The 71,713-nt window shown below is 43.5% G+C and overlaps 2 protein-coding genes across 5 annotated transcripts; one reads left to right on the plus strand and one right to left on the minus strand.

The window, feature by feature from the left end:
* The first annotated feature begins 25,051 nt into the window (after positions 1-25,051).
* POGK (pogo transposable element derived with KRAB domain) lies at positions 25,052-41,870 on the plus strand. 4 transcript variants are annotated; one of them, XM_061120167.1, is made up of 6 exons: positions 25,052-25,344; positions 26,745-26,878; positions 32,416-32,542; positions 33,314-33,412; positions 34,950-36,432; positions 39,880-41,870. In XM_061120167.1, the coding sequence occupies exons 2-5, from the start codon at positions 26,747-26,749 to the stop codon at positions 36,419-36,421; spliced, it is 1,830 nt and encodes a 609-aa protein (XP_060976150.1). In that variant the 5' UTR covers positions 25,052-25,344; positions 26,745-26,746; the 3' UTR covers positions 36,422-36,432; positions 39,880-41,870. The 4 variants fall into 4 exon arrangements, with proteins under 4 accessions (XP_060976150.1, XP_060976152.1, XP_060976151.1 ...); XM_061120169.1 differs by lacking the exon at positions 25,052-25,344 and adding an exon at positions 25,428-25,520; XM_061120168.1 differs by lacking the exon at positions 25,052-25,344 and adding an exon at positions 25,695-26,516.
* A 2,437-nt stretch (positions 41,871-44,307) lies between these two features.
* On the minus strand, positions 44,308-59,413 carry TADA1 (transcriptional adaptor 1). The gene is made up of 8 exons (XM_061120171.1): positions 59,274-59,413; positions 53,857-53,948; positions 53,542-53,607; positions 50,329-50,426; positions 48,652-48,861; positions 47,273-47,424; positions 45,080-45,242; positions 44,308-44,647 (listed from the first exon to the last, which is right to left on the minus strand). Exons 1-8 carry the CDS (start codon positions 59,345-59,347, stop codon positions 44,495-44,497), a joined length of 1,008 nt encoding a protein of 335 aa, XP_060976154.1. The 5' UTR covers positions 59,348-59,413; the 3' UTR covers positions 44,308-44,494.
* Between the last annotated feature and the right edge of the window lie 12,300 nt (positions 59,414-71,713).

Below are 71,713 nucleotides of genomic sequence, written 5' to 3' on the forward strand. Positions count from 1 at the left end.
ACACAAGCCCATGGCCAGTCCAGAGTTTATGTGGAATAACACCACATGGGGGTGATCCTGAGACACACGACTCTTTGGGGATGGTAATATAACAATGTCTCATAATTCAGTAAGATGCAGATGGAGAATTGGAGAGGGAAATAACCAACTCCAACCCTGTCTTCCTGACTCACTTAAGGATGAGAAATAGGATGTTTTCTGCCATATTATTCATCAGTGACTGCAGCCCTCTAACATGAGCTAGTGAGCCCTGAGGAAACTCAGGATGTGAAAATATAGGATACAAGCCCCAGATAGCTGAGGTGCATATCGAAGGAATGATTTCAGTGAGCCTAGATTCTTGCATCTTCCCGTACATAGGAAAGCGTTAAACTCCTGAACTTGGGATATCTGGTTTCTTTAATTAACAATGATCTTTTGACATTCAGACTACCTATGCTTTGTTGCAGAGCTTCTGTTTAACCTGGTTCCCCACTCACCTCCTCAGAGCAGTTCTCTCAGGGTTACTTGAGATGCCGCCTCCTGGGACTGAAGTCCTGAAAATTCCCTCAGAATAAAACACAACTCTCAATAAGGTTATGAATAATTTATGTCAACTAGGGGGAAGGAGGGAGAAGCTGAAAAGCACTTGTGAAGATCAGAGTCCAGGAACACAGGCTCATTAGAAGACTGAGACTTAATCATAGCAGTGTGGACTTTACTGATCACCTTGACAAGTTCCGCAGTAGAAGGATGTTGGGGAAGGAGAGAAAACAATGTTGAAGGGTGTTTAAGAGGGAAGTGGAGACAAAGGAGACAGTGACAACAGACAACTCAAAGGGATTTGTGGTAAAAGAGTAAAAAAAGGTATATGGAGGGAGATATGAGGTAAAGAATGGTTTGTTTGTTTGTTTGTTTGTTTTATTGAGAAATACTGTAACATGCTTTTATGTTGACAGAAAAGACCAATAGATAATTCATGGGACTACTGTTTCTCTGTACTCTCTGTAGGACAATTGTTAACACCTGCTTTAAAGATTTTCAAAACCAAAATTACTTTATCATCCTTGAGGTCAAGCACTTTAAGGATACCACCAAGCATGTGCTGAGGCAGATCAAAAAATCCTTTCATTTAAAAATAAAATTCTGGCCTTTTTTGCCCACAGGTGCCCTTCTGTACAGGTCACTTAATTTTTATAATATTGCCATTGAATGTCAATTCCTAACCCCCATCCTCACCCTTCCCACACTGCTGATGTGGATCCCAAAGCACATGGAGTTTTCCTGCGGGTGATATAAAAAACCAGCAATTCTGTCTCTCATTTGCAAATTATCTCCCTTCAAGCTCCTAGAAAAAGCTAGGCCAGTAGCAATGATATTCAGAGAAAACCGATCAGCAAATTAGTTTTCATCTACCCCTTCAGTCAGCAAAAATAAAACCTGGAGCTGACTCTGGCTCAGATCATCAGCTCCTTACTGCAAAATTCAGGCTTAAATTGAAGGAAAGAGGGAAAACCACTAAGTCATCCATTTGATCCAACCTAAATAAAATCCCTTATGATTATGTACTGGAGGTGACAAATAGATTTAAGGGATTAGATCTGAGAAAGAGTGCCTGAAGAAATATGGAGGTTTGTAACACTGTACAAGAAGTGGTGACCAAAAACATTCCCAAGAAAAAGAAATGCAAGAAGGCAAACTGGTTCTCTGAGGAGGTCTTACAGATAGCCGAGGAAAGAAGAGACACGAAAGGCAAAGGGGAAAGGAAAGCTACACCCAACTGAATGCAGAGTTCCAGAGAAGAGCAAGGAGAGACAAGAAGTGTTCTTAAGTGAACAAGGCAAAGAAATAGAGGAAAAAAATAGAACGGGAAAGACAAGAGATCTCTTCAAGACAATTGGAGACACCAAGGGAATACTTCATGCAAAGATGAGCACAATAAAGGTCAAAGATGTCAAGGACCTAATAGAAGCAGAAGAGGTGGCAAGAATACCCAGAAGAATTGTACAGAAAAGGTCTTAATGACCCAGATAACCATGATGGTGTGGTCACCAAACTAGAGCCAGACATCCTAAAGTGTAAAGTCAGGTGGGCCTTAGGAAGCACTACTGCAAACAAAGCTAGTGGAGGTGATGGAATTCCAGTTGAGCTATTTCAAATCCTAAAAGGTGATGCTGTTCAAGTGCTGCACTCCATATGCCAGCAAATTTGGAAAACTCAGCAGTGGGCACAGGATTGGAAAAGGTCAGTATTCATTCCAATCCCAAAGGAAGGCAATGACAAAGAATGTTCAAACTACCACACAATTGCACTCATTTCACATACTAGCAAGGTAATGTTCAAAATCCTTCAAGCTGGGCTTCAATAGTACATGAACCGAGAACTTCCAGATGTACAAGCTGGACTTAGAAAAGGCACCAGAGGTACCAGGTACCAGAGGTACCTCTGGCCGAGGTACCAGAGATCAAATTGCCAAAATCCACTGGCAATGAAAAAGCAAGGGAATTCCAGAAAAGCATCTATTTATTCTTCATTGACTATGCTAAAGCCTTTGACTGTGTGGATCACAACAATCTGTGGGAAATTCTTAAAGAGATGGGAATACCAGACCGCCTGACCTGCCTCCTGAGAAATTTGTATACAGGTCAGGAAGCAACAGTTAGAACCAGACATGGAACAATGGACTGGTTCAAAATTGGGAAAGGAGTACATCAAGGCTGTATATTGTCACCCTGCTTATTTATCTTATATGTAGAGTATATCATGGAAAACGCCACACTGGAAGACTTACAAGCTGGAATCAAGATTGCTGGGTGAAATATCAACAACCTCAGATATGCAGGTGACACCACCCTAATGGCAGAAAATGAAGAACCTCTTGATGAAGGTGAAAGAGGAGAGTGACAAAGTTGGCTTAAAACTCAACATTCAAAACACTAAGATCAAGGCATCTGGTCTCATTACTTCATGGCAAATAGATGGGGAAAAAGTGGAAAGAGTGACAGACTTTATTTTCTTGGGCTCCAAAATTGCTGGAATTGGTGACTGCAGCCACAAAATTAAAAGACCCTTGCTCCTTGGAAAAAAAGCTATGACCAACCTAGACAGCACATTAAAAAGCAGAGATATCACTTGGCCAACAAAGGTCCATCTAGTCAAAACTATGGTTTTTCCAGTAGTCTTGTACAGACGTGAGAGTTGGACCATAAAGAAGGCTGAACGCTGAAGAATTGATGCTTTCAAACTGCGGTGTTGAAGAAAGCTCTTGAGAGTCCCTTGGACAGCAAGGAAATCAAACCAGTCAATCCTAAAGGAAATTTACCCTGAATATTCATTGGAAGGACTGATGCTGAAGCTGAAATTCCAATATCCTGGCAACCTCAAGCAAAGAGCCGACTCATTGGAAAAGACCCTGATGCTGGGAAAGATTGAGGGCAAGCGAGAAGGGGTGACCAAGGATGAGATGGTTGGATGGCATCACCTACTCAATGGACATGGGTTTGAGCAAACTCTGGGAGATAGTGAAGGACAGGGAAGCCTGGCATGCTACAATCCATGGAGTCTCAAAGAGTCGAACACGACTGAATGACTTAACAATAACAACAACTCCTCCAAAATCTCTAAATTCACTCTTTACATCAGATTGGATACCTAAGAGAGAAATAGTAAATGTCATCCATTTATGATGTTCCTGACTCCTTTTACTGAGTTACATGTCTAAGTTATTCTCTCATCTTCTCCTAAGAAACAACCATATTTAGCAGTTACATGCGTGTCATGAGAGTTTCAAGTGATTTTTATTCTTTCCTGTGAGTAAAAGTCTTCTTTTTCCCTGATCAGAGAATCAGTTTCTCTCTGACATATAATGGGCTTGGAAGTGGTCATTCCTGTCCTCCTAAGAAAAGAAGCTGAACAAATTGAAAATCAACAGTGCTTCTTAGACCTGTGAGAAAGCTGAAGTCACAAGACAAGTAGCCACACTGAAAATCAAAGAGGTGGGTGAACCCAGAGAAGGTTTCCTGGAAGCAGGAGCCCATGCTACAGCCGGTATAGGTACAAACCTTTGCTAGAGGCTATGTGTGCACCAGCCGTAAGTTAAAAATTCCAGGGGCCTAGTCTTACTGGAACCCTAACTTTCATAAACTTTACCTTCAGAACCCCCATCAGGTCCTCAGAGAAAATTTCCCTTATGTTTCTGACAAGGGGAGAGGACAAAGAGGCTTTTGAAAACAAGCCCAGAGCATTCTGTTTTTGTTTTTAAACAAAATCCTGCTCTCAAAGAAAATCGTTTCCCTTGAGAAACTACCGGAGCCCAACTGATGTAAAGGAAGGGCAATATTCAGCTCCAGGCCCCTCTTATTGTCTCCCTTAAGGGTGTAGGGGTAGGAAGTGGAGAAACACCTGAGAAGGTCAGAGCCCAAGAATACGGGCTCATTAATGGCTGAGACCTAAGCAGAGACTTAAAGGATGCTTCTTCTCACCTCTATATCTTTACACCATATCATTCAGGTTCCTAATAACAGGGGGTCAGCAGAAAAGCAAATGGAAGGTAGCTGAGTGTGTGTGTTAGCTGCTCACTCCTGTCCGACTCTTTGTGACCCCATGGATTGGGGCTGATCAGGCTCCTCCTGTTCATGGGATTTTTCCAGCAAGAATACTGGAGTGAGTTGCCATTCCCTTCTCCAGGGTATCCTTCCGACCCAGGGATCAAACTGGGTCTCCTACATTGCAGGCTGACTCTTTACCATCTGAGCCACTAGGGAAGACTAATTGTGCTAAATTATTATGTTATCAGTCCCAATTGCTTATACTTCTGTGGTGTTTTATGCCCACACCCTTGCTATGGCCTCGAGGTCAGCAGGGTGTATGTTTCTCTGCCCCGTGATGCTGGGCTTGGCCACGTGACTTGCTTTGGCCAACAGGATATTAGTAAAGAAGTGAAGACTTGAACAGTGCTTTCCTACAGTGGGTCTTGCCCTCCTGGGTTTCTGTGATCCCCCACGGGAAGAGTTTCCTTCTAATAGCTGCTGCTCCTTCCATCTGTTTCTTGTTGCTTAGTTGCTAACTTGTGTCTGACTCTTGGTGACCCCATGGATTGTAGCCGGCCAGGCTCCTCTGGCCATAGGATTTCCCAGGCAAGAATACTGAAGTGGGTTGCCATTTCCTTCTGCAGGGGATCTTTCCAACCCTGGGATCAAGCCCATATCTCCTGCAATGGTAAGTGAATTCTTTAAACTGAGCCACCAGGGAAGCCCCTTCAATCTGGAATTCAAAGCAAATCCACGTGAGCACACCTGAGCCTAGCCAACAAGCTGGAAACACATGCAGCCAACCTTTAGCACACCTACAGCCCAGCTAAGATCATCTAAACAACAGTTGGCAGGCAGGCCCATGAGCATGAAAATAAATGCCTGAGCTTTTTTGTGTTTTGCTTTGTTTTTTTGGTTACACTACATGTGGGATCTTAGCTCCCCTGCCAGGGATGTAACCTGCACCCCCTGAAGTGGACGTGAGGAATTTTTACCGCTGAACAACCAGGGAAGTTCCAATAAATACTTGTTTTTCTAAGACACTGAGTTTTGGAGTATATATAATACAGCAGAAGCTGACTAATAAAGAAGCTTGTAGCTAGAGGTGGGTTACTGCTACAAGAGAAATGTAAAAATGTTTGGGACTGGGAAGCAAGTGGCCCAGAAACTGTTATAAGCTGGAAGATGATGACATGTGTAGTGGTAACATACTTGATAAAACTTTCAATATTTGATAAAACTATCTACTTGAAAAGCGGATAATGTAACTAATGAAAGGAGGACAAAGTTTTAAGGTGGACTGTTTGGCTGTGAACTAGCTGCTACTAGCTACATTTTAAAGCCCTAAAGCAAAGACAGCTCTGAAATGAGCTGAGAAAGAAACTGGTCAGATTTTGAGCAGAGATTAGAAGGAATATAGAGGTCACAGAAATTGCAGAGTAGGGAAAAGAAACTATTTCTCATCAAATCACAGGAGCGGATATTCAAATAGAACCTCAAGAAAAAAATCCAAATCAAAAGTACGGCTCTTTTTAAGACCTTGGAAAGGACAAAGATATCATAGAGCAGATCTTCCCAGCTGCACAAGAGGACCACTTGAAATATTAAAAAACTTGGCCCAGAAGCTGGAAGTACCCTAAATTTCCTTATCTGTGTCTAGAGAGAGAAAGCCATCTCTCCCCAAAGAATGGAAGAGGTGTCTTTGGACACATAATGCAGATAGTAATCAAATACTTAGAAAACTCACAAAGTTTTTAGGAGAGCTGTATTGGCAAAAGTTTCCTCACAAACCCAGACTGTAAAAAAAAAGAAAACCTTGAGGGTGTTCACAGTGTATGAGGATCTATAAATGATGATTACTATATAAGAAGCAACAGTTAGAATCCTGTATGGAAAATCCGATTGGTTCAAGGTTAAGAAAGGAGTACAACAGGGCTGTCTGCTCTCACCCTGTCTATTTAACCATTATGCTGAGCACTCGTGAGAAATGCCAGGCTGGATGAGTTACAAGCTGGAATCAAGATAGGTGGGAGAAACATCAACAACCTCAGATATGTGGATGATACTACTCTAATGGCAGAAAGTGAAGAGGAACTAAAGAGCTTCTTGATGAGGGTGAAGGAGGAGAGTGAAAGAGCTGGCTTAAAACTAAATATTGAAAAAAAACTAAGATTATGGCATCTGGCCCCATTGCTTTGTGGCGAATAGTGGGGGAAAAGGTAGAAGTAGTGACAGATTTCCTCTTCTTGGACTGAAAGATCACTGAAGATGGTGACTGCAAGCCATGAAATCAGAAGACGTTTGCTTCTTGGCAGGAAAGCTGTAACAAACCTAGAGAATGTGTTGAAAAGCAGAAACATTACTCTGCCAACAAAGGTCCCTGTAGTCAAGACTATGGTCTTTCCAATGGTCATGTATGGTTGTGAGAGCTGGACCATAAAGAAGGTAGAGCACCGATGAATTGATAACTTTGAATTATGGTTCTAGAGAGGACTCCTGAGTGTCCCTTGGACAGCAAGCAGATCAAACCAGTCAATCATAAGAGAAATCAACCATGAATACTCATTGGAAGGACTGATGCTGAAATTGAAACTGCAGTATTTTGGTCATCTAACGTGAACAACTGACTCATTGGAAAAGTCCCTCATGCTGGGAAAGGAGATGGTGGCAGAGGAGAAGAGGGTGGGAGAGGATGAAATGGCTGGATGACATCACCAATGCAGTGGACATGAACTTGGGCAAACTTGGGTGATGGTGAGGGACAGAGAGGCCTGGCGTTCCACACTCCATGGGGTCTGAAAGAGTCAGACACAGCTGGGCAGCTGAACAATAACAATATAAGCATCTATATAAGCATCTATAAAGATAAAGTCTTTTGTAGTTTAAAGGCAGGAAGCAGGTTGAGAAGTTTACTCTGCCACCAAGATGGGCATGTTCCCCTCTGGCCTTGGAAGAGGCTAAGGAGAATGATGGAAAGTGAAGGACCTCCTAGAGTGTTGGAGCCATAATGGTGAAGAACATAAACTTTGGAGTCACTGCCAGGAACAGATCCAGGGCCTACCCAAGGGACAACATTTATGTAGTGGGCTTCCAGAGTTGTTATGGTTATGACTGCTCAACCTATCACTCCTCTTCCTTTCAAATCAAAGTGTTCATTGTGGTTTTCCTGTCCCTGGGCTCTCGTTCTACACAGGGTGTGAAGGGCTGGGGAGGAGGATAACTTGCCTTCTTAGTTTATAGAGGTCTTGATTAAGCAGACATGATGAAAAGTCATGAAAATCTGGACTTTGAGCTGATGCTGTGATTAGATGAGACTTCGGCGGAAAAGAATCTTGGAATGGGTGTGAATATAGTTTGCAAAAGGAAAGATCATTAGTAATTTTGCAGATTGAATTAATGGCTCCAATTATTTATCCATTGTGGTAATATTATATGGTGACACCTACTATGGACTGATTTGCCTCCTAAAAATTCATATGTTGAAGCTTTGCCAAATACATGTCTGTATTTGGACACGGGATCTTTGGGAGGTAATTAAGGTTGTAGGATTAGGTCCCTAATCCAATAGGACTGGTGGCCTTATAGGAAGAGGAAGAGAGAAAGAATTCTCACTCTCTCTTTCCACATGCAGTGCTGAAGAAAATTCATGGGAACATACAGTGAGACGGTGATCATCTACTAGTAGGAGAAGAAGCCCCAGAATGAAACCTTACCAGCACTTTGACCTCGGACTTCCCAAATTCCAGAACCGTGAGAAATAAATGTCTGTGGTTTAAGCACTTTGTTAAGGCACTCTGAGCAGACAAGACAACACTCTTACCATGGCCTCATGATGGACAGAGTATTTCTCTAGCCCTTGACTTCAGGCCTGGCCATGAAACTTGCTTTGACCAACAGTATGTTAGTGGTTAAAATATGCGCAGATGATTGACACATGTTTACACAGGTGGGCTTGTTTCTTATGCTCAACTGACCAGCCTGGTCCCATCTCCTAAAACTCAGTGATTTACATAAAAAGTATTTTCATGTTTACCGATCTTTAAGTCAACTATGTATCAGATGAGCTGGGCTGGGCTTCCATGGCAGCTTTGTCTGCTTCAGGCAATGAATTGGTTGGGCTTGGTTCCAGGCTGTGCGTTAAGGTCAGCTCCACATGTAAGATCCAGAGGCCAAGCTCGAGGAGTAGCCACCCAGAGGAAACTCTCCATAGAAACTCTGGTGCATCAGAAGCAAACCCCACTGTGCCAGCACAGGTCAATTCTCTGCTCACATACATCCACTAACATCCCATTGTGCAGCAAAAGCTGGCAATTACATTACTTGAATTTTGAGACTACATTTTCTCAAACATTGTTGTTGAGGATGGTATTGTGTCGTTCAGTATCCCTCACACAAGACACACGAGACACTAGGCCGGCATTCACTGCAAGGGAAGACTCTGTTTCCTGCTGAAGGACTAGTCTGCTTATTCATTTCCAGTAAAAAGCCTTTTCTGTCTGTAGAAAGAAGAAAAAATAAGTGCACATATAAATATATGTGGGAAAATTACTATGAGGATCATGTACTACTAAGACCTGTAGTCTCAGGAAAATCCTGAACTACAATAAATCATAAATAATAACCAAGGACAAAAACTTGAAACCATGCCCTATGAAGGACTATTGAAGAAAAAAGGAACTTTTAGGAGATTTTTGAAGGAACAGAAGTTTTTCAATCTTAGATTTGGCTTGAGCCACTTCAGAGACTAAGACTAAGAGCAATAAATAAATATTACAGAAGAGAATGGGAGAAGGTTGTAGACATAATATATAAACTGAGAGTTAAGAAGAACAGTGGTTAAGACTCCACACTCCCAAAGCAGGGGGCACGGGTTCAACCCCTGGTTGGGAACTAAGGTCCCACACGCTGTATAGTGCAGTCAAAAAAGAAGAAGAAGCATGAATGAGCTGTACTGAGCTCAGCTCTGATGGTGTAAAGAAAGTTAGCTCTTACACTGTGTCATCTCTGAGGATAAAGTAATGTAGGAGACTCTTGCCATAGCCTTATCTCCAACTTAAAGATAAGTAGCTTCCCTATTTAAAGAACCCCTGGCCAGTCTGACATATGAAGAGCTTGGAAGTCATCACTCCTGTTCTTACAGAAAGAAAATAAGTTGAACAAACTGAAAATAAACAAGTGTTAGATATATCAGGGAACTGAGTTCACAGGAAAAACTGCAACCCCCAAAACACAGGAACTGCAACCCTGGAGAGACAGGAAAATACAGAGAATTGTAGTTTACTAGGAGCAGAAGCTGCAGCTGGAGCCTTGTAGAAAGGGCAGCTGACTAATTACTGGAGACTGGGCCTGGGTTAGTTTAGGAGATAAATGTGCCTGGGGGGCCCCCACATTTTTGAGTTTTATGTCCAGAAGCCTCACCAGGTTCTCAGGGTGAATATGGAAGAAAAATCGCTTCATACATCCAGAAGGAGAAGGGGGAAATTAACCATTTAAAAAGAGTGCTTTGTTCTCTTTAACAAAAGCCTGCTTTTAAGGCAAGCTATTTTACCGGAGCTTAACCAACTCTGTTTTACCAGAGCCTAACTGAACTGGGAGAAGGGAAAAACCCAAGTCCAACTCCTCTTCCTATCTCAGTTAAGGAAGAAGGAGAAGAAAACTGAGAAGTACTTGTGAAGGTCATAGCTCAGGAACAAAGAAGACATGGTTATAGATTACAAAATGCTTATCCTCCCCCAATAGTTTTCACCATATCAAGGAGGCTCCTGTATGGTACAATAACATAGATTTACAGCTAAAAGAACTTCAAGGCTCAGATCCTAAAGAAAGAGTCGCTAGGGAAATCCAAAGACAGCAAAGGAGACAAAAACAAAGACACAGGAAATTTTAAGGTCTAACATCTCAGCTATAGCAAACTGCAGTATAGCCTAATCCCAGCCCAATAAATATTAAACCTCAAAGTAAAGGTCCATTTACCTCAGTTCTTTTAACCAATGATTCATGTCTGGGTTTTAACAAAAATGCCAAGGTATGCTAAAAAGCAAAAAAAAAAAACACAGCTTGAGAGACAGAATAAATATCAGAACTAGACTCAGATATGCCAGAGATTTTAGAATTACCAAACTGGGAATTTAAAATAACTATGAATAATATGCTAAGGGATTTAATGGGAAAAGTATACCACATGTAAGAAAAGACAGATGATGTCAGCAGAGAGATGGAAACTCTGAGAAAGTATCAAAAGGAAATTCTAAAAATAAAAAACAGTGCAATATAAGTCAAGAATGCTTTTGACAGGTTCATCAATAGTTTGTGCACAGTCAAGGAAAGAATCAGTGAACATGAAGATATGTCAGTAGAAATTTCCCAAACTGAAAAGCAAAAGAAAAATAACTATAAAAGATTACAACAGGTATAGCATACACATAACAAAAATGCCAGGAGGAGAATAGAGAAAGGAATGAAAGAAATATTTTAAGTAATAATAATGAATTTCCCTAAATCAGTGACTCACAGCAAACCATAGATCCAGGAAACTCAGAGAATACCAAGCAGGAAAATATCAAAAAGCTACACCTAAAAATATCCTATTCAAACTACAGAAAAACAAAAGAAAATCTTAAAAGCAAGAAGAGAGTGGAGTGAAATAATTCAAGTGTTGAAAGAAAAAGCATCCCCGTGGCAGAGATAAAAATCCAGGTTCCCCTTAACAATGTGTGGAACTGTCATTGGAAAGTGACTGCCTAGATACATTCTACACTTCCCAGCCCCTCCTCAAATATCTGTAATTAATCCTAACTAATAGAATGTAAGCAAACAAGATGTGTGTCACTTTAGGACTTAAAAAAACAGGGAGTACATTCTCCATTTTCCCTTTTCTCCTCACTCAGGTGGATAAAGAAAACCCAGGTGTGGCAGAGCTGCAGGATGAAAGGAGCCTGGCTCCATAAATGGCAACATGGAGGAGAGTCACCTGTGGGCCAGGAGCACCCACAAAGGACTGTTACATAAATGAAAGATAAATTTCTATCATTTGAGCCTTTATATACTTGATAGCCTGTTTGTGGTCTGTACAGTATTCTCCCCTTATCCACAGTTCCACTTTCCATAGCTTTAGTTACCCATAGTCTACCATAGTCTGAAAATATTAAATGGAAAATTCCAGAAATGAACGACTCATAAATGTTAAACTGTGCATCTTTCTGAGTGGCATGATGAAGTCTTGCACCTCCCCGACCATCTTGCCTGGGACATGAATCGTCCCTTTGTTCAGCATGTCCTCTCTGTTAGTCACTTCGCAGCCACTTTTACTACAAATTGACTGTATCAGTATGTCAGTGCTTGGGTTCAAGTGATACTTATTTTACTTGATAACAGCTCCAAACTACAAGAGTAGTGATGCTGGCAATTTGGTTATGCCAAAGAAAAACCATAAAGTGCTACCTTTAAGTGAAAAGATGAAAGTTTTCAACTCAGTAAGTAAAAAAAGTCATATGCTGAGGTTGCTAACGTGTGGTAAGAACAAATCTTCTATCCATGAAATGGGGAAAAAGAGAAAATAAACTCATGCTAGTTTTGCTGTTGCACCTCAAACTATAAAAATCACAGTCACGGTGTATGATAATATTTAGTTAAGATGGAAAAGGTATTAAATTGGTGAGTAGAAGACATGAAGAGAAAATGGTACAGTACTATCTGTGGCTTCAAGCATCCACTAAGTGTCTTGGATCATGTCCCCTGCTAACAAGGGGAGACTACTCCACTACAGTCAATATTACAATTCTCTTTCCTTTTTCTCTAGAAAATCCTTTACCTGTTCCTTCACCCTCTGAGTTGCTCTAACAAGAAACTACCTCTCCAGGAACCTAAACCTTCTAAGAACTGTCCGAAGAAGGTTTTCCCTTACCACTTTATCAAGATCTCCCAGGAACAGTTTGAGGCTTTACTGGGACTATGAATGTAGAGGACCTATCTTGATCTTCCTCTAAAGTGCCAGAACCCCACGGAAGCAAAAGATAGAGCCAGCAATGACACTCCTCCCCTCATTTGGTTCTCTCTTCCTCTGCTTCCAATCTTGGATTCCCTTGTCCACACAACTGAGGATTTCTACCATGTGATGGTAATTCTCATTTCCTCTACTTTTGAGCATCCCCATGAGGGCCAATGATGGGAGTGCTAAGTCCAAGATTGCCTGTTGTCACTGTCTCAATTAGCTATCACTACAAAAATGCTACCTAAGCAGCCACCCAAGGACTAAACACTTTAAAACAAAACAGTGATGTCTTCTCATGTTCACAGGATGGCTGTGAGCACAGGTCTCATTCTGGAACCGAAGCTGGAGTGGCAGTGACTGACGAGGCATATTTTGACGTGGCAGAGGACAACAGCTACCAAAGGTGTAAGTGACAATATGTGAGACTTTTCATGACCCATGTTTGGGACGCACATGTAGTCACTTCCATCCACATTCAATTGATCAAAGCATGTCACATGGCCATGCCAAGTGAAGGGGTACTGAAGTACATTCTGCACAACTGAGATCTGGCTGGGTGTACTACATAAGAGCAGGGTGTACTACCACAGGGACACAAACAATCGACTCTTGATTCAATCTACCACAATCTCCTGTGGTTGGCACAATAGGGGCCAGTAGCTATTCTGTCTGAGGGCCATGGAGCCTGTGCTGGGGTCAGAAATGTGTATTCACTAGGAGACACTACAATTCAACAAGTATTTTGTGAAACTTGGACTCTGGAATCCCTATGGTTTGTGTACTAAAAAAATTCAACAAAAGGAAGGATGAAGTCAAACCAATCACATTGTTAAAGAACTGTCATGTTGATTCCATAGGTGTTCTGTGAATATGTATTAACTACCCACTAACAGAAATACATCCTACCAAAGTACCAAAGTCATGTAGCATCTCAAAGACTAGCTTCAGTCACTCCCCATTCAGACTAATGCAAAGTCTCATGGAAAATGGAACCACTGAATGATAGAGTTAAGGGGAAACTTGGACAATAACCAGCTTAACCTCCTGTTTCTGAAGATAAAGAAACCAGGCAGATAAGTGATGTGACTTAGTCACTTTAACATGAATGTCTACAGTATATTGTGTAACCCCAGCATTTTGTTCCTATGATAAGTCAAAGCAAAAACAAAACCCAGTTGTGGATTTGACTGGTGGTAGAAATAAAAGTTGATGATGTAAAGAGCAATATTGCATAGGAACCTGGAACGTTAGGTCCATGAATCAAGGCAAATTGGAAGTTGTCAAACAGGAGTGATTGACATTTTAGGAATCAGCAAACTAAAATGGACTGGAATGGGTGAATTTAACTCAGATGACCATTATATCTACCACTGTGGGCAAGAATCCCATCAAAGAAATGGAGTAGCCATCAGGGTCAACAAAAGAGTCTGAAATGCAGTACTTGGGTACAATCTCAAAAATGACAGAATGATCTCTATTCATTTCCAAAGGAACCACTGAATATCACAGTAATACAAGTCTATGCCCCGACCAGTAATGCTGAAGAAGCTGAAGTTTAACGGTTCTGTGAAGAACTACAAGACCTTCTAGAATTAACACCCAAAAAAGATGTCCTTTTCACTATAGGGGACTAGAGTGCAAAAGTAGGAAGTCAAGAAACACCTGGAGTAGCAAGAAAATTTTGTCTTGGAGTACAGAATGAAGGAGGGCAAAGGCTAATAGAGTTTTTCCAAGAAAACACAATGGTCATAGCAAACACATTCTTCCAACAATGCAAAAGAAGGCTTTACATGTGGACATCACCAGATGGTCAATACCAAAATCAGATTGATTATATTCTTAGCGGCCAAAGATGGAGAAGCTCTATACAGTCAGCAAAAACAAGACCAGGAGCTGACTGTGGCTCAGATCATGAACTCCTTATTGCCAAATTCAGATTTTTTTTTCATTTATTTTTATTAGTTGGAGGCTAATTATTTCACAACATTGCAGTGGGTTTTGTCATACATTCACATGAATCAGCCATAGAGTTACATGTATTCCCCATCCCGATCCCCCCTCCCACCTGCCTCTCCACCCGATTCCTCTGGGTCTTCCCAGTGCACCAGGCCCGAGCACTTGTCTCATGCATCCCACCTGGGCTGGTAATGTTTCACCCTAGATAATATACATGCTGTTCTCTCGAAACATCCCACCCTCACCTTCTCCCACAGAGTTCAAAAGTCTGTTCTGTACTTCTGTGTCTCTTTTTCTGTTTTGCATATAGGGTTATCATTACCATCTTTCTAAATTCCATATATATGTGTTAGTATGCTGTAATGTTCTAAATTCAGATTTAAATTGAAGAAAGTAGGGAAAACCACTAGACTATTCAGGTATGACCTAAATCAAATCCCTTACAATTATACAGTGGAAGTGAGAAATAGATTCAAGGGATTAGATCTGATAGAAAGGATGCCTGATGAACTATGGACAGAGGTTCCTGACATTGTACAGGAGACAGGGATCAAGACCATCCCCAAGAAAAAGAAATGCAAAAAAGCAAAACAGCTGTCTGAGGAGGCCTTACAAATAGCTATGAGAAGAAGACAAGTGAAAAGTAAAGGAGAAAAGGAAAGATATACCCATTTGAATGCAGAGTTCCAAAGAATAGCAAGGACAGATAAGAAAGCCTTCCTCAGGGATCAGTGCAAAGAAATAGAGGAAAACAATAGAATGGGAAAGACTAGAGATCTCTTCAAGAAAATTAGAGATCCCAAGGGAACATTTCATGCAAAATGGGCTCAATAAAGGACAGAAATGGTACAGACCTAACAAAAGCAGAAGATATTAAGAAGAGGTGGCAAGAATACACAGAAGAACTGTACAAAAAAGATCTTCATGACCCAGATGATCCCTCACCTAGAGCCCTACAACCTGGAATGTAAAGTCAAGTGGGCCTTAGGAAGCATCATTATGAACAAAGCTAGTGGAGGTGATGGAATTCCAGTTGAGCTATTTCAAATCCTGAAAGGTGATGCTGTGAAAGTGCTGCACTCAGTATCCCAGCAAATTTAGAAAACTCAGCAGTGGCCACAGGACTGGAAAGGGTCAGTTTTCATTCCAATGCCAAAGAAAGGCAGTGCCAAAGAATGCTCAAACTACTGCACAATTGTACTCATCTCACATGCTAGCAAAGTAATGTTCAAAATTCTACAAGCCAGGCTTCAAGAGTACATGAACCATGAGCTTCCAGATGTTCAAGCTGGATTTAGAAAAGGCAGAGGAACCAGAGAGCAAATGGCCAACATCCCCTGGATGATTGAAAAAGCAAGAGAGTTCCAGAAAAACATCTATTTCTGCTTTATTGACTATGCCAAAGTCTCTTACTGTGTGGATCACCACAAACTGTGGAAAATTGTTAAAGAGATGGGAATACCAGACCACCTGACCTGCCTCTTGAGAAATCGGTATGCAGGTCAGGAAGCAACAGTTAGAACCAGACATGGAACAACAGACTGGTTCCAAATCGAGAAAGAAGTATGTCAAGGCTGTATATTGTCACCCTGCCTATTTAACTTATATGCAGAGTACATCATGCAAAATGCTGGACTGGATAAGCAAAAGCTGGAATCATGATTACTGGGAGAAATATCAATGACCTCAGATATGCAGGTGACACCACCCTTATGGCAGAAAGTAAAGAAGAACTAAAGAGTCTCTTGATGAAAGTGAAAGAGGAGAGTGAAAAAGTTGGCTTAAAGCTCAACATTCAAAATACTAAGATCATGGCATCCGGTCCCATCACTTCATGGCAAATAGATGGGGAAAGAGTGGAAACAGTGACAGACTTTATTTTGGGGGGCTCCAAAATCAGTGCAGATGGTGACTGTAGTCATGAAATTAAAAGATGCTTGCTCCTTAGAAGAAAAGTTATGACCAACCTAGACAGCATATTAAAAAGCAGAGACATTACTCTGCCAACAAAGGTCCATCTGTTCAAAGCTGATTTTTCCAGTAGTCATGTATGGATGTGACAGTTGGACTATAAAGAAAGCTGAGCACAGAAGAATTGATGCTTTTGAAATGTCGTGTTGGAGAAGACTCTTGAGAGTCCCTTGGACTGCAAGGAGGTCAAACCAGTCCATCCTAAAGGAGATCAGTCCTGAATATTCATCAGAAGGACTGATGTTGAAGCTGAAACTCCAGTACTTTGGCTACCAGATGGGAAGAACTGACTCATCTGAAAAGACCCTGACGCTGGGAAAGATTGAAAGCAAGGAGAGATGGGGACGACAGAGGATGGCATCACCAACTCAATGGACATGAGTGTGAAGAAGCTCCGGGAGTTGGTGTTGGGCAGGGAGGCCTGGCGTGCTGCAGTCCATGGGGTCACAAAGAGTTGGACACGGCTGAGTGACTGAACTGAACTGGACTAAGTCATGTTAGCAATTGTGGACTTCTACAAAGGTAGGCTCCATGACAGTAATTGAGATCATGGGGCTGAGAGTTCAAAGTCAAGAATTCAGGTGGGTCTCTGTTGGTTGGCATTTTCCCAGGAAAAACCTAGTCAAAACTGCACAAGAACAGTGGGGCTCATAGAGACTCAACTCCTAGCATAATATTCCTCTTTGGCTATCTCATACTCTGTCTTAATACTTTTTTTGTAAGAAGGCCAGTTACCAACAGTGTCCCTAGTATTCTTCCCCTTCCTGATACCCTCTTCACCATTTCATTTGAACCAGCCATTTTCTCAGAAAACTCAAGAGCAGAATGTCAGTCAGTGTGAGCTAAAATGTCACTCTTACCCTAAAATATGTCAAATTTATATATAAGAAGAATATTTTGTAAAAACAAAAAATCCTAATATCTCTTCCAATATGTGAATCAAATGTTCTCGTTTGACTAGACTTCTCTGGTCTTGGGTTGTCTGCCACAATTACTCTTCAAAGACACAACTGTCATACTATATTTCATATATTGACTGATACACAGCTCCACTGTAGCCTCTCCATGGCAGACAGAAGTCAAAGTCACACGTAAATACAGGAATGGTGACAAAAACTTGGAGGAATCTTTCCCTGCCAGCAACTCATGTCTAAAGGACAGTCTGAAAAGTGACAAAACCATCTCCTTCACCAAATTTGAGTCAAGCCCTTTGAACCCTCTTCTCTACCTTGGACACATACACACAGTTACTCTGGTCCCAAGACCACCAAGCCCTGTTGTAGCAAGAATTCTGCTAAGTCAGGTTAGAGAGAATCCCCTATCTTATATATCAATCAACCCATTGATTGCCATCAGCAAGAATCCTCTACCTTTCATGTCTCCTCTTAGTATTCCAGCCACTGACCCCCTCACTCAGTGTAAGCGATGACCCCCCAACTTGTTTTTGCTGTATTGAGCCAGAAAACTCATCTCAATTGCAATAGTATTGCCAACTATGTCAGTAATCCCAAATAAAATCCTACTATTTCACTTTAAACAGTGTCAGAATAATTTCTTCTTTGAGATACCAACAAAAACTCAAACCTGAGATCTTTTTTCTGGAATGGAATGGCCTTCAGGGCTTCACTGCCCACTTTTGTTGTATCATCCACAGAGCGATAGGCAAATTCTTTGACTATTTTGGAGAAGATTCTTATAAAACGTTACTTCCTCTGTGGCATTACATATTTGGGATTTAACCAGCAACAACTATAAAAATCAGGAAGATCTTTCAACATGTATTAATATATTACATACTAAGCTCTAAAAACCACTAGGCCATTCAGTCAGTTCAATTTGTTGCTCAGTCATGTCCGATAGTTTGCAACCCCATGGACTGCAGCACGCCAGGCCTCCCTGTCAATCAGCAACACCCGGAGCTTGTTCAAACTCATGTCCATCGAGTCGATGATACCATCTAACCATGTCATCCTCTGTCGTCCCCTTCTCCTCCTACCTTCAATCTTTCTCAGCATAAGAGTCTTTTCCAATGAGTCAGTTCTTTGCATCACATGGCCAAAGTATTGGAGTTTCAGCTTCAGTATCAGTCCTTACTTAGGACTGATTTCCTTTAGGATTGACTGGTTTGATCTCTTTGCAGTCCAAGGGGCTCTCAAGAGTCTCCTCTAATACCACAGTTCAAAAACATCAATTCTTCCACACTCAACTTTCTTTATAGGCCAACTCTCACATCCATACATGACTACTGGAAAAACCATAGCTTTGACTAGACAGACCTTTGTTGGCAAAGTAATATCTCTGCTTTTTAATATACTGTCTAGGTTGGTCATAGCATTTCTTCCAAAGAGGAAGCATCTTTTAATTTCATGGCTACAGTCACCATCTGCACTGATTTTGGAGCCCAAGAATATAAAGTCTGACACTGTTACCATTGTTTCCCCATCTATTTGCCATGAAATAATGGGACCAGATGCCATGATCTTAGTTTTTTGAATGCTGAGTTTTAAGCCAGACTTTTCACTCTCCTCTTTCATGTTAATCAAGAGGCTCTTTAGTTCTTTGCTTTCTGCCATTAGAGTGGTGTCATCTGCATATCCGAGGTTATTGATATTTCTCCCAGCAATCCTGATTCCAGCTTGTGTTTCACCCAGCCCAGCATTTTGCATGATGTACTCTGCATATTAAATTAAATAAGTTAAATATTAAAGTTAAATAAAACTGCATATTAAAGTTAAATAAGCAGGATGACAATACACAGCTTTGATGTACTCCTTCCCCAATTTGGAACCAGTCCATTGTTCCATGTCTGGTTCTAACTGCTGCTTCTTGGCCTGTATACATGTTTCTCAAGAGGAAGGCCAGGTGGTCTGGTATTCCCATCTCTTTAACAATTTCCCACAATTTCTGGTGATCCACACAGCCAAGGCTTTGGCGTACTCAATAAAGCAGAAGTAGACGTTTTTCTGGAACTCTCTTGCTTTTTCAGTGACCCAAGGGATGTTGGCCATTTGTTCTCTGGTTCCTCTGCCTTTTCTAAATCCAGCTTGAACATCTGGGAGCTCATGGTTCATGTATTATTGAAGCCTGGCTTGTAGAATTTTGAGCATTGCTTTGCTAGCATGTGAGATAAATGCAATTGTGCTGTAGTTTGAGCATTCTTTGGCATTGCCTTTCTTTGGGATTGGAATGAAAACTGACCTTTTGCAGTCCTGTGGCCACTGCTGAGTTTTCCAAATTTGCTGACATATTGACTGCAGTACTTTCACAGCATCATCTTTTAAGATATGAAATGGCTCAACTGGAATTTCATCACCTCCACTAGCTTTGTTTGTAGTGATGCTTTCTATGGCCCACTTGACTTTGCATTCCAGGATGTCTGGCTCTAGGTGAGTGATCACATCATCATGGTTATCTGGGTCATGAAGATCTTTTTTGGTATAGTTCTTCTGTGTATTCTTGCCACTTCTTAGAATCTTCTGCTCCTGTTAGGTCCATACCATTTCTGTCCTTTATTGTGCCCATCTTTGCATGAAATATTCCCTTGGTATCTCTAATTTTTTTGAGGCAATCTCTAGTCTTTCCCATTCTATTGTTTTTCTCTATTTCTTTGCATTGATCACTGAGGAAGGCTTCCTTATCTCTCCTTGCTATTCTTTGGAATTCTGCATTCAAATGGGTACATCTTTCCTCTTCTCCTTTGCCTTTAGCTTCTCTCCTTTTCTCAGGTATTTGTAGGGCCTCCTCATACAACCATTTTGTCTTTTTGCATTTCTTTTTCTTGGGGATGGTCTTGATTACTGCCTCCTCTACAATGTCACAAACCTCTGTTCATAGTTCTTCTGGAACTCTGTCTATCAGATCTAATTTCTTGAATCTATTTCTCACTTCCACTCTGTAATTGTAAGGGATTTGATTTAGGTCATACCCGAATGGTCTAGTAGTTTCCCCTACTTTCTTCAATTTAAATCTGAATTTGGCAATAAGGAGTTCATGATCTGAGCCACAGTCAGTTCCCAGTCTTGTTTTTGCTGATTGTATAGAGCTTCTCCATCTTTCGCTGCAAAGAATATAATCAATCTGATTTTGGTGTTGACCATCTGGTGATGTCCATGTGTAGAGTCTTCTCTTGTGTTGTTGGAAGAGGGTATTTGCTATGACCATTGCATTCTCTTGGTCTTTTCCCTGCTTCATTCTGTACTCCAAGGCCAAATTTGCCTGTTACTCCAGTTATCTCTTGACTTCCTACTTTTGCATTCCAGTCCCCTATGATGAAAAGGACATCTTTTTGGCATGTTAGTCCTTGGAGGTCTTATAGGTCTTCATAGAACCATTTAGCTTCAGCTTCTTCAGTGTTAGTGGTTGGGGCATGGACTTGAATTACTGTGATATTGAATGGTTTGCCTTGGAAATGAACAGAGATCATTCTGTCATTTTTGAAACTGCATCCAGATACTGCATTTCAGACTCTTTTTTTGACTATGAAGGCTTCTCTATTTCTCCTAAGGGATTCTTGCCCACAGTAGTAGATATAATGGTCATCTGAATTAAATTTGCTTATTCCCTCCGTTTTAGTTCACTGATTCCTAAAATGTCGATGTTCACTCTTGCCATCTCCTGTTTGACCACTTCCAATTTACCTTGGTTCATAGACCTAACATTCCAGGTTCCTATGCAATATTGTTATTTATAGCATCAGACTATTTTCATCACCCATCACATCCACAACTCTGCACTGTTTTCAATTTGGCTCTGTCTCTTCATTCTTTCTGGAGTTATTTTTCTACTCTACTCCAGTACCATATTGGGCACCTACCGACCTGGGGAGTTCATCTTTCAGTGTCCTATCTTTTTGCCTTTTCATACTGTTCATGGGATTCTCAAGTCAAGAATACTGAAGTGGTTTGCCATTCCCTTCTCCAGTGGACCACATTTTGTCAGAACTCTCCAGCATAACCCATCTGTCTTGGGTAGCCCTAAACAGCATGACTCATAGTTTTATTGAGTTAGACAAAACTGTGGTTCATGTGATCAGTTTAATTTGTTTTCTGTGACTGTCATTTTCATTCTGTCTGTCCTCTGAGGGATACAGATAAGAGGCTTATGGAAGCTTTCTGATGGGAGAGACTGACTGTGGGGAAATCTGGGTCTTGTTCTGATGGGCGGGGCCATGCTCAGTAAATCCATAATCCAATTTTCTGTTGATGGACTGGGCTGTGTTTCTTCTCTGTTGTTTGACCTGAGACCAAACTATGGTGGAGGCAAAATCATGGTGACCTCCTTCAAAAGGTCTTGCGCATGCACTGTTGTATTCAGTGCCCCTGACCCTGCAGCAGGCCAGTGTCTACCCACACCTCCACCAGAGACTCCTGGACACTCACGGGCAAGTCTGGGTCAGTCTCTTGTGGGGTCAGTGCTCCTTTCTCCTGGGTCCTGGTGCACACAAGGTTTGGTTTGTCCCCTCCAAGAGTCTGTTTCCCCAGTCCTGTGTAAGTTCTGTAATCAAATTCCACTGGCCTCCAAAGTCAAATTGCTTGGGGGTTCTCAGCCCCTTTGCCAGATCCCCAGGTTAGGAAATCTGTTGTGGGTCCTAGAACTTTCTTAACAGTGTGAGAATTTATTCTGTATAACTGTTCTGCACTATGTGCGTCATCCACTCAGCAACTCTATGGTGGGGTTACTTGCAACCTCCTCCAAAAGGGCTTATGCCACATGCCGTGTGACCCAGGTCTGCTGCATCCAGAGCCCCTGCCCCTGTGGCCAGCCACTGCTGACCCGTACCTCTGCAAGAGATACTCAAACACTCAAAGGCAGGTCTGGCTCAGTCTCTGTTGGGTATCCGGGTCCTGGGCACACAAGATTCTGTTTGAGCCCTCCAAGCGTCTCTGGCGAGTATGGGATTTGATTCTAAACGCAATTACACCCCTCCTACCATCTTGCTGGGGCTTCTTCTTTGCCCTTGGACGTGGGGTATCTTTTTTTGGTGGGACCCAACATTCTGCTGTGGATAGTTGTTCAGCAGTGAGTTATAATTTTGAAGTTCTCACAGGAAAAGATGGGTGCATGTCCTTCTACTCTGCCATCTTGTGGGTCACAGTGGTCCCATCAAGGGCTCAGAATAAGCCCCTGGGTGTGGAACAGCTGTCTTTGGTTCCAGCACACAGCTGACTAGATAGGGGCAGAAGGCTTTTAAGGCCATTCATGTATGACTTAAATCAAATCCCTTATGATTATACAGTAGAAGTGACACATAGATTCAAGGGATTAGATCTGATAGACAGAGTGCCTGAAGAACTATGGAGGAAGGTTAGTAACATTGTACAAGAAGTGGTGACCAAAAACATCCCCCAAGAAAAGAAATGCAAAAGGCAAAATGGTTGTCTGAGGAGGCCTTACAAATAGCTGAGAAAAGAAGAGATGCAAAAGGCAAAGGAGAAAGGGAAAGACATACCCATCTGAATGCAGAGTCCCAAAGATTAGCAAGGAGAGATAAGAAAGCCTTCCTCAGTGATCAATACAAAAAAAAATAGGGGAAAACAATAGAATGGGAAAGACTAGAGATCTCTCCAAGAAAATTAGAGATATCAAGGGAACATTTCATGCAAATATGGGTACAATAAAGGACAGAAAGAGTATGAACCTAACAGAAGCAAAAGAGATTAAGAATAGGTAGCAAGAATACACAGAAGAACTATACAAAAAAGGTCTTAATGACTCAGATAACCACAATGGTGTGATCACTCACCTAAAGCCAGGCATCCTGGAGTGTGAAGTCAAGTGGGCCTTGGGAAGCATTACTATGACCAAAGCTAATGGAGGTGGTGGAACTCCAACTGAGCCATTTCAAACCCTAAAAGATGATTCTGTGAAAGTACTGCAATCAATATGCCAGCAAATTTGGAAAACTCAGCAGTGTCCACAGGACTGGAAAGGTCAGTTTTCAGTCCAATCCCAAAGAAGGGCAATGTTAAAGAATGTTTAAACTACCACACAATTACATCCATTTCACATGCTATGAAGGTAATGCTGAAAATCCTTCAAGCTAGGCTTCAACAGTACATGAACTGAGAACTTACAGATGTACAAACTGGATTTAGAAAAGGCAGGGGAATCAAAGAGCAAATTGCCAATATGTGTTGGATCATAGAAAAAGCAAGGGAATTCCAGAAAAACATCAATTTTTCTTCGTTGACTATGCTAAAGCCTTTGACTGTGTGGATCACAACAATCTGTGGAAAATTCTTAAAGAGATGGGAATACCAGACCACCTGACCTGCCTCCTGAGAAATCTGTATGCAGGTCAAGAAGTAACAGTTAGAACTGGACATGAAACAACAGACTGGTTCCAAATTGGGAAAGGAGTACATCAAGACTGTATACTGTCACCTGGCTTATTTAACTTACATGCAGAGTACATCATGAGAAATGCTGGGCTGGATGATGCTCAAGCTGGAATCAAGACTGCTGGGAGAAATATCAATAACCTTGGATATGCAGATGACAACACTCTAATGGCAGAAAGCAAAGAACTAAAGAGCCTCTTGATTAACATGAAAGAGGAGAGTGAAAAGTCTGGCTTAAAACTCAACATTCAAAAAACTAAGATCACGGTATCCGGTCCCATCACTTCAGGGCAAATTGACAGGGTAAAAATGGAAACAGTGATAGATTTTATTTCTTGGGCTCCAAAATCGCTGCAGACGGTGGCTGCAGCCGTGAAATTAAGACACTTGCTCCTTGGAAGAAAAGCTTTGACCAACCGAGACACCATACTGAAAAACAGAGACATCACTTTGCTGACAAAGATTCATATAGTCAAAGCTATGGTTTATGCCAGAGTCAAGTATGGATTTGAGAGTAGGACCATAAAGAAGGCTGAGCACCAAAGATTATATGCTTTCAAACTGTGGTGTTGTAGAAGACTCTTGAGGGTCCCTTGGACAGCAGGGTGATCAAACCAGACAATCCTAAAGGAAATCAACCCTGAATAATCAATTGGAAGTACTGATGCTGAAGCTCCAATGCTTTGGCCACCTGATGAGAATAGACCACTCCGTGGAAAGGACCCTGATGCTGGGAAAGATTGAAGGCAGGAGAAGAGGAAGACAGAGGATGAGATGCTCGGATAGCACCAGCGATTCAATGGACATGAGTTTGAGCATACTCTAGGAGATGATGGAGGACAGGGAAGCCTGGCATGCTGCAGTCCATTGGGTCCTACAGAGTAGGTCACTACTCAGCGACTAAACCATAACAACAAAGTTCTGACATGCCTGCCAGAATGTGCATATGCAGGCTTCCCCCCAAATCCAACACCCCCTCACTCTCCCTCATGCCCTTGCTGGTCATTCTTCATAACACATTCCTTGAAGTACGCCCCGAGTCTCCGGAGTACTCATTTAACTAAGCGCAAAGCAGTGGTTCCTGCAAATAAGCGCACGAACGTGTGCACCCAGGCTACATTCACTTCAAATGTAAATACGGGCTCTTCCTGCCTCTTCTCTGCCGAGGTCACACACGGTGCACTGGAAACTGCACCAGGGGAGTAGAGAGGGCAGAGGGCAGGACTTGAGGCAGGCGAGGCTAGCCTGCCAGTGGGGTCAGGAGCTCAGCCTCGAGGAGCGCAGGGCGCTCACCAGCCGGAAGCCACGCCAGGAGGAGGGTCGGGAGCTGGCGCGGACGCCGTCCCCCGGCGCCGCCGAGGCCCGCTGACATCAGCCGCGCTCCTCCCCTCGCCTCCCAACACTCTCAGCTCCCGGCCGGACCCTCCCTCCTCCCACCACGTGTCCTCTCCCCTCCCTCCCGAGGGGCCGCGCGCACGGGAAGCCAGAGAGACGGGAAGGATGGCGCTGTGACAGCCGGGACGCAGCCCTCGGCGTCTGCACCGCGGCCCCGGCCCGCGCCCTGGCGCTCGGCCCGGCGGTGAGTGCGCACGGGCGGGCGGGGCGGGGGCAGCGCGGCCCCTCCCTCGGGCCCCGGGCCGCTGGGCCGCGGCGGGGGCGGGGGCGCCGACGCTGCAGCTGCTACCGCCGCCGCCGCCGCCTTTGTTGCGGGCCCGCCGGGGGAGGCAGGCGGCGCCGGCCCCGGCCGCTCGGCAGGTGCGCTGGGGCCGGGAGCGGGCCAGGCGGGGAGGCGGGCCGGGCCGGGCGCGGGCAGGCAGGCGGCGGAGCGCTCCCGGCGCGGGGCCGCGGAGAAAGGGAAATGGGACAAGATGGCTGGAGAAACCCTAGCGCGCCCCGGGGGCGCGGCAGCGGCGGCGGGCGGGGCGCCGAGCGGGTGGGCGGCGGCGGCGGGGACCTCTTGAACCGCACCTTTGCGGTGGGGCGGCGCCTCCACCTCATGGGAGCCGGCCGGGGAGGCCTTGGCCAAGTTCTGGCCGCAGCTCCAGGGATCTGAAGCCTGTTTGACCCGCCCCAGACGTATCTTGCTGCGTTTGCCCGTCCTCTTTGAAAATACCGAAGAAGCGGACTTTGAACTCCGGAAGGATCTTTTCTTTGGAAGCCTGGGAGGATGAGGCCCACAAGATGCACACTCACTCCACACCTAGGAAGTGCCCGCGCCCCTAGAGGGCAGGAGCCTTTGTACTGGCCCAGGAGCTGGGCGAAAGAGAATTTACAGAAGAGAGAATCAGCGGTCCAGAGGCAACGAGTTTTACCGGTGGGGTGGGCCCCAGACCCTGGTGATTTCTGCATCTTCTTGGGTATCCAAGCATTACTCTTCACTAAGGGTCCTGGGCTTGGAAAGTCACTTAAGGCAGAATGACTCTATTTTCTGACCTGGCTCATGGACAAAACCTTTGACTCTGGAAAATCCAGGTCTTCTGGACCAACCAACCTCCTGACACTGAACTGGCCCTGTAGGAACAACCCAGTTGAGCGAGTGCACTATGAGTTCAAATGCCTTCATTGACAGGAAGCCAACACACCTGCTGCTGATTCCATGTTTGGGTGGCACTGGCTGTGAGAAAGTTCTGCCTTTTGATGCATTCTTTAAACTTCCTGGAATGTTTACCCACCAACCTGTTATGCCCTTAAGCCTCTACAGAACCAGTCTGGTCTCTCTTCCAGTTTTTTTAAATATTTGAAGACAGCCAGGTATGCTGACTGCCTGCAACCCTCTTCTTTTCAGAGCTAAATGTCACCTTCCAGCTTCCTGGTGCTTTCCTTGCAGCCCTTCCTCCCCAGACCTGGCTCTTCCCTTGCTCTTGTTCCCCTGAACTGTCCTGGAGCTAAAAAGGTTTGTGTAACCTGAGCCGCCCCCTTCACAGGCTTTGAAGAGTTCACACTAGCACCTGATTTTTCTGAACTGAATCTTGCTTGCAGAGATGGCATCCACAGCCTGCCCTCTCAATTTGACCCTGAAAGAAGAGGAAGAAGAAGAAGAGATTCAGAGCCGGGAACTGGAGGATGGTCCCACAGATATGCAAAAAGTCCGAATCTGCTCAGAGGGTGGATGGGTAAGTAAGAAGGTGTGGGGTCTCACACAGCTGTGAGGGGCAGGCCTAGGAGCCAGGTTTGTAATAAGTCTCTTCCTCAGGCAGCCACAGGAAGTAAAAATAGCCTAGCTTAGCCCAGTCCAGTGTGTTTGCATTCCTGAGAAAACAGTTCTGTGGCTTTAAAAGGCACAGCGAAGGATGGAGAAGCTGGTTATGGGAACAGTCTCTTTAGGCACATAACGTATCACCATCAGGACTGGAAGTCCACAGGGCCACGACTATGTCTCTCTCCTGTACCCATGGATTCCCTATATCCTGCTCAATGCCAGGCACCTTGTAGATATCAACTAAATGTCTGCTGACCCATGTGTAAAAGAAAAATTATTCTGGCGCTTGTTTATATAATAAGGAATATACTAAGGAATATATTAATATTCAGAACTGCTGAGATAGGCTTCAAGACTGTCACAATAGGAAAGCGAAGAGAACAGGAGAGAGTTCAACAGTAAAGACAAGTGGGGATTTACAGCCAGGGAACAGGGCATAGGGCTCAGCGAATGGAAAATTACTAAGAGGAGTCATCAACAGTAGGGGATTCTTTCTAAACTGCCTTAGTGGAATTCTTGCTAAAACTGGGCTGTGCAGGCTGCGGACCATAGCAGGTGTGTATGTGTCCAGGGTAGAGGCCTAGTGGAGAAGAGGGCTCAGAGGAGCCTGACCAAGTTTGGGGTGAGGACAAAGTCTTTGTCACCTACTGCTGATTGAAGGGGACCACTTAAACCATTTAAGTCTTGGGCACTGAGCTGATGTGCGGAGAGCTTTATGGGATGAGGCCAGTTGGTTCTGTGTGAACACCTCTTACAGTAGTTGACACAGGAGAGAACTGCATTTCCAGCTGGCCCTGGGTGGAGGGATTGGGATAGTAGGCAGCAGTGAGCAGGGAGCATATCCAAACATTGTAGTGTGATAGAATTAAAATGTAAAGTATAAATGCAACAGAGATTTATAGTTACAGTTGGGTACATTATTTACAGTACTTACTGGACTTCATGATAACTCAGCATGCATGGTAAACATTTTAAATAAGCACCAAATGACATTCCTTTTCTCTGCTTGGTTTTCCACTGTGTATGAACATCCTCAGTATACATAGTATGCTTTTTTCCAATGAGAGATATGTATTCAGAGAATCATGGTCTTTGCAAACTATCTCGTCCTACTCCCCTCCCACTGCATAAAGTGCTGCAGAGTTATCTGCTTTACCCCTGGGATACACATGTATACTGACTGCTGTTCTTAAAAATGCCTCTTGAGCTGGAACCTTAAAAGTAGTGCATTTTGTTGTATGTATGTTATACTCCATTTGAAAAAAAAAAAAAAAAAAAACAATACGACTCCGGGCTGTGGGTTTAACCAGTCTAGCTGTTGAAGCTGGACTGCTTCTGTCTCTTCAGACCATGCTGCTGTCCTCCTCAGTTCTAATCCCTGCAGCTGGGGAGATTTTAGAGCGCAGGAGTCATCCCATCTAGCCCTGAGCAAGAACTCAATGCTTTGAGGCTATACCGGCCAAGCAAGAACATTTAGACAGAATGGAGAAGCATGCAAAACAGGTGCAGTAGAAGCAAACATTAGAGTCTGTTGGGACAACACAGAGAGGAGCAAGGTGAAGCCCATGCTTGGCTGGGAAAGGAAGCAACCAGTGGAGCTGGAGGAGGGGGAGTGGCATGTGTGGCATCCAAGCAATCTGCCGTCCGTCTGCAGCTACTCAGCACAGTGCTGGGTGTTACTAAGACAGGATCCTTAGTCTCGTGGAATTATTAATGCTTGTTTTATGGGGAAGACAGGAAAGTAAATCTGATTAACTGCACAGTATTTGGAATTCTGTGGTGGATGTCAGGTCTGGACAGTCTCTTCTACAGGCTGGAGAACTCCTGGAGAAAGCAGGCAAGAACCTGGTCTTGAGTAGCAGGTAGTTTTGCCCCCTCCCAGGTACATCTAGGTGAAGACATTTCTGGTTATCATGACTTGTGGTGGAACTTGGGAAGTGGGAGAGCCTACTGGCATCTCCTGGGCAGAGGCCCGGGATGCTGCCGTACATCTGTGATGCCCAGGACAGCCCCTGACACAGAGAATGGTCTGGCCAGAAGTGTCAGCAGTGCTGAGTGAAAAAAATCCTGCTCCAGGGCATTAAACTAGGAGAAGAAAACAATCGAGTCTGTCTCTTACATATGTGTTTTGGCTGTAGGTTGTGTTGGGGTGATCAATAAAATCTTTCAATCTTAAGAACCATGCTATAAAGGTAATATTGCATGGGAGAATTGGAGTAGAAGTACAATTTCAGGTAAAGAAAAGGGAAGATGTACTTTGAACCAAGTCTTAGGCAGAGGTGGAACCAGCCAAGGGAAGGGAAGATCTTGCTATCTAGGAAGCCAGGAGCACAGGCACTGGAGAAGAAGTTTAGCGACAGCTCTTGCCGCTGGAGCCTGCAGCGTGTGTCAGGGAGTGGAGGAGACGGTTGAGAGAAGCAGGGCAGGCCCAGGCTCAAGCCAGCCACCCGGGGGTACATGCTGTGCCCTGGAGTCTGAGCTCTTTCCTTGGTAGCTCTGAGGAAGAAGTCCTTGGTTCATCTTTCTTAAGGGACCCTGGGGTTTGCTATTGCCACGAGGCAGGGGCCTAAGTGACCCGCTGAGAAAGCGTGGGCATGAGAGTCAGACTTGCTAACTCTGTGACCTTGGGCGAGATACTTATCAGCCGTTTGCTCACCCATAAAACTGGGGTAGTGATCCCCGTATCCTTGTGTGGATGAAAGGATTGAAAGGATTCAATAGGAGTATAAGAAGGAGTGCCCTACACAGTGCCTGGCATACAGCAGGCGCTGTATCGGTGCACTGGTCCCAGGCCTCTGCCCCAAAAGCCCCACTGTCTGCTGAGTGGTCACACAGCATCGTCAGCATGCCTGGGCAGCATGTAAGTACTCTCGGATGGTTCGATAAGTGCTGGAAGGCCGGCTCTTGGGGCCGAGTGAGGCAGCGCACACAGGCTAAAGGAAGAACACCTATCTGATGAGTCCTTGACCTTCTGGGAAGGGAGGAGGGCAGGGATCGAGGGCCCCTACCCGTGAGGCCAAGCAAGGGTGGGTGTCTAGGGGTTGGACGCTGGCTGCCTGACTTCTGAGTTTGGCCCAGGGCTGGCCCTGTTTACCTTCTGCTGGGCTTGGCCAGATAAAAGGCCTCTGTAGAGAGAGGGGAGGCCTGCACAGCAGGGCCTGGCTGAAGGCTGGCTCAGTTCTCACAGACGGCTGCTGTGAGGAGAATTGCTAAGCCACACGACATGTGCGCCTCTGAAGCATCATGGGGCTCGTCTCAGGACCCTCTGCGGCTCAGTCGGAAATGGGAGGAGACGAATCCAGCCCCAGCCTCCGGGTGCCTTCACACCACTGCAGGTCTGCTGTATTTTACCAGACTGGGCACGTGTTACCTTCTGTGAGTGTCGATAGGGATCGCCCTTCTGAAATGACAGGCACAGCCAGCCCTGTGTCCTGTTTTATCAGCAGAGGGAAAGGGACTATAAATAGGTGTAGCCTAGATCTGAAATTTCCTAGGGAGAGAAAAGGCCAAAGGAGAGTTGTTCAAAAGCCTGGGAAGTGGGATGGGGTGGGATGGAAAATTCCTAGCTGCCTGGCTTTCCAGATTGATGAAATCTGAGCAGAGCCCAGAGACCAATCCGTTATACCTCCTGGTATTTTACTCTAGGCATTTTGACCATTCTTACTCCAAAGAGTAGGCTCAGTTTTTTAACAGATAAATTGTAATGATTATTTGGAACTATTCCAGGTAGAACAAGAGAAGCGAAGTCCAGAGAGTATATACTTAAATCTTTGACTCAAAAACACACTTTCAAGGGATTACTTTCTACAGGAAGTGTCCTAGGCTTAGGGGAAGAAAACAAAATAAGCCCAGGTTCTGCCCTCAGTGAACTGACACTCTAGTGAAAGAGGCAGACAGGAAAACCAAGAGGATCCTGCCATGTGATAGGTGCCCCAGAGCCTTGAGCCCAGGGCTTTACAAGGGACACAGCCCAGGGTGAGGCCAGCTTGCCCAGAGAACAGGATATCTGGGCTGAATCTTGGAAGGTGGGTGGGTGTTAGCCAGGCCAAGAATGGGGAAAACTTCTGAAGCAGCATGTATGGAGACCTCCTGGTCTTTGGAGGGGTGGGGAATGGTTTGTTCAAGGAACTGCAGGAGCTAAGTTCCACTGAGTGTGTGGGGGTGGAAGTGAGACCATGCAAGTTGGGCACCAGGGAGGCCATTCTGCCCTGTGTAAGGGCCGGAGCCGTGAAGTCAGACATCCCAGGTCCCAGCCTCAACCCTACTGTTTATTGGCTATGTGATTTTAGACCAGAAACAAGGCTGCTCTGAGCCAGTTTCCTCCTGGATTAAATGAGGGGGCGGGGGGGGGGGGGGGGGTATAAATGAAGCAGTTACAGGGCCTTTCTCAGGATATTCTCCCTATGTGGAAGGGGCTGTGAGGTGTGGAGGGGTAGGGTGAGCTTTGTGGATAAGGCGGAAAGGCCAGGCGGTCTAAGTGACTGATGGCCAGACACCTGAAGAAGCTGCAGGCTGTGCAGACACTGAACTTTTCTAAGCTGATGCAAAACATCATCATGATCCCCCCAGGCCCTAGACTGCACCAGGGGAAATAGCTCTGAACGCAGCAGCCCAGTGATGCTTTACCACTGACTATGATGAGCTTTGGAATAGGATTTTTAATGACTGAAAGATGACACATAGTAAAAAGAAAGGAAAGAGCTGAACAAGAGGAGGTTGGTCTGGGTGGCTTGGCTGCATTCGGCCACGTGAGCACCCCTTCCCACTGGCCTGTAGTGTCGGGGAGGTACGGGAGAGGGGAGTGGAGCTGTGTCTTTAGGGCTTTCTGCTGTGGGTCTAGGCATCAAAGCAAACCAGTTTGCTCTAGTATCTCATTACAAAAATTGAAGCTCTGATTAGCCCTTCTGTCTTCCTCCTCATCCTCTTGTGGACTGGAAAAGGCCTGATGAGGGCCCTTCTCTTACCGGCTCCTTGCTGAGAGGCTTTGGGTTCTGAGGCATACACTGGGGCAAGTGCTCTGGGAATGGAGACTAGTGCCCAGGCAGCCCCCAGCACCCGCGTGGTCTGAGGCTCTGTGGCTGAGGGAGACAGCAGGGCTGTGTTGGCAGGGGAACTGTCTCAGGGTGTTCCTTCACGTGGTCGCCTCTGGCTCTGGGTGGGGGCTGAGCTGTGATCAGCTCTCCCTGCTTCGTGCGAGGATCCAGTCTCTCGACCTGGTGATCCGTGGTGGGGAGTTTTCATCTCAAGGTTCTGCTCTCCTTATCTGTGAATGAGAGTGGCAAGCACTCAGCAGGGCACAGAGGGCCTTGTTGACATCCAGATTTTGCTTCTTGGAGCCATGTGAGCACTGATGTGTCTCCGGGCCCAGGCCGGCCCTCGTGAGATAATGGTGTGTGAACTGTGTCTGCATGTGCTGACTAGTCATTGAGAAAAGCCTGTTCACTGTTGCAGGTGCCGGCCCTATTCGATGAGGTGGCCATATATTTTTCCGATGAGGAGTGGGAAGTTTTGACGGAGCAACAAAAGGCTCTCTACCGGGAGGTCATGAGGATGAATTATGAAACTGTCCTGTCTCTGGGTAAAACTTTGTTTTCCTTTGTCTCTTAGAAGCTCTGAGCCCAGAGAATTGTTTCCATGACTCTCTTCTCAGGTGTATCCAACATACCTCTCTCCTGAACCTGGGCTCTGTCCCCTCAATGCCTGTGCCCATTTAATTTCCTGTTTTTGACTTAGGCAGGATATAAATATTGTGTCCTCCTACTCAGCAGCTCATGCCAGCTCTCAGAACCATCCTCATTCAACCCAGGCATACTCATCAAAAAAAGAAAAAATAAGACATAATCTAAGAAATGTCACCGTGGATCTGGGCCTGTACTTTATACATTCCTAGGAGAGAAGGCAGGCCTCGCTGTTATCCTGTCAGCCTCAGAAGCTTGGGGACATATCCCCGAAGAATCCTTGTTGCTTCCCTCCCAGCACTGATATTATTAGAATCTAACCATTTGGAGGGATTTTCCCACTTGGCTCATGCAGGTACTGGAATGCTCATTAGATCAGTGGCTGCATACACCCACTTCCCTGCTAAATGCAGTTCCTTTTTGTCATTGCTAGTACAGGCCCTCATTAGCAGAGATCCATAAATTCCCTTGGACAGACCTATTTCCCATCATATTTTTTCTTTAAGTCTCCCTGAATCCTTCTCTGCTGCCTTTCATAAATCTGCATACTGAGAAGACTGTAGTGGGGTGAGAGTGGAGGGGAGGTTTGCTTAAGTATTACAAAGTACTTATTTTGGCAATTCTCCAAGACAGTAACACAGCTGTTAACCTGTTTTATTTCCTGTAAACAGAATTCCCATTCCCTAAGCCTGACATGATCACTCGGTTGGAAAGGGAGGAAGAATCTCAGAATTCTGACGAATGGCAGCTCCAAGGAGGAACCTTTGCAGGTACTATGATTAACCCAATGCAGAAGGCATCCAATGGTAGAATTATGAAGATGGATTTTAAGTTTACATTAAGGTACATTCTGTGGGGTATTTAAGAGTAAGGCAAGGTTCTGAGGCAGAAAGACTATGGGCTTTGGAGTTTCAAAATCTCCTTGTTTTCCATGCTGTGTGACCTTAGGCAACTTCATCCATCTCTCTGATTGTCCATTTCTTCACCTGTCACCTGCGGGTTATAAATCTCAACATGCAACCTCATATGCAGGTGAATGAAATTGAAGTTTGTATTGGTCCAGTGCACATCTTGAGTGCCTTGGTAGCATACCACACGCTTCTGAAAACTAAAGAAAACAGCGTGACAAAGCATGCATCCAGGGTTATCTACTTGACTTCCTGTCTACTTCATCTTGGATAGAAAAAGCAATAGCAGCTATAGTGCACATTTGAGCAAATACGTCTAAAGAAGCACACAGTGTTGTACCAAGGAACATAGCTAGAGAGCAGGAGTTGGATAAATACAGCTTCCCAACAGCCAGAGTGATTTTATTTACCTTCTCTCTATAAGTAATAGTTTAAAATGCCGTATTTCATTGATTCTAAAAGATATATTTCCCTCATCACTTTAACATCTCTGCAATTGAGAATGCTTCTTAAAACTGATGGGTCTTCCCTGGTGGCTCAGACAGTTAAGAATCTGCATGCAATACCAAAGACCCAGGTTCAACCCCTGGATGGGGAAGATTCCCTGGAAAAGGGAATGGCAACCCACTCCAGTATTCTTGCCTGGAGAATTCCGTGGACAGAGGAACCTGGGCTGCAGTCCATGGCATCGCAGAGTTGGACACAACTGAGTGACTAACACTTAAAACTGATGGCATGTTAGTTTCACTAGTGGCTTTTTTTTCCCTTAATGGCATATAATGGTGCATCTTGCAATCGATGGGTTCTTAGTTTTGGTGAGATATGGTAATATCCCTGAGTAATACTCAATTTCTGTGACCACTTTCTAAATAGAAACATACAGTGAAACCCAGTTCTGACATGGGTTTGCAAAAACCATACTTCTGCCTTATCAGCTTAACTTTGCTAAGTGTGGTATTGCTATAGATTTTCTTGGTTTAAGGGATATGATTCGGTTCATGATGATACAAATTCTGTAATACTATGTGTAGAATGGGTTGTATTTGGCTTCTCACCCAGCGTGACCCTCACAGTTAGTGCATTACTCAAGCATGGTGCCTGTGTTGTTTCCAGCCCTTGTCACTTCCTGGCTTTGCCACCTTGACGCGTTACCTAATTTTTCTACACTCATCTGCAAAGACAGAGTAAAGAAACAGTTACTCTGAGAATTAGATGTGGTAATCTACGGGAATTGGCAAGGGGGTGAGGACTTTGGAAGTATCTGTAATTAAAGTGACTGCTTCTAGTGAGCTTCAGATTGAGGTAGTCTCGGTATTTTGACCAAAAACAAATCAAGGAATGACCCCCAAATCGTTGTACTCATGGGCACTATCTTCACCCCTCCCTGTATATCTTCCAGAAAAGGAAGAATCCGACCTGAAGCCGCCAGATTGGGCGGGCCCGATGAACGCAGCCGCGCAGTTTCCCCAGCCTCAGCACCTGGATGGCTTTGGCCTCCGTCTGCCTCGGGACATCACAGAGCTGCCCGAGTGGGGCGAGGGGTACCCCTTCTACATGGCCATGGGCTTCCCCGGGTACGACCTCTCGGCCGACGACCTGGCCGGGAAGTTCCAGTTCAGCCGGGGCATGCGCCGCAGTTACGACGCAGGTTTCAAGTTAATGGTGGTGGAGTACGCCGAGAGCACCAACAACTGCCAGGCGGCCAAGCAGTTTGGGGTGCTGGAGAAAAACGTCCGCGACTGGCGCAAAGTGAAGCCGCAGCTGCAGAACGCCCACGCCATGCGGCGTGCCTTCCGCGGCCCCAAGAACGGGCGCTTCGCCCTGGTGGACCAGCGCGTGGCCGAGTACGTGCGATACATGCAGGCCAAAGGGGACCCCATCACCAGGGAGGCCATGCAGCTGAAAGCTCTGGAGATCGCCCAGGAGATGAACATTCCAGAGAAAGGGTTCAAGGCTAGCTTGGGTTGGTGTCGAAGAATGATGCGGAGGTATGACTTGTCTCTGCGGCATAAGGTGCCCGTGCCCCAGCAGCTGCCCGAAGACCTGACCGAGAAGCTTGTTACCTACCAGCGGAGCGTCCTGGCTCTGCGCAGGGCACACGACTACCAGGTGGCTCAGATGGGAAATGCAGACGAGACGCCTATTTGCTTAGAGGTGCCCTCGAGGGTGACTGTGGACAACCAGGGGGAAAAGCCTGTCTTGGTCAAGACGCCAGGGAGGGAGAAACTGAAAATCACAGCCATGCTTGGTGTCTTGGCTGATGGGAGGAAGTTACCTCCATATATCATTCTGAGGGGCACGTACATCCCCCCCGGGAAGTTCCCAAGTGGCATGGAAATCCGCTGCCACCGGTACGGCTGGATGACGGAGGACCTGATGCAGGACTGGCTGGAGGTGGTGTGGAGGCGGAGGACGGGCGCGGTGCCCAAGCAGCGAGGGCTGCTGATCCTAAACGGCTTCCGGGGCCACGCCACCGACTCGGTGAAGAGCTCCATGGAGAGCATGAACACCGACATGGTCATCATCCCGGGAGGCTTGACCTCGCAGCTGCAGGTGTTGGATGTGGTGGTCTACAAACCGCTGAATGACAGTGTCCGGGCCCAGTATTCCAACTGGCTCCTGGCGGGGAACCTGGCGCTGAGCCCCACCGGGAATGCCAAGAAGCCGCCGCTGGGCCTTTTTCTGGAGTGGGTCATGGTGGCGTGGAACAGCATCTCGAGTGAGTCCATCGTCCAAGGGTTCAAGAAGTGCCACATCTCCAGCAACCTGGAGGATGAGGATGACGTGCTGTGGGAGATCGAGAGCGAGTTGCCGGGCGGCGGGGACCCGCCCAAGGAGTGTGACACTGAGAGCCTGGCAGAGAGGCACTGAGGGAAAGCGAGGTAAGCAGCCCGGAGGGGGCGCGGGGCGCCTTCCCGCGGGCCGTGTGGGGTTTCGCGAACACCCTTTCCTCTTGCCATTCTTTGTTTCTGAGAGCCCTTCGAACCCACAGTGCAATGCTGCAGGTAGCAGGCCATCAGCATTTCCTCCTTCATATGAAACTTTGGTTGCCTGGCTTATCTCATGGTATTTTGTATCATGCATGAAGTGAACAACGAGTGAGCTGCCTGAACATTTAATCTGAGTGCCATAATGCTGAAATGACTTAATCCTGCAGGAGCATAGTTTGACATGACTCCATTAACAAAAAGTTTTGTCTGCAAAACCAAAATTTTTCTTCCCCATATGAATCATGCTAAATATATAGAGCCAACGTGTGTACCTGATTCACTTGAAGCAACTGCGCTCACCTTGGCTAGCCTGTAGGGCTGGGATGTAAGGACGTGTGCACCTTCGAACTGTGTCTCCTGGGTCTCAAGTTTCCATCCTGGGGTAGTCTGCAGTAGCCCAATGGGCAATGAAAGAAATAGCTTATGTTTGCTTTACCCTGGGACATCGAAAGTCTGTTTTAAAGCATCATCTTATTCTCATGACTACATTCACATGGAATAAACAATTACGATAATTTCACAGACACCTGAAGGGTGATATTTTTTAAACTGAAACTCTGTTCCAAAAAAGAAACCAGAATGCTTATCTAGGACTCCAGTAAGTGAAGTCTGAGGACAATAAGGCCTGGAATTTTCAGAGTTAAGTATAGAAGGGCCACAGCTTTAATAGGAAGTTGGGAGTGGAGGACTACCAAACAAGTAGAGTGATTCTCCCCCCACACCCCTGAGAGAGGAAAGTGACCACCTACAGTGGGCAGTGTACAGAGAACAAACATATTTCATTTTCCTTTCTTGTTCTTATTTCCCTAATTTGTTCATTTGTTCCTCTAGACAGTGTTTAATATGAAGAGAACACTCCTTTTAAAAAGGACCTAAATGTATCTTGATAATTTTTTCTTTCCTGTAAGGTATAATTAGGTATTTCCATCCTACTTGCTTCTTTCTCTAAATGAAATGCTAAGAGAAATCTCCTGTCAGACACCCCCAATTCATGCTGCGTAAGTTGAAGAGTGATTTAAATCTCCTTCCCTGCCCCCAAATCAAGTGAAAGTCACTCGTGTCCAACTCTTTGCAGCAACCCCATGGACTATACAGTCCATGGAATTCTCCAGGCCAGAATACTGGAGTGGATAGCCTTTCCCTTCTCCAGAGGATCTTTCCAACCCAGGGATCGAACCCAGGTCTCCTGCACTGCAGGCAGATTCTTTACCAGCTGAGCCACAAGGGAAGCCCAAATCAAATTGTACTCCTAACATTAATCCCCAGTGTTATTCTGAGATCCCCAGAATTACAGAGCCAATTAGAAGTTCTTACAATCAAAATCACCAAAATTGCTTTTCCCCCCTCATGTTCTCTAATCTTACTCTCCATGAATTCAGCCTCCCTTTATGAATTCAGCCTGTTAACCATTATACTGCATCCATTGAATATCAAACTTTGAGTTATAGTGAATTTTTACATTTACCTTCCTCCCCCACCCCACTGTTGTTGTTGTTCAGTCGCTAAGTTGTGTCTGACTTTTCGTGACCCCATGGACTGCAGCACTCCAGGTTCCCCTGTCCTCCACTTTTCTCCCAGAGTTTGCTCTGATTCATGTCCGTTGAGTCGCTAGTGCTACCCAACCATCTCATCCTCTGCTGCCCTCTTCTCCTTTTGCTTTCAATCTTTCCCAGCATCAGTCTTTTCCAATGAGTCAGTTCTTCGCCAAAGTGGTGGCCAAATCAGTTCTTCACCAATCAGGTGGCCAAAGTATTGGAGCTTCAGCTTCAGCAACAGTCCTTCCAATGAATATTCAGGGTTGATTTCCTTTAGGATTGGCTGGTTTGATCTCCTTGCAGTCCAAGTGACTCTCAAGAGTCTTCTCTAACACCACAGTTCAAAAGCATCAGTTCTTCGCTGCTCAGCCACCTTTGAATTGTGGTGCTGGAGAAGACTTTTGAGAGTCCCTTGGACTGCAGCTTCCTGGGTGGTGCCGTGGTAAAGAATCTGCCTGCCAATAGGAGACACAAGAGATGTGGATTTGATCCCTGGTCAGGAAGATCCCCTGGGGGAGGAAAATGGCAACCCACTCCAGTATTCTTGCCTGGAAAATTCCATGGACAGAGGAGCCTGCTGGGATCACAAAAAGTCAGGACACAACTGAGCACAATTATCATCATCTCACATCCATACATGACTCCTGGAAAAATAATAGTTTTGACTATACAGACCTTTGTCGGCAAAGTGATGTCTCTGCTTTTCGATATGCTAAGTTTGTCACAGCTTTCCTTCCAAGAAACAAGAGTCTTAATTTCATGGCTGCAGTCACTGTCTGCAGTGATTTTGGAGCCCATGAAAACTGGTCACTGTGTCTACTTTTTCCCTTTCTATCTGCCATGAAGTGATGAGACCAAATGCCATGATCCTAGTTCTTTTTAATGTTGAGTTTCAAGCCAGCTTTTTCACTCTCCTCTTTCACTCTCAGCAAGAGCCTCTTTAGTTCCTCTTCACTTTCTGCTATTAGTGGTTTTATCTGCATATATGAGATTGTTGAAATTTCTCCTGGCAATCTTGATTCCAACTTGTGATTCATCCAGCCTGGCATTTCACATGATGCACTCTGCATATAAGTTAAATTACAGCCTTGATGTACTCCTCTCCCAATTTGAAGCCAGTCAGGTATTGCATGACCGGTTCTAACTGTGGCTTCTTGCCTTGCATGCGGGTTTCTCAGTGGACAGGTAAGGTAGTCTGGTATTCCCATCTCTCTTTAAGAATCCTCCAGTTTGTTGTGATCTACACGGTCAAAATCTTTAGCGTAGTCAATGGAGCAGAAGTACATGTTTTTCTGGCACTCCCTTGCTTTCTCCGTGATCCATTAGATGTTAGCAATTTGATCTCTGGTTCCTCTGCCTCTCTGAAACCCAGCTTGTAAATCTGGAAGTTCTTGGTTCACGTACTGCTGAAGCCTAGCTTGAAGGATTTTAAGCAGATGACATTTTTGTGTATTTTTAATTTTCTAAGGTATATGCTACACATAGGACTGGATCAAAAACTGTCAAAAGGAAGAAAACAAGGCTGGGGCACAGCTATGGACACAGGCTCTGCATTTACATCCCATCAGAACCATGAGTTCTGGCTCATCTTGACAGCCACAGTTCTCTGTATAGTTGCCCTGGGTTTGAGCTGAGGAAATTATAGAAGTAGACAGGATTATCAGTGAACAAGACATTTGAGAGGAGACATACAGCCATCTTTTCTCATCTGTTTGGAAATGTGACTAATGGAATAATTATGTTCATGAAGTTATACGGTGTCTAAAATCCAAAGTTTAACTCACACTTACGTTCTGTTTTCTAGCAAATAGAACTGTGTTTGGAACAGTTGGGGAAGAAAATGTTCAAGAAGATTCCTCGCAGCCTGAATGCACAGGGAGAAGCAGGAAGAAGCCGTGGTGCTTGAAATAACCCAGGTCTGGACAGCAGCCTGGGCATCCGGCCCTGGGATAGAGCCCAACCCCATCCCACACCATGAGGAGTCCGAAAAGTGGAGGACCCTTCACTGCATCAGAGACGTGATTAGAAAAGAAACTGCTTCTACTTCTTGTTTTAGAAATTACATTTATAGAACCTGTAAATAGGTGTGAACAAACGTATTTCCTAGAGAAGAGACCTTTGTTCAACACCAACAAGAAACTCATCATATGGGCCCAACTCCACTGGTATTCTTTCTTTGGAGAAAACCTCAAGTTAATGTTTTTCCTTCTGCCTCTAAAAATGCTTCATCAGTAGAACCTGTCCCTACACAGGTCAAGACTGCAGAGAAGGCTTTGTAGAAATGGTCCTTTATGTACACCTGCTACTTACACATTTCCTTTTTTGGAAAAATGAGATGCTAATAATGACAAAATTCAGAAATACTGGCCTAGTGCCAGCAGATGGCTTTTCTACAGACAAACTAGGTTAGTATGGAAGACACAGATTAAAATAAACTATGCTATTTATCTTCCCAATCTGGTTGGCAGCTAGACTTTTCTAGGGTCTCATTTAATGGCCCTGTTTTTTGTTATTATTATATTTAATGATAGGGTAGCATTTAGTACACAAGCTTTTCTGTTTCTCAGGCTGCCTGCAGAAGTCACCATAAATTATCTGCTGTCTACATGGTACAATGCTCATTGACTCACCTGATACTGTTTGGTTCATTCCTTTAATATTTTCATCACAAGGGTGGTAAGAGGGCTTGGGCCTTTAGCCACAGCTGTTTCAGGACTTCTAATCTTCTGTCCCGCAGAAATAGGTGGGAGATCTTTGAAATTTTACACTATAGTAATTTGCATTCCCACATAAATTGAGTGTTATGAAAACATTCCATCAAAGCTACCTATGCTACAAAAAAAAAATGCCAGAACCTCATAGACAAAGCCATTGCTAGAAACATCATTCCAATGTCAGATCTGGATAACAGGCTACCATAACCACTTTTCCTTCCTATAGACCCAGCTCATTTATATATTATAATATTCTTGGCATCCTGAAACACCTATTTCTACTCAGGTACTCATTCCTATTAGTGACCCACTTTCCTCATTTTTTAAAACCAGTTTTCCTCCAAGAGGGGAACTTTAACTTTTGGTGTCTGAATGCTTTTCAAAGTTTGAATTGTTTCCTCATTTGCTTTTACCTGCACTGTATTCTTTATCATCTCAAATGGCATCTAAATCCAGCTACTTTTCATTCCATAAGTTTTCATTCCCTCCAATTCCACTTAATTTATCCTCCACTATCCTGGTTCCTGGCCCTTTCCTCTTTATGTCCTGTTTTACTTGTTTTGGGAGCTTAAAGGATTTTGTAAGACCTGGTTTTTGGTTCCTGCATTGGAGCCATAGTTGTCTTGCAGAGAAGAGTAGAAAATGGGTTCAACTCCTGTTTCATCCCACCAACAACTCCTTGAGCCTCATCGTCAGCTGGTAGATGACGCCTTACAGGTTGCATAGCACTGGAATTTTTCCTAGAGTAATGGCTCTACTGTCAGGGTTTTCTGGGCTCATTCTTCCACTGACTTATGATCTATGCCTAACAGAGCCCCAGTACAACTATTTTGCAGAATGGCTATTACCCTAGAGTTACTATAGCACATATTGAGACATAGTTGTACTCCCCAGTAGATAGGAACTGACTCTAACAATAAACTTTGATAATAAAGACAATAGACTCTGGTGTTTTATTATCTGCTAGCATTTTAAAAAGTCACATTTCAAACTCTCATTTACACTTTATTCTCACTCAGTTTGGTGGAGAAATATATTATACCCTTGAATAAAAAAGTCTGTTCATGGGATGACAATGCAATTACTGTTGGTGTCTTTAAAGGTAAACATGTGTGGTTTCCAACTGGCTTTTAAAGGTGGGGGAAAGGGCACCAGCAAAAATACCTTTTTCCCTCAGTCATGTCTGGTGACTACTCTCAGGAATGGTATGTTACCAATCAATGAAGGAAATCCATAAAGGGATATTAAATTTAAAAGAATGGAAACATGCTAGCAGGTTGATGAATAGAAAACTTGGTCCTGTTTTGATAAATATTTTTTAAAATGAAAGTATGATGAATCCATATGCCTTTTCATATTGTGCGTTTAGTAACTACCATGCCAGTTGATTTGATTAAATATTAGTCTACACTCCAAGAATAATCTAGGTATTTTTCCTTTATTAAGCCATGAATATTGAATGCTGAACCAATGTGTTGACCATAGCATCTAAGTCTGACTCCCAAACCATTATTCAAGCTGGAGGAATTTTTGGTTTAAGTCAAAGACATGATGAAACATAGGCATTTTTACATGGTGAAAGGGAGCAATCATTTAGAAGTCACTTCATGAAATCTGATCAGCAACATGCTAATCCCTTCAGGCAATGGGAGAAGGGCTAGAGGAACTGTGTGCCTGACTGATCCCAGGAATGGGTGATGAAGGTGGTAAGAATGTGTGCTAAACCGGCATCTGTGCCTGGTAGAGAGGCGGGCCTTACCAAATCTGGTTTTGAACAATGATAACACCTATAGCTTAAAGAATTACTTAAATCTCTAAAGGAAAAATAAGCTTTATTCTAAGCCTGAAATTATCTGGTTTCTAATTGCCTTTTTCCTCTCTGAAGCAGTTATTTTTCTAAATGATGCCTGATAATAAGCACTCATGATTTCTTAAGAACCTAATTATAAAAGATGCACTGCATTCAGGATCCCAAAATGGAGCTAGAGCTGGAGGCAGTGTTTGGTGGAACTGAAATATTTGAATCAGAGAGTCTATCTTGAAAAATCATAAGTATCAATGACTCTACCTGCCTGCCGTGCCCCTAGCCTCATCGCTCCACTGTATAAAATGATACTTGAGGAAAACTGGCATGGAAAGCAGACCTTAAGAGTGTAGGCCCAAAACTTGGGAGTCCTCTGGTGTCCTCTGGTCCCACCAGAATGGTGAGTAGGGATTTAGGCCAGGTCCTATAGAGGAGTGAGGAATTCTCTTTGGAGATCCACTGCTACACGGATTTCAGTGGGAACCTGCCCTTGTAATGAGCAGCAGGGCATGTTCAAGACGTCTAGGTGTCTCTCCATCTATGGAGCACATGAAATGTAATACACACTTAGCACTGAGGCTCAAGATATAGTATGGATCCACTATACACACTTAGATATCAGTTCAAGTTCTTAGAAATCCTAAAAATTCTTGAGTTATCCAAAACTCTAAATGACTTTTCAGAGTTGTGCCAAGAACTGAAACTAAGCTACTTATTTTTTTGTCTTAATCTATGTATCACAAAAGGAAGCGATGACACACCTTAATTGGAACCTGTTTTTTATCTTTCTGATACATTCTTTTGAAAAGTTTCTGCTAAGATCTCATAAAGCAAGGCTCTTCATATTTCTGAAGGCAGTATTCGTTATGTAAGTTTTCCCCCAAAAGATTTATTTGTTGCATTTAAAATACAAAAACAAATGCACAGATCCAGATATTGAACCACACATACTTATCTACACATATATTATTTAGACCTACTTAAACCCATCTGTATATTCTAGTGTATCTACCTATAACATCTCTTGAATAAAAAAAGCAACATATCTTTTAAGAAACAAACTTGGTTATTAGTAACACTGCCGTTTGGAAGGATATTTCACAAGAACAGGAGAATTAACCAAGTATAAATCCAGTATGTTTACCTGAACTTCTTAAAGACGTCTATAGGAATAGATGAACCTACCAATCAAAGTCTTTGGGCCTAACAACTCTAAAAGAAAGGAATTATGAGAAGATATTTTTATAAAGTTAATTACATCCTAAGAGATTATTCTCATTTGGTTTTTAAAGAAGAGACTTTATCTTATCGAACAGCATAGTATTTCTAAGTCTTATTTTCTATGACATTGTAATAGGCAACTGTATCTGTTAAAACTGGTCACCAAAAAAAAGTATACTAAACTGATGACTAACAAAGATAACCAACTTTTAACACTTTGTTAAAAGCAGTTTAAGAAAAAACAGTTCTTCAGGAGAAAAGCAGAGATTTTAGACTTGCCAGATACAGAATACATGATGTCTCTGAACAAACAGACATCCTCCTGATTGTGGAGACAAAGTTATAACAGCTACTTTGTTCTAGAATGTCACCTACCTCACATGAAGACCACAGGATACTAGGGCTCAGATGCCCAAACATCGCTATTCCAGGCACAGAACTTTCTCAGTGCCTAGTCCCATAATTGGGAACACACACACATACACAAGAGAGATATGGGTCATTATCAAAATCAGATTTATATTAATGGCGTCACAGTAGCAACACAAAATGTACTGTCTCATTTCCATAGGAAAGATTATATGTACACTATACACTTAAGTCTTGAAATGTGAATCCCCAAAACGTTCAATTCAATAATCAATGAGGTTGCTGAGGGTCCCACACCATCAAATCCTAATTCAGCAGAACAAAAGCCCCTCCTTGGCTGCCAAGCGCTGGCGATGGACTTTGTCTTGCTGCAGCTCTTCATGATCTGGATGCCAGAGTTTCATAATGATCCTTTCAATGTTGAGAGCATAAACGGTATGGGTAGGAATGACTTCCCTGTGTACCTGGGATAAAAACATCAGCATGTCTCCAATTATACTTCAGTACATAGAAAATGAAAGTAAGGTTTATATCAACAAAACACTCACACACAAGACACAAACCTGTTAAGTTTTGAGCCAAAACTTAACAAAACCCAAAACATAACAAAAAAACAAGGAAATAACAAGGCTCTGAAGGAGAAATAAGGGAACAAGGAGTTTTTTTTTCTCCTTTCACCGGAAAGGTGAGAAATGGGGGAGGCAAGTTAGGAAGGATTCCTGAGAGCAGGATTTGAAAATAAGGCTAGTATTAATAACAAACAATAACTTTAATAGCAATAAAAACTGAAAAACAAGTCAAGAAATGGGAAAGCTAGTGAATATTATCTTTGTAGACTTGAAGAAACTCTGAACCTATCCATAAATCTAGATAAACCTTAAGGTGCCAAGAGTTACCTGCAAAGCTTCAAAAAGGTCGTACATGTTCACTGGAGGCAGAGACGCAGGCAGTGTGTCCCCAGAACACGCCAGCAGGAGCGCGGCCTGCTGCTCAGCATCATCAGGGGGCGGGTGGGACGCTGGGTTCTGACCGGCGCAAGGAGCAGAGAAGGCTGGAGGGCTGAAAACGAAATGTGCCAGAAACAGTCCCAGTGAGAAAGAGGGAAACCACTGAACAACCAGGACAGGGACAGTCTGCTAGAAAACTTCTTATAATATATATCTCAAAATGAACCAGAAATCCAATTATTTTTCAGCCAGTGTATACATGAATAACCTACAATTTTCATTTTCAAAGGCAGCCCATCTCTGGGGTTTCAAATAAAATGCAGTGCAACTGCACTTGCCCTCCTCCCTCCACAAGTGTCAAAATATTTGTTAAGTCAGGATACAGAGTCAAAATTGTTCCCTGCCCTTAAGGAGCTTCTAGGTAGAAAAAAATAATAGACCCTAATTAAAGGAAAATGAAATTGCAGACTGACCTGGAGAGGAAACTAAGACAACAGGATCAAAAAATAACAAGCGAGGAAAGAAGATAAAGCACAAAAGAAGTGACAGGCAAAACTAGGGGGGTAGAGAAAACGCATCCAAATTTTGCCAAGTTCCCCAAATAGAACCCAGATATGACTGGGAAGACAAGCATGATTTTCGTATCATTATACAGTAGGAGATAAGCTCTGCCACTCTGGAGAACACACAGGTCAAACAGCGAGGACGGAACTCGGAGGAAAGCACAAGTGGGCTGTGAGCGTGGGTTTCGGCGCCAGCCAAAGGCAGCCCTGATGGAGAACAGGTGGCCAAGAACGAAGCAGGAGCCTTAGGGACAGGCTGGCAGGGAGAGAGGGCGGCCGGAGGCCTGGCAGGCTCAGACACTGCTCCAGCACTCACCCAACACAAGGGGCTGTTTCTCCCTCAAGACGAATGACTCGCAAAGGAGAACAAACAATCCACAACAGATACACGTGAATGAGGCTGAGAACATAAACCTTCACCTGTGGCCATCTGAAACAGTGAACCCAGTCTAAGCCGCTGCTCTTCAAACTGAGCCTCGTGAGTTGAGTCGAGGTCTGCAGAGCCACGAACCAAGCACAGTGCAGGCCCCCTGCGGCGTCAGCACCGTCTGCCGCGGCTCCCTGCCCGCTGTCCCGCCTCACACCCCACCAGGATCACGCCACCTGCCTTCCCTGCCAGCTACTTCTTCCCCATCACCACTCCAGCCAGCCTTCCCAATCACACTTTTTTCTACCTCTCTTCTCCCTGAAAAGAGACAACAAAAGGAAGGTAATCCAGGTCATCTCAGAGGGATGTTTCAGGACAGCATAGAGGTCCTGGGAGCCCACAGTAGAGTGCAGAGAGGTTCCAGAGATCGGAGCTGAAAGACCAGATCTGCACAAGAGGATGCCAAGAGCAACCGATGACACCCAGCCCAGGCCACCATCTTGAGCTCCAGCAACAAACGCCAGATAAGGACCTGGAGAAACACCCACCGCACCTCCTCCCACCATCAAGAAGCCCAACCTTGACCTAACAATCACAGGCCCCATTTCCGAGTGACACTGGCCCACTCCCACCACCAGGAGGTGCGGCCCCAGGAGTCCTCAAGATGCACCGCCCTGAGATAGTGGGGCTCACGTTAAACCACACGCCGCAGCCAAACTCTACAACTTCACTTCTGATCTACAGAGCACCAAAAGAATTCACCAGTTATGCAAGGAAGCAACTTGAGAAAATAAAACTACTGCTCTCAGACATACCCTAGACTCACAGAAACTCAACAACCAATTATTTAACGGTGGTCTATTACATAAGAGTAGCGTAACCAGCGGAGAAGGCAATGGCACCCCACTCCAGTACTCTTGCCTGGAGAATCCCATGGACGGGGGAGCCTGGTGGGCTGCAGTCCATGGGGTCACACGAGTCGGACACGACTGAGCGACTTCACTTTCACTTTTCACTTTCATGCACTGGAGGAGGAAATGGCAACCCACTCCAGTGTTCTTGCCTGGAGAATCCCAGGGATGGCAGACCCTGGTGGGCTGCCGTCTATGGGGTCGCACAGAATCAGACACGACTGAAGCGACTTAGCAGCAGCAGCAGCAGCGTAACCAACTAGAAAGGATGGATGCAAAAATCACAAGAAACTTCATATACCTTTCTATTAAGCTGTTATAAGCTACTACACTATTCTTCAGGTATGGCTGTGGAGTCACATTACTACCAAAGGCATATTTAAAATGACCATCACGTAATCGGTAAGCTTTCCTTCTTGACACAACTGATGTCAGTATATCTTTAAGGTGATTCTGTAAAAACAAGAAAAAAAAATGAAAAATAGCATGAACTCCTCTTAAAAGCAAACCATAAAACTCCCATTGACCAAACAATGTTTATTGGGACTGAGTGAATGGAGATGTGAGAAAGGCAAGCAAGTGCTGAAGCCAAACAAATGCTCCCTAAAAAGCCACAGGCCACACCAGAGTGGGCGGGTCTAGGAGGGAGTGAAGGGAGAGTCAGTTCTACTTTTATCCAGTTCTACTTAAGACAAGCTTGCTCTTCGGAAATTTATTAAAATCTTTGTACCTCTAAATTGGCTCCTCTCTCTCAAAAATTATTTTCAGATAGCTTTAAATGTAAGTACAAAAACAAGTAATTTTTTAAAGTAGCAAACTACCTTGAGGCTTGTTTGAAAATGGAACAAAATGTTTTAAGATCAGGAATATGTTGGTTATAGTGCCCAATCTACTAAAAGCCTTGCATATATAGAACCCTGGCTCTCTCAAAAGCCACATAAGAGACAGATATATACAGGAAATAAATAGATATTAAGTATTTAACATCTCTTCACCTTTGTGAAGCCTAAGAGAGGGTTAGAGACTGTCTGTGAGAACAGACTAGTCCCAGACTACCACTATTGACAGCAGAGCCAGGGGGCACGGCATTCCAACTATACCAATAAGACCATCTCATGTCAGGACACCATGGTACCCTTTGTAACTTAAAACTTCATGAGATAGCTATTATAATCTGAGGCACAGGCTAGGAAAGAGAGGCCCAGAGAATCCAAAGGGAAGACCCAACGTCACCTGTCAGTACCTGTGTAGACCCCAGTGGAAGTTTTGTCTAGTAACTGAATGAGTAAAATTAATGAATGGAAGAGTGTGCTGAGACAATCCCACGGTTCAGACACCACACCTAGTAATGCTCTCCAAATGCTGTACCACAGCAAAATCAAGTGATTTTAATCTTTAGGATTCTCAATCTCAATTTTTTGCTTAAAAACTCTCCCCGTGTTGACAAGTTAAACATCAAAAGTGTTATGCCACCAGTAACGTTTCTGAAAAGCTTAGTCTGTTAACTGAAGGCAACTGTTTGGATTGTGATGTTTCTCCCCTCAAGAGGAAACAATTTCAGCAAGGCAATTCTGAAATCAGAGTTACATTTTAGTTCTTTTCTTGCAGTACTAACTCTGAATAACACACACAAGCCCCACATTCAATCTATAGGAGTGTTTTTGACACCAGCAAACCAACCTCCACCGCGTAGACCACAGCTGAGACAGCCTCCTCGGTGACATTGTCCAGCCCGTGTTCGTAAGCAGTCACTATCATTCTCCCTTCAAGCTGACCCCGAGTAGGAAGCATCATTGTGTGGGAACAAAGTTTCAAGTCATCGTCATCCTGGGGATCCTTTGCCACAAACTGCTGGGCTCCTGAGAGGGGATTTTGAGGCTGGAATCTATGCTATAGGTAAGAAAACTTTTCACAATTATTCATTACATGACAAGTAATAAGACACAAACAAAAGTAACCAATGAATTGGACCTGAGATCCTACAAATTAATGCCATCAAAACTAAACCACAAGAGTTTAAAAAAAAGTAACTCATGCACAAACAATCACAGATTCACAACCATTACATATTAATAATGAAGACATGAGTTTAGGGGAATAGTAGTAGTATGCACAGTAGTTTATTCTATTTAATTAATTCCTTAGTAATCACAGAATATATGGCTCTGTGCTAAAAATAACGAATGGGGAGAAAGAGAAGATATAAAACTACTTTCAAACAAGTCAAAACATTTTAAGTACACTTGTAAGTAAGCAGATTCTAAAAGCAGAAATATACAGTGAATGTTTCAGAAAATTGGTAATTTCTGTTACCAACATAACAGATCTAATAACAAATATTCCAAGATAATGTAGGGTAGTATAACTCTTCAGTTACATTATATTCCACTAACAATTCTCAACACAGAATCTTTTTAAGACAGTCATTAGTTTTTTAAAAAATAGCCTTTCCCAATCTTTTCCACTTATATAACCCCAGCCTTGCTCTGGGAGATACTGATAGCACATTTATATTCTCCACCATTAGTAGGAGATATGCCCCTGTAGCTTTAGCTTAAGTCCAGCTCACTAGATTTTGTAGCAAATATGGCTTGTCCTATTTGAAGTCTGTATTATAAAAGCAACTTGCTTTTCCATTTTTCAAGTATAAAACTGTTTTATATCAAACATGCTTTTTTAAAGCAAGTACGCCTCTCGAGATGCTGATGCCCTCCAGATCGAATATTATTGATATAAAACATAGAGCAAAAATTAGAAGTCAATACATGCTTGCTGATGTTAATCAGTAAAGTACCCAATCAAATCTATAAAAGGGATACTTTTGGGAAACTTTGTTCCCTGGATATAAACCTGAAAAAGCAAGTTATTCTAAAATGTTTACAAATTTCATAGTCCGATGCCTTCAAGACTTCTCTGAGGATCCCCAGAAGGCTCAAGGTTTACCAGGGCATCACGAAGGTCCTGCTGGAGGCCTCTAGACCTCCTGGACCCTTGGAACAGAAGTCTTCAATCTGAGTAACATTATTCATTCCCAAAGATATTTTAGAGGGAAAAGGACACAGGTATAGTTCTTGAAATCACTGAAAAATCATTATATACTAATGAAAACATATTAATAATTATGCAATAACAAACTAGAAGTATAAAAATTCAGACACTTTGGTAAAGAGGGTTTCAAAGATTGAGTCCCAATTTCAAATTCAATAACATCTTTTCCTCCCCAAATAACATCTTTTTCTCTTCACCTTTTTTCAACTTTCCTACCAGAATTGTAATATTCATTAAAAAACTAAAGCCAGTTCCATCACAACAGTTCTTAAATCAGTCATTACCAAGATCTACTGAAGAACCACCTACATCAAATTTCTGACGAACAGAAGAAAGCTTTTTCTTTCCCTTTGGTTTTCCAGGTTTGGCTGCAGAACCCCCTGTCCAGGGTAAAGACCCAGCACCCTCTATGAGACAGAAAAATAACAATCATAAGAAAAAAGAACGACAACTGATAACTGTTAAGTTTGTTTTCACTTTGGGTTAAAGAAGTATGAGATGCTCAAATGATGGAAATAAACAATAAATGCTTAAATTCAGATCTCTTTCTGCTTCTCTAAACAAAACTTCAAATTCTCTCAAATCACTTTTTTTTTCCTAGTTGTAACCAAAATTGTTCTTTAAGGAAGACAAATTTGTTTTTCACGTTTTTAATTGTCTATGGGGTGCTTGTTTGCTTAATAGTAGCAGTAATATTATAAAAGCAGGACAGAATTTTCTAGTTCAAGATAGCAAACTGAGCACATGTATGTGTCTCCTCTCTCTTTCAAGATCCTACTAAAAACAACAGTAGAAAAAAGTAAATGGCACATCCACAACAGAGATTAAAAGGAAAATGAGTGGCAGACCAAGATGAGATCTCACCAAATTCCAAGGATAGGCTAAAAAGGAGCCAACTTACAAAGTGGACACATGGGAGCTATGACCTAAGCTAGGCAAGCCTGGCAAATAGGTGGAACTCAGTTAACCGAACCAGTAGACATCCATAAAGAATCGGAATTTGTCGGTGAGTCCAGTGGAAAGCAGGAGGGACAGTACGGCTAAAAACAAGATTAATGGAGTATCTATATTGAAAAGTCATCTATACAAATGCCTTCCCTCACGTCCAGGACTGAGCTCAGTACAACACAAAAAAGATGGGTCCCCTGATCAAAAGTTAAGAATTTCAAAGACAACCGGAGCACAGCAGTAAATCAATGCAGGCCCTTCCGAGTCCATGCAGCCAGACCCGCCCGCTCACTCCTGTGCGTACTGAGGTGCATGTGACAGGCGAAAGGAAAGGGGAATGGAGAACCCTTCTCTAGTCAAAATAAAACAAGATGTCCTGGCTTTACTAAGGTAGCTGGTATGGGTGCTGGCACCCTCGAGCACAGCCCCACTCTAACAGCTGTTAGACAGGCCTCCTGTCACTCTAAAGGGCAACCTCCAGGCAGTTTTATGCTTCATTCTTAAATACAAATTAACAGACATTTGATAGTAACCTGTAACATGGTAAGAAAGACCAAGCTAAACAAACAAAAAAACCAAAGTTACACATACACTTGAAAAAAATATCTCAAAGAATACTTTTAAGAAAAAAGACAATGCACATAAAGTGTCTAGGACCCAGCTGTTAGTAGTCAACAAATAACATTATTAAAACCATCTTTCTTGACTGGCTTAGAGAAATAGTAAGCAATTTGACCACAATTATCAACACACAAAAAAATTATACTTCTATATTATACTTTTAGTAGAAATCGTCTCCAACAAATATTTTAAGGAAAGATATTTTGGATGTTTGATGGAGAAATAATCTCTTAAATTCCAATGTATCTTCATTTATTTTTAAACAACCAACAACAAACATTCAAGAGTATCAAAGGCTTTAATTAAAATCAGCCACCTATACTAGTATCACTTCATATTCTATTGGCATTTATTTTTAAGAGAAATTTTACATGTTCTTTCACCTGCTTTTTTTAATATCCATGTGTGGTAGATATTACTGTCTCATGGAAGCTAACAACATTCAATAATTAAATACATCACCTAATATAAGCTAGTGACAAAACTTAAACTTGAACCCAAGTCTCCTAACTCCTATCAACCAAAGTTTTTAATTCCAGTCGTCCCACTGAATCTTTTGGGTGTCTGGCACTTCAGAATATATCTACCTAAAAAGTAAGATCCGTCCTCACAAAATGTTCGCTTTTCTGATCAAATTAAATTTTAAACAGTAGAGTGGATTATCTTTATGATCTAAGAGGCAAAAGTCCACTTCTATTTAAATTAAACATCAGACACAGTGGAGAATGTGCAGCAAGGGGTATGGTGAGGGGTGGAGAGCAGCCCCCCTGCTCTAACACCAACCTCCATAAATAAACACTCTTTACCACTCTTCCCACCAACAGTAACTTCTCTTGAGTGTGAAGAACAGGCCTTTAGGATATCTTATCTGAATTCTTGATCTTACAACAGAGATTGGCAGAGGGAGATGATACAAAATACTAGCCATTTCTAGATAAAAGGCGTTTCCCTGGTGGCTCAGATGGTAAAGTGCCTGTCTGCAATGCAGGAGACCTGGGTTCGATCCCCGGGTGGGGGGAACCCTGGAGAAGGAAATGGCAGCCACTCTAGCAGTCTTGTCTGGAAAATCCCACGGACGGAGGAGCCCGGTAGGCTACTACTATCCATGGGGTCGCAAGGGGTCAGACACGACAGAGTGACTCCACTTTCCCTAGACAAACATGGGCTTTTAATAAATGACCATTAGAATCACCACAGGCCCTTTAAAAGAAACAACAAAAACCAACAGTACCTGAAAATACAAGAGCCCATGGATAAGCTTTACCATGAGGAAAATTTCTAACGTATTTATTTGGTTTTGACTAACTGATTAAAATAAGATTGAAAGAGGTGACTTGTACCACTTAAACCTCCAAAAAACTAGGGGCAAAAAATCATTCTGTCTATACTCATTTTCTTAGGTTGAAGTGACAGACTTCATGCACTTCATGACACACTTCCATGCACTTCCTTCCCTACTTCGCTGCTATTCTCTACCTTTGTTCTCCACGATAGTTTGCCAAACACAGGCTGAAGCACTTAACCTTCCAGGTGCTAATATCTCATTGAATTAAGAATAGGAAAATCCAAGTTCTCAACATATGCTGTGGTTTCTCCTCCGCCTGGTTCATCCTCCATACATCTCTGGTAAACCTCTTCTAACCACCAAATTGCCCTCTCTTCACTCTCCTCAGCTTCTTCCTCCTGACTAACTACTCGCCTCCTCACCTCTGGTTTACTTAAGTAACTGAAACCCAGTAAAGCCCAAAAGTCAATAGAAGGACAGTGAAATTACCTGCTTTAAAAAGGTCCTATAAAAGAATCAACACTTTATAATAAAATGTGTCTTCTAAGCAGTTCAAAGAACATTTCATTTGCAAACACGTCTGTTAAAGGCAGCCAGAGCCTAGTAATAAGCCCAGAGTTTGTGGCTTTGCTGACTGACATCCCTAGAGGTTATTTCCACTCCCTTACCTGGTGTAGACACCAAAATCTGACAACGCGTGAGAATAGCCAGGAGGAAATCGTTGTGAGAATGGACTGAAAAAGGGAAGATTGTCACAAGTCAAGTACACAATATTTACAACATAAGGAACCCACTGTTTTAGTCTAGTTTTTAAAGACTTTGGATATCCCCTACTCTGCCATTCTTTACATTTACTTTTAAATATCCACATTATTTAAATGACCTTACATACTACGAAAACCAAAAAAAAAAAAATTTAACTTAATTTATTGCAGATCTGGGAAAACTTCGGAACCATAAAATAACTCCCCAGATTATTTTACCATTATCCTGTGTGAGAAGTCTATGAGCTTCAAGGTCAAACTCTTCTTTGCTGATCTTCTGCTTGAACCACAACTTTAAGTTAGCCCAGTATCTGCAGAGGCAGAAGCAATATTAAGAACCTCAGGTTTTGCTTCTTCCCCAAGTTCACCTTATCTCCCTCAACTCCCAGGGAAAGAAGGAAATTCTGCATTCCTTAATGTTATGGACTGAGTTGTGTTTCCCCCCAAATTCATATGTTGAATCCCTAACCCCTAGTACCACAGAACGTGACAGGGCCTTCAAAGAGGTAATTATGTAACCTGCTTATTTAACTTATATGCAGAGTATTATCATGAGAAATGCTGGACTGGATGAAGCAGAAGCTGGAATCAAAATTACCAGGAGAAATATCAATAACCTCAGATATGCAGATGACACCACCCTTATGGCGGAAAGTGAAGAAGAACTAAAAGAGCCTCTTGATGAAAGAGAAAGAGAAGACTGAAAAACTTGGCTTAAAGCTCAACATTCAAAAAACTAAGATCATGCCATCCAGTCCCATCACTTCATGGCAAACAGATAGGGAAACATTGGAAACAGTGACAGATTTTATTTTTGGGCGCTCCGAAATCACTGCAGATAGTGCCTGCAGCCATGAAATTAAAAGACGCTTGCTCCTTGGTAGAAAAGCTATGACCAACCTAGACAGCATATTAAAAAGAAGAGACATTACTTTGTCAACAAAGGTCCGTCTAGTCAAGGCCATGGTTTTTCCAGTGGTCATGTATGGATGTGAGAGTTGGACTATAAACAAAGCTGAGCACCGAAGAATTGATGCTTGTGAACAGTGGTGTTGGAGAAGACTCTTGAGAGTCCCTTGGACTGCAAGGAGATCCAACCAGTCCATCCTAAAGGAGATCAGTCCTGGGTGCTCATTGGAAGGACTGATGTTGAAGCTGAAACTCCAATACTTTAGCCACCTGATGCAAAGAGCTGACTTACTGGAAAAGACTGTGATGCTGGGAAAGATTGAAGGCAGGAGGAGAAGGGGACGACAGAGGATGAGATGGTTGGATGGCATCACCAACTCAATGGACATGAGTTTGAGTAAGCTCTGGGAGTTGGTGATGGGACAGGGAAGCCTGGCGTGCTGCAGTCCATGGGGTCGCAAAGAGTCAGACATGACGGAGCGACTGAACTGAACTGAACTGGAGGCATCAGGGTAGGCCCTAACCCAATGAGACTGGTGTCCTTATAAGAAGGGATTAGGATACAGACAAGAGACAGCAGGCAACAGCCAATGGGAGAGGCCTCAGAAAACAACAACCCTGCTCACACCCTGATGTCAGACTTCTAGACTCTGGAATGGTGAGAATATAAATCAGTTGTTTAAGCTACTGAGGAGTCAGAATACCATCAGAAGAGGAAAGTCCTCCCTAAAAGGGACTGAGCGGTAGTCACAGAGTCTGACCTATAAGTCAACCAGCTAAAAACCACAGCTATACCTTTCCTTCCTCGCGGCTGCCTTTCTAAAGGACCTACTCCCCAGAAAAATACACTTAAAATTATTTTAAATATTATTAAAGTTGTCAAATATTGCATATTTGAAAGCTGCTGAGAGTAGATCTTAACAACTTACTGCCCAAAGACGTATCAATAAGTCTTTTGTTAACCTGAATATTACTGACCAGAGTGTTTCAATATTCACTTACATAACAAATTGATGGTCATGGGTGTTAGTTTCTACAAAATCCCCCAGTCAATAATGTATTAAAAGTTCTCATCACAAGAAAAAAATAATGTTTTAACTATGTATGATGAGAGACATGAACTAGACTTCTTGTGGTGCCACACTGAAATATATACACAAATCTTGAAGCATTAATATTGTACCCCTGAGACTAACGAAAAGTTGTCTGTCATTTATACCTCAATTTTGAGAAAGCTTTATATTTTAAAGTTTGTTGTGTTTTACAGATTAAGGAGTGTACATTAATATGGACTCTGGGTGACCTTTTCCCTCAACTGAACTCAAATTTTACTCCATCTGGTTGAACGGGCTTCTAAAATAACTTGCCACAAAGAAAAATACCTAAGCATAAGAGAAACTTAGTGGTTTTTTAAAAGTGAAAAACAACCACTAATCATAAAAATTACTAGTTGACTGGTAGAAAAAAAGGATCCAATCTTTTATACCTTAACAACATTATTAAAAATAGGAGTAAAATACTTGATTTTTCACATCCACACCCCTTGTTTTAATGCTTAAGCAAGCTACTCCTCATTCATGAAGCAGGACTGATTAATTACTTAGTACATGTTTTACAGTAACTTTCAATTCTCGATTAGCTACTTTGTAATGCTCATTTGAGTTTCTAACAACAAAACAGAGTCCTAAACAAGACAGTTTAATGCTCTCACTGCCATTATACCCATGGCAGTTTCTCCTGCTGTCCTATACACAGATCAGCTTAAGTTTGGCTAACTATATATATGAAATTGTTTGAGTTTCTGTACTCCCCACCCCAACCCCGCCGGGGAAAATTCGTAACTTTAATGGAGACTTAAAGTTTCCCAAGACCCATTTCATTCAACAGCAAAACAAGTTTAGTTCTAGAACCTGGCACAACATTTCACCTGAGTCAAATTCATTAATCAATAATACCTTCCCAACAGCAAACACTTAGATGATTCCCCTGCCTTTTTAAAGACAAGAACAATTTAAAAGTGAAATAAAGTACCACAGAAAAGCAAAAAAGTCTTTTCCTATCCCATACAACAAAAGAGGAGAGTACCATGAGAAAAACTTCACTGTTTAAAAACCCTGTGTTCCCATTTTCAAGAAAGGATAGCTTCAAATACTTCATACTTGAAGTGAAGACAAGACTCTGCCAACCTGATGCTATCTATCTTTTCAAACTTTATAGCCCAAATAGCCAGCACTGGCTATCAAGTTGAAGACTCACTTCCCAATCCTGGTCCCTGTATTAACTCGTTGTATAGCCATGGACAACTGATTGTTTTCCTTAAAAATAAGAAAAACAAAGTAAGCCAGCCTCTATGCAGGTGAGGATAATGGGTGTTGAGTATAAATGAGTCAGACTAGGAAGCACTGCAGATACCTGGGGAAAATTAAATAACATATGGCTAAATCATCCCAAAAACTAAGCACTCATTTGAACCCGACACTCTACTGAGTACTATACAAAGTGAGTAAGCTAGCAAAGCTCATGTCTTTCCAGAAGCTGACATGCGCAGACAGCCTGGCATAAAGGACATGAGGACAACAGCACCAACTAGGAACTCATGCATGAGGTCCTTACATACCTGACGTATCTTATCCATGAACAAGAACCGCATTCAAACGGTCAGGCTGTACAAACCAAGAAAAACTACTCAAGCAGGATATGTGAGAAAATATGGTAGGACAGACTGCTCAACCAAGAAGCACTTTTTAAGGAGCAGAGGGGAAAAAAGACCATGGAAAACATAAATAGAGAACAACACTGTACCACTAACTCTTCCTTGCACAAAGGTATATTTTGATTGCATTCTTAATGGAGATTCAGCTACAGATGCACCAAATTTAGCTTTGGCATCTGTATTTGACAAAACATCTGATAGCCAGCATTGACCTTTAAAGACCAAAATAGGAAACACTAACTTCAACATTTCTGGTGACCTGTGTGAGAAGGGTGGGATCACAGAGGGCATCACTGCATCTAATCAGTCAATTATACACACAAGCCAAGTTTACTGCAGCATGAAAACATTCACTTTCAAATATTTGTAGGCATCATAAATATAAGAGTGACAAGTCTATCGTGCTTAAAAAGTGTAAATTTTAGCAGCCAGTATTACAAAAATAAGCTACAGTAATTAATGATGGTAAAGGCTGTCAATTTTACTCATTAAAATAATTAAGAATTTTTAATTAAGTAAGCAAGGAAGGAGAAAGTCAACATGCATATTAAACTACAACTTCAGGTAAAAATATTCTATCTTTGGGAGTCAATTAATGTTTATAAAAAATTAAATAATTACGCCCAAAATAACAGATTATTAAATTTTAATTCTGGTGTTTCTAGTTTGATTTATTACTGTTCCTAATACTAAAATAATCTTTAAAAATTATATTTTGTTTTTAATTATTCCATTTAGTCCATCAGTGTTCCAAGAAGTCTTACATGGGAATTCTGTATATCTTGGTAAGACACAAAGTAGACTGCCACATCAAAATTTCACAAGAAGGAAAAACCAAAACTCATGTATGACATCCAAGTTAAGTAACTTCAATTCAGTTATAATAAAAAAATAAAAAGATGAGAAGGAGAGAGAGTGGAGAAAAAGAAAGTATCCCCCAAACAGCTTGCACCTCTAGAAACATTTCAAAGTGAGTGTCTACTGAGTACTGCAAAACGTATAGAATATCACAAAAATCATCTAGCAGCAATAACACAGGCATTATAATCTTAAACGTTTAAAATTTGCTTCTAATATTTTAGAAAAATAAACATGTAATCATACTGTGTTGAAAATTTCCAAATTTGTCCTTGTACTTCGCAGGGCTCCTTCTGTGTCTCTGGCTTTGTCTGAGTTACTGATTTTACACTCAGCCATTTCGGCGATTCTGACCCGATTATGTACTCGATCCCCTGCCATAACCTGGGTGGAAAGTCTGTCTGGGAGCTTCTGGGATCCTTTGCAACCCCCCAGTAAGGTTTCAGAGCGAGAAATCAGACACGAGGGCCCCAATACTGCCACGACTTTTGAAGAGTTAAGATCTCTGTCCTCTCATCTATGAAACGGGAGAGATAACTGTACCTACCTCACATCTCTGTTGCGAGGATTAGATGAGATAGGACATCTAGGGCGCTTAAGAGGTGTTCAATGAATGTTCGCTACTGCTATCTTCACTGTAACTGCAGCAGTGTTCAGTGACTGTTTCACCGGAGGGTCTGTCTGCCTTCCGAAACTGCTTTCCATGTCTTACCCACAGCTCCTGCACCACACCTGAGCTCGATAAGCCTCCGCTTCCACGAAGCCCTCCGGGAGCGGGCCACCTAGAGACGCGCCGGCTCGGGCTAGGCCGCTGCTCAGCCACGCGCGTCCCGCGCCCCGCGCCCTGGCCGCACCCGCCCAACAGGCCCTTGGGCGTGAAGGCGTGGAGTGCGCCTAGCTCGCCCCACCCAGGACAGAGCCTCGGGGGAAGGCGCCCGCCCGGGTCCCGAGCAAACCGGGGAGGGCGGCCCCTCCAGCCGGGTGAGTCGGGGCTGCCCGCCGGCGCCCGCCGGAAAAACCCACAGCCCCACAGCCCACGACGCGAGAGGCGCACAGGCCCAGCGGCCGCGCGGACTCACGCCACGGCGGGTGGGCAGCCAGAGGCCGGGGGAGCGCCCGCGCAGAGACGCGGAGGCTGCGTCTGGGGAGTTCTTACTGTTTCACGTTGTCCCCCAGGGCCTCGCTCAAGTTCTTCTTCGCCGCCTCCAGCTCGCTCACAAAGGTCGCCATTGCTCCCCACGTATCAGCCCGACCTCAGACGTCTGGGCCACAGCGACCGGCAACCGAAAACACAACTCCACGCAGGCTTCGGCTCCGGCGACGCGGTCTCCTCCCGTCTGCCCCGCCCCCAGGAGCGCGGAAGAGCGGTGTTTGGTTTCCAGCTCCGCGCGCCTGCCCGGAGAGAAGGTGCTGAGCCGAGCCCGGCGTTTCCGCGGCCTCCGGCCCCCGCCCCTCGCGTCACAAGCCCCGCCTGCCTCGCGCTCCACCGTCCCGCCGCCGCCCGGCTGCAGCGGCGCCTGCCGGGCTGGCGCCCGCCGGGCCTCTCGCTCTTACCGCTGCTCAGATATCTAATTCGGTCTTTTTACCTGGATGAGTATCTCCTCCCTCCAAGTCTAAAAGTAAATGATGTTGATTTTATTCTCTGTCGTTGCCTTATCTTTTTGCCGACCACTCATTTCATTGACTTGTTAATTTTCTGTCTTCTCCAACTAACGTGAAAGTTCGTGAGGACAGGATTTCTGTTTCATTCACTGCTGTTTCCCCTAATTCCTAGGGCGGTACCTGATACGTAGTGGGCTCTCAATAAATATTTGATAAGTGAATGAAATAATGAGGACAAGTAGGGAAAATACACAGAAGGATAGAAGAAAAAAATGTTACCACCCCCAGACAAACTCTTTCACCCTTCCCGTAATTTATAATCATACCCTATCTTCAATTGTGCGTCTTGGTAGGGTTTTCGTTATATTTACTTAATATAACAATATATATGTTTTCCTCTTAATCACATCGTCTTTATAATCGTCATTTTATTGACAGCATATTAAATACCCTACAGGAGAAAGGCACACAATAACTTGTTTCCCAGTTGTTAGACTATTTCCATTTTTTCTTTTAAAAACAATATTGTAATAAACTTTATGCATAAAGCTTTCCCTCATTTAGGATTATTACTTTAAACCAGAGTCCCATAAATAGAATTACTGGGTTAAATGATAGGAGTATTTAAAAGAGTCTTGGTGCATATTGTCAAATTGCCTCTCCCAAGTTTGAAATAATCCTAAGTGGCTTTTAAATCTTGTGTAATTTCTCCACGGAGGTTCCTTAAAGCTTCTTCATTCCTTCAGCAAGTATACAGTGAGTTTCTGTTGTGCATCTGGCACTCTTTTGGGTGCTGGGGATACAAAGATGAACTGGACACTCCCCCTAACTTGGCATTAAATTTTCTTATGACCTGGATTCAGCCTCCCTGTCTGCCTCACACACCCACAGGCCTGTCTTCATCACCCGTTAGTATCTACTTCACATTCTAGTTATTTGACTTTCTATAACAAACCCTATGTTTCAGTCCCTTTATATCTCCCCTCTGCTAGTTTTGAGACCTATGATTGGCTACCTACGTTTTTTACAGTCAGGTTCAAGTATTAAAGGGCCCCTTCAGCAGAACTAGGAAGGGGCACAGATGTTTGGGTATATCTGTCAAGAACAGTCCCTGGCTGTGTGGTTATCCCATCTACCTGTCCACTAACAAAATGACTCATCTCTTGGAATCGATACTTAAAAACATGCATACCTCTACACATCTAGCTCAATTAAATAGTCCATCCTCCCTCCTCATTTCACACACCTATTAGCATTAATTTCGGTATAGTTATTCAGGTAAATGTCCATTCAAACTGTAGTGTTAGACAATATAACAAACCAAAGACATCTGACCAAAACACGTACTTAATAGAAATGAATACTAAAACCATTTGTAATTTGCTAGTTTACCTTAAATAAATTTTCAATCTTTTAGTTGAAAGAAAAACACGTGTATCAAGGCATATATATGGAATCTAGGAAAATGGTACAGATGAAGCTATCTGCAGGGCAGGATAGAGTCACAGATGTAGAGAATGGACATGTGGACACAGGGCGGGACGGGGAGAGGAGGATAAATCGGGAGAGTACCAATAACGTGAGCACTACCATGTGTAAAACAGATAGCTACTGCGAGGCTGCATACCGCACAGAGAGCTCAGCTCAGTGCTCTGTGGTGACCCAAAGGGGTGGGATTGGGGTGGGGGGGTGGGAGGGAAGCCCAGGAGGGAGGGTCTGTATGTACACAGATAGTTGATCGTGTTGTACAGCAGAAACTAAACAGTCATACTCCAATAAAGTTGTTTTTTTTTTTTTTTAATTATAGCAATACTAGTAAAAAATACATACCATAGGCAGACCACTATTAAATGGCGGGGCTTCCTTGATAGCTCAGTTGGTAAAGAATCCACCTGCATTGCAGGAGACCCTGGTTCCACCCCTGGGTCGGAAGATCTGCTGAAGAAAAGGCTACCCACTCCAGTGTTCTTGGGTTTTCCTTGTGGCTCAGCTGGTAAAGAATCAGCCTGCAATGTGGGAGACCTGGGTTCAATCCCTGGGTTGGGAAGATCCCCTGGAGAAGGGAAAGGCTACCCACTCCAGTATTCTGGCCTGGAGAATTCCATGGACACAATCCAAGAGTTGAACGCAACCGAGCGACTTTCACTTTCACTTTTCTTTCATTAAATGGCAGAAAATGAAGAACTAAAGGACCTCTTGATGAAAGTGAAAGAGGAGAGTGGAAAAGTTGGTTTAAAACTCAACATTCAGAAAACTAAGATCATGGCATCTGCTCCCATCACTTCATGGACATCAGTTTGAGCAAACTCAGGAAAATAGTGAAGCACAGGAAAGCCTGGCGTGCTTCAGTCCCTGGAGTTGCAACCAGTTGGACATGACTTAGCAACTACAGCAACAACCTCTTTATTCTCAGCTCAGTTCAGTCGCTCAGTCGTGTCTGACTCTTTGCGACCCCATTGAACTGCAGCAAGCCAGGCTTCCCTATCCATCACCAACTCCCAGAGTCCACCCAAACCCATGTCCATTGAGTCAGTGATGCCATCCAACCATCTCATCCTCTATCGTCCCCTTCTCCTCCTGCCCTCAGGGTCTGCCCTCCTCCCAGCATCAGGGTCTTTTCCAGTGAGTCAGTCCTTCTCATCAGGTGGCCAAAGTATTGGAGTTTCAGCTTCAACATCAGTCCTTCCAGTGAACACCCAGGACTTATCTCCTTTAGGATGCACTGGTTGGATCTCCTTGCAGTCCAAGGGACTCTCATGTCAATGTATGGCAAAAACCACTACAATATTGTAAAGTAATTAGCCTCCAACTAATAAAAATAAGTGGGGGGAAAAAAAAGTCTTCTCCGAAACCACAGTTCAAAAGCATCAATTCTTTGGCACTCAGCTTGCTTTATAGTCCAACTCTCACATCCATACATGACCACTGGAAAAACCATAGCCTTGATTAGATGGACCTTTGTTGGCAAAGTAATGTCTCTGCTTTTTCATATGCTGTGTAGGTTGGTCATGACTTTCCTTCCAAGGAGCAAGTGTCTTTTAATTTCATGGCTGCAGTCACCATCTGCAGAGATTTTGGAGCCGAGAAAAATAAAGGCTGCTGGGAGCCAGGGCTTCCTCCAAAGCAAGGAGCTCTATCTTGCATATCTTTTGTTAGCTTTATGCCTAATTTCTTTAAAAGTCGTTGATACTCTTGTAAAGATACCTTTTGTGCCTGTTACTTTTTTCCTTTATTATTTTTGAAATCCTCCGCCCATGGGATTTTCCAGGCAAGAATACTGAAGTGGGTTGCCATTTCCTTCTCCAAGTAACACTGCTAAATCTTGTTAAATCTAATAGTTTATCTGCAGGTTCTAATAGTTTCCTTAGATGTCCTGTGTAGACAATCACATTGTCTGCAGATAAGGGAAACATTTTTTTCTTTCTAATCCTTGGGCTTCTCATTTCATTTTCTTGGTTTTGTTAAATTGGCTAGACTCTCACCAGCAGATAGAACTTTCTACAATGACGGATACGTTCAATAGCTGGGTTGTCCAATATGGTAGCCACATATGGCTGTTTAGCACTTGAAATATGGCTAATGAGACTCAGTTAAATTTAAATTTGAAAAACCACCTGTAGCTCTTGACGGCCACATGGAACAGCTCAAGGCCAGATCCTCTAACAGAGTAATGGTAGCTTCCCTGGTAGCTCAGTGGTGAAGAATTGGCCTGCCAATAGCAGGAGACACAGATTCAATCCCTGGGTTGCGAAGATCCCCTGGAGAAAAAATGGCAATGCACTCCAGTATTTTTGCTGGGAAAATCCCATGGACAAAGAAGTCTGGTGGTCTACGGTCCACGGGGTTGCAACAGGGTTGCACATGACATAGCGACTAAACAATAGCAACAACAAGCAGTGCTGCTAGTGGCCGTCTTGGCCGTGCACCTGGGTTTCATGGCACTCCTCACATTTCACCAGTAAGTGTGATATTTGCTGCATACTTAGAAAAATACCCTCTACTCCTAGTTTGCTGAAAGCTTTACCATGATTATCATTCAATGTATAAATGCATTTCTGCATCTATTCAGGGAATTGTTTTGTGTTTCTCTTTTAATTTTTGGTGTGGTGAATTAAACTCAGATTTTTATGTGATACCAAAGCACTCTTGTATCTCTGGGATAAACCCTCCTTGATTGTGATGCATTTTTAAAATATACTGCTGTATTTGAGAATATTTTCTTTAGGATTTTTGCACCTATGGTCATAAGTAATATCAATCTAAAACTTTTGAGTACTCTCTTTGGATATGAATATTGCATCATGACATGAACTGGGAGTCTTCCTACTGTTTCTAGTCCCTGAAATAATGTTTAAAAAGGGGAGTGAGGCTTCTTTGTTCTTTGAAAGTTTGAGAAAATTCCTTGTGAAATTCTCTGAACCTGCTCTGGTGGAGAAGAGGGCAGGTTTTTTAAATTTCAAATTTAATTCAATGGTTTTTGGGGTCAGGATGGGCTCCTTTAGATAGATGGGTACCCTCTTGCTTAACATCACCCCCCTTCTTTGCGAATCTGCAGACACAGGATACACTGTTACTGTTTTCCTGACAGTTTAAAGAACATCCCCCACGTCTGGCCCTGGCTCAGCTGTGAGCCTCCCGCGCTGTCACCCAGCTCCCAAGGGCAGCTGGAGAGAAGCCGAGGTCCCGGCGTCCACGCCCCTTGATTTTAGATCCCACCTCCGGGAGGAAACAGGTGTAGGGGGACTGTCACATGGCTTTGGATAGAGGAATCTTTCTGCAGGCCAGGCAATGCCTCCACAGCGACGGTCTCTGAGAAGCCACGGCTTCACAGCTGGTCCGGACCCGGAGCTGCCTCCGTAGCAGGGCAGCCGGCCTGCCAGAGAAGAGACAGCCCTGGGCACGCTGCACTGCCTGGCCTGGCTGATGTCTGCTCCGCCGCCACCAGAGGGTGATGATGCTGCAGCTGACGGCGAGCACAGTGGGTCTCAGGCATCCCCTCCTGGAGTCTCAACTCAGGATGCTGCCACGGGCCACCAGAGGGGCTCTGGTGGTCCCCTAACCTATGTGCATTCCCTCTAGAGACTAGGAGGCTCTGGGAAGTCCTGGCCTTTGGACTCACACCCCTTGACCATCCAGAGGTGGGATTTCTCATGCCCTCCAAGGATGTTGGAGCTCAGTGACCTCCGGGGGGCTCAGGTTTAACTGGTGGACAGTGACTGTGGCATTGGGCCACCATAAGTCTCCTCACAGCAATAGGTTCAAAATTATTGCCAGATTCTGGGGAATGTTGTCACCTACAGGAATAAATTGTTGAATTGCTACATTTGGGAAAAATCCAAGAGCTGAGGACCAAAGGGGTCTTACAGCAGTGGTTTAAAAAAAAAAGGCAGAGCAGTACAGGGGTCCAGCAGAGGTTACCCAACCCTGAGAGCGTGAGCCCAGAAGAAGAGAGTGAGGAAAAAGTCTGTTGTGAAATTGCTTTCTCATCAGCTCCTAGTCAATAATGATAATAATAGCTGTCCTTGACTGACTGTCTACTAGAAGCCAGCTGGAGTTATACATTGCCTCCTTGAGTCCAACTGTAACCCAGTGAGGTTTGGACTGCTGCCAGGGGTGAGGAAACAGGCTCAGGAAAGTTAGGTTGCCCTAGGTTACACAGAGTGGCAGAGTTAAGACTGAAACCCAAGTCTGACTGACACCAAATCCATGAACTTCTCCCCTTTGCCACAATAACCATAATAAAGTTAACTTCACTGAGAATTTAGTATCTGCCAAATAGTGTGCAGAATATTTTTGTGATGCTTTATTTCATCTTTACAATAACCCCATTATTATCAGTACCTTATACAGGTATCCCTCGCATTTTTGAAATTTTGCTTTACACTACTTGGCTTCTACAAAAGACTTGCATTAGTACCTGTTTTCACTACTGAGAGAAAATCGGAAGAGGAATTTTCCCTTTACACAAAAAGCTACAGTCAAGTTTCAGCATTTGTTTTGCAGGAGCCCTTATAGAGGCAGCACACTCCCCAGTCAGCGAGAGTTGCTCAGTCGCTCAGTCGTATCCGACTGTTTATGACCCCATGAACTGCAGCCCACCAGGCTTTCCTGACCTTCACTATCTCCCTGAGGTTGTTCAAACTCATGTCTATTCAGTCAGTGACGCTATCCAACCATCTCATCCTCCGTCACCCCCTTCTCCTCTTGCCTTCAATCTTTCCCAGCCTTTTCTGCTCCTATGTGCCAATGGAAAGAGAACACTGAGTGTGTTCAAAAACCCAGCAGAGCCAGTTTCTGATCAGATAATAAGGTTAATAAGCATTTACCAAGCACTTAATATACCACACAAATTACTCTAATGTCTAGACTATTCCAGTGGTTTCCAATGGTATCCTAGGGGATACCTAGGAATCAATCAGACCAAGACAAAGGAATCAATTACAGCTGGTTGCTAGGGGAATTCCAGGGGAGCCTATGAAAGACATGAGCCTACCTTTCGTAGGCTCTTTTCATAGTGAAAGTGAAAGTGAGGTTGCTCAGTTGTGTCTGACTCTTTCCATGGTGTCGCAAAGAGTTGGACATGACTGAGTGACTTCAGTTTCACTTTCACTATGAAAAGAGCCTATGAAAGATCCTTTCTCTCTCTCCATTTCTTAAAACTGTCATAGCCAAAGATTACTGAACTTTGATTGCTCTATTAGAGAATAATTTCTGTTTAATTGCCCCATTATAACTTTAATAAGAGCAGTTTCTCAACTTTGGTGTTAGAATCACTTGGGAAAACTTAAAACAACTCCATGCCCAGGCATACTCCAAATTGATTAAATTAGCATGTCTGTGGAATGGAACACAGATGCCAGTGTTTTTCAAATCCCAGGTGATTCCAACGTGTAGTCATTCCTCGTAACTTTCCCCAAATGTTAACAAGTGGTTCACAGTGCAGGACACGCCAGCCAGGGTAGAAGCCGTGAGCTGGGCACCCGAACACTCCTAGGAAACCTGAAAACTGACCTGACGGAATTAAAGGCAGCAAGTCCCAAGATGTTTGCTAAGCTCATATCAGAAATAAATTTTACAAAATCACTTCATAGAGGAAGAGAGACATGTTTGACAGCTTATGGTGAGCAGTGTCAGATTTGTGATCTCTGAAGAAGAAGATTTAGCTTCGGGGCCAGGAACCAGGCTTGATCATGCAAGAGCTTTTCTGTAGCAGAGTTTTATTAAAGTGAAAAAGGGACAGAGAAAGGTTCTGACACCGACATCAGAAGGGGGTGGAGAGTGCCCCCTTGCTAGTCTAAGCAATGGAGTTCTATACTTTTTTAATTGGTTATTACAATAAATCATAAGAATGTCTCAAGGTTGTAAAGAACTTACTAGACCCACTCCCATAATTTACATTTTAAGATGACAGGATTAGAACTAACAATAGAAAGATCTTACCAGACCCACTCCCATAATATACATTCTAAAATAACAGGATTAGTCAGAAAGTTTTCAAGAAGGAGAAACTGTCTCAGGCAGGATACATTGTTGTTATATAATCCTTAGTACAGAGTTTGAACTGAGTTTTTTGTTGTGTAATCATTAGTTCCAGGCTTGAAAGTGAAGTTGCTCAATCGTGTCCTACCCTTTGCAACCCCATGGACTGTAACCTGCTAGGCTCCTCCATCCATGGGATTCTCCAGGCAAGAATACTAGAGTGGGTTGCCATTCCCTTCTCCAGGGGATCTTCCCAACACAGGGATCGAACCCGGGTCTCCACACTGCAGGCTTAAAGGTAAAAAAAAAAAAAAAAAAAAAACACCTCATGTGACTAAGACTAAGGAATGTAGAGGGAAAAAAGGGGTTTGTCCTTTCCTCCTCCTTGAGAATTCCAGACCCCTATCTCCTCCTTGAGAGCCCCAGACCCGTTTCTCCTCCTCAGGGACCCCGGACTTCTTGTCAACCTTCCTAGGAATTGACTCTCTCACGTTAAGAGCATTCCAGAATGCTGTTACAATAAATCAAAAGAATGATTTGATTTCTTACAAGAAATCAAAAGAGTAAGTCAGAATCTCTGTCCCTTTTTCACTTTAATAAAACTCTGCTACACAAAAGCTCTTGCGTGATCAAGACTGGTTCCTGGTCCCGAAGCTAAATCTTCTTCTTCAGAGATCACAAATCTGACAGAGGCAACTGGCCTCTGTTACATGGAAGAGGTTGAGCCTGGGCCTTGGCCCCAAAAGCAGTCTCATCTGGTATCCAGATTTAAGTTTTCCTTTGGTTATCCTAAGGGCTTCCCTGGTGGCTCAGAAGATAAAGAATCTGCCTGCAATGGAGGAGACCTGGGTTTGATCCCTGGGTCAGAAGGATGCCCTGGTGAAGGAATGGCTACCCACTCCAGTATTGCTGCTTGGAGAGTTCCACAGACAGAGGCGCCTTGTGGGCTACAATCCATGGGTTCACAAAGAGTCAGACACGACTGAGCAAATAACACTTCCACTTTTGATTATCCTAGAGTTTTTTCACACCCACCAAAGCCCATTCAGCCCCACCTGGTGGGCTGCCTTGGCCATCACAGGCACTCCTCCAAAGAGGTCCCCACTCCCGGCGACCAGCCCTGCCCATCAACCTACCCACAACAATCACAGTGAACCACAACAAGACGGCATATGACACCCACATGAGGGGTATTTCTGGAGCACTTGACTCCTACGACCAGGGGGTTGTGCCACTGAGCCCCCACAGACACTTTCTAGCATCAGTTCAGTTCAGCTCAGTCGCTCAGTCATGTCCGATTCTTTGTGACCCCATGAATTGCAGCATGCCAGGCCTCCCTGTCCATCACCAACTCCCAGAGTCCACCCAAACCCATGTCCATTGAGTTGGTGATGCCATCCACCATCTCATCCTCTGTCGTCCCCTTCTCCTCCTGCCCCCAATCCCTCCCAGCATCAGGGTCTTTTCCAATGAGTCAACTCTTTGCATCAGGTGGCCAAAGTATGGGAGTTTCAGCTTCAACATCAGTCCTTCCAGTGAACACCCAGGACTGATCTCCTTTAGGATGGACTGGTTGGATCTCCTTGCAGTCCAAGGGACTCTCAAGAGTCTTCTCCAACACCACAGTTCAAAAGCATCAGTTCTTCAGCACTCAGCTTTCTTTATAGTCCAACTCTCATATCCATACATGACCACTGGAACAACCATAGCCTTGACTAGACGAACCTCTGTTGACAAAGTAATGTCTCTGTTTTTTCATATGCTGTCTAGGTTGGTCATGACTTTCCTTCCAAGGAGCAAGTGTCTTTTAATTTCATGGCTGCAATCACCATCTGCAGTGATTTTGGAGCCCAGAAAAATAAAGTCAGCCACTGTTTCCCCATCTATTTGCCATGAAGTGATGGGACCGGATGCCATGATCTTAGTTTTCTGAATGTTGAGCTTTAAGCCAACTTTTTCACTCTCCTCATTCCCTTTCATCAAGAGGCTCTTTAGTTCTTCTTCACTTTCTGCCATAAGGGTGGTGTCATCTGCTTATCTGAGGATATTGATATTCCTCCTGACAATCTTGATTCCAGCAGGTGCTTCCTCCAGCCCAGTATTTCTCATGATGTACTCTGCATATAAGTTAAATAAGTAGGGTCACAATATACAGCCTTGACGTACTGCTTTTCCTATTTGGAACCAGTCTGTTGTTCCATGTCCAAGTCTAACTGTTGCTTCCTGACCGGCATACAGGTTTCTGAGGAGGCAGGTCAGGTGGTCTGGTATTCCCATCTCTTTCAGAATTTTCCACAGTTTATTGTGATCCACACAGTCAAAGGCTTTGGCATAGTCAATAAAGCAGAAATAGATGTTTTTGTGGAACTCTCTTGCTTTTTCCGTGATCCAGCAGATGTTGGCCATTTGATCTCTGGTTCCTATGCCTTTTCTAAAATCAGCTTGAACATCTGAAGTTCACGGTTCACGTATTGCTGAAGCCTGGCTTGGAGAATTTTGAGCATTACTTTACTAGCGTGTGAGATGAGTGCAATTGTGCGGTAGTTTGAGCATTCTTTGGCCTTGCCTTTCTTAGGGATTGGAATGAAAACTGACCTTTTCCAGTCCTGTGGCGACTGTTGAATTGTCCAAATTTGCTGGCATATTGAGTGCAGCACTTTCACAGCATCATCTTTCAGGGCCACTCTTTCAAGGTCAGGAGATATAGCTGATATACCTAAAAAACAGAAACAAACACAGAGAGTTAGGCAAAATGAGAAGACCAAGGAATATTTTCCAAACAAAAGAACCAGACAAAGCCTCAGAAAAAAAAGAACTAAATGAAACAGAGATAAGCAATTCATCAGATAAAGAGTTCAAAGTTATGGTCATAGAGATGCTCACTGAACTTGGCAAAAGAGTGGATGAACTTGGTGAGAACGTCAACAAAGAGACAGAAAAATATAAAAAAGAACCAATTAGAACTGAAAAATACAATAACTAAAACGAAAAGTGTGCTGGAGAATCAATGGCATGTTAGAAGACACAGAAGAATGAATCAGTGATGTGGAACCCTGGACAGTGGAAATCACCCAGTAAGAACTGCACTAAGAGAATATTTTTTTAAATGAGGGTAACTTAAGAGAGGGGGATGACAGAGAATGAAATGGCTGGATGGCATCACCAACTTGATGGACATGAGTTTGAGTCAACTCCGGGAGTTGGTGATGGACAGGGAGGCCTGGTATGCTGCGATTCATGGGGTTGAAAAGAGTCAGACATGACTGAGTGACTGAACTGAACTGAACTGAACTGAAGAGATCTATAGGACAACATCAAGTGTACTAGCATTCATATTGTGGGGGTCTCAGAGGAGAGAGAGGGGCAGGGACATGCCTGAAAAACTAATCTGGTGAAGGAAGCAGATATCCAAGTCCCCAAAGCACAGAGTTCTAAACAAGCTGAACCCAAAGAGTTCCACACAAAGACACATTATAATCAAAATGTCGGAAGTTAAAGAATCTTAAAAGCAGCATAAGAGAGTTCCCTGGTGACCTAGTGGTTAGGTTTCTGGGCTTTCAGTGCTATGGCCCAGGTTCAGCCTCTGATTAGAGAACTGAGATCCTGCAAGCCACTGGGTTGGCCAAAATAAATAAATAAAAGCAGCCCAAGAAAAACAACTAATTACATATAAGAGAGCCCTCATAAGATAGTCAGCTGCTTTTTTTCAACAGAAACTTCACAGACTTGAAGAGACTAGCACAATGAATTCAAAATGCTAAAGGGGAAAAATAAAACTTAGAATCAAGAAACCTACCCCGTAAGGTTATCATTCAGCATTGAATGAGAGACAGTTTCCCAGACAATCAAAAGCTAAAGGAGTTCATCACTACTAAACCAGCTCTACAAGAAATCATTAAAGGGACTTCTTTAAATGGAAAGAAAAGGCCAAAACTAGAAACAAGAAAATTATGGAAAAAATATATATTACAGGTAAAAGCAAACATATAGTGGATCAAGCACCTACAAAGCTAGAGTGTTTGTGCATGCGTGTTCAGTCATGTCCAACTCCTTGCAACCCCACCAGACTCCTCTGTCCATGGGATTTTTCCCGGCAAGAACACTGGAATGGGTTGCCATTTCCCTCTCCGGGGGATTTTCCCAACCCATGGATCAAACCTGCGTTTCCTGCACCTTCTGCAGATTCTCCTGTGGATTCTCTACCACTGAGCCACCTGGGAAGCCCACAAAGCTAGTATAATGATTAAAAGACAAAAGTAGTAAAATCACTTATATCTAAGTGATACACACAAAAAATGTAAAATGTGATGTCAGAGCATAAAATGTGATGGTGGAGTAAAAATATGGTACTTCTAGAATGTGCTTGAACTCAAGCAATTGCCAGCTTAAAATAAACTACTATAACAACATAGGTTGTTTATATGTGGATCTCATGGTAACCACAGACCAAAATCCTGTAATAGACACACCAAAAATAAAGAGAAAGGAATACAAACATAACACTAAAAGAAAATC

Source organism: Dama dama, chromosome 20, assembly GCF_033118175.1.
Source record: "Dama dama isolate Ldn47 chromosome 20, ASM3311817v1, whole genome shotgun sequence".
Classification (NCBI taxonomy): Eukaryota; Metazoa; Chordata; class Mammalia; order Artiodactyla; family Cervidae; genus Dama; species Dama dama.

What these genes read in the sequence shown, in the direction of transcription:
- POGK (XM_061120167.1), top strand. Translation starts at nt 26,747, where the DNA reads ATGGCATCCACAGCCTGCCCTCTCAATTTGACCCTGAAAGAAGAGGAA. An exon ending in TCTGCTCAGAGGGTGGATGG is followed by an intron (nt 26,879 to 32,415) that starts GTAAGTAAGAAG and finishes TCACTGTTGCAG; the next exon opens with GTGCCGGCCCTATTCGATGA. An exon ending in TGAAACTGTCCTGTCTCTGG is followed by an intron (nt 32,543 to 33,313) that starts GTAAAACTTTGT and finishes TCCTGTAAACAG; the next exon opens with AATTCCCATTCCCTAAGCCT.
- TADA1 (XM_061120171.1), bottom strand. Translation starts at nt 59,347, where the DNA reads ATGGCGACCTTTGTGAGCGAGCTGGAGGCGGCGAAGAAGAACTTGAGC. An exon ending in CTGTGGTCTACGCGGTGGAG is followed by an intron (nt 47,425 to 48,651) that starts GTTGGTTTGCTG and finishes TTGTTTTTACAG; the next exon opens with AATCACCTTAAAGATATACT. An exon ending in ACCTTTTTGAAGCTTTGCAG is followed by an intron (nt 44,648 to 45,079) that starts GTAACTCTTGGC and finishes TTTTTATCCCAG; the next exon opens with GTACACAGGGAAGTCATTCC.